A 70,993-nucleotide genomic window follows, 5' to 3' on the forward strand; every position below is an offset into this window, starting at 1 on the left:
GCGAGGATTAAATGGCAGGATTGGAAATACACAGAACCTAGTGTGTACGTGGTAAGTTCCATAAATGCTAGTGATGATGGCTGCCACTGCCCTGCTGTCAGTCCTCAGCCTCTCCCAGCTGATTTCCTTTGGCCTTCTGACCCCAGGCTTCCCAGAGGTTTCGTGTGCGTAGGCTCGCCAGAGGCCTTGTAGCACGAGGATCCTGCTTCAGCATATCTGGAGCAGCCTGAGAATTTGCTTTCAGGCAAGACCAACCTTGCTGGGCCGGGGGTGGGGGGGCACACTTTAGATAGCAGAAGTCTACTTGGCCTCCCTTCTTTCAGCCTCAACTTCTTTGTAATCCTCTGACCCACCCTCAGGGTGAGCTTTATGAATATCCATATCCATTATATCTTTGCAAAATATCAGTCCAAGTTGTGGCACCTCCAGGTGTTCACATGCGACACTGGGGTGGATCAAACTCATACTCCTTCTCAGCCTCATATTCAATGCTTTTGCTTCTGGCTCTAACCTACCTTCCTAAGCATTCTTGATTTCATTCACACTGTGTTGTTTGCTGAGCAGGCCTGGCACTTTAGTTTTGGTTTTGTTTTGCATTTTTTTTATTGTGGTAGTAAAATACACATAACATAAAATTTACCATTTTAACCGTGTTTTAAGCGTGCGACTCAGTGGCATTAAGTGCATTCCCACTGCTTTGCAGCCATCACTGCTTTCCATCTCCAGAACTTTCTTGTCATCCCGAACTGAAAGCCTATACCTGTTAAACAGTAGCTCTCCTTGTTTCTCCCCTCCCCAGTCCCTGGTCACCGCCGTCTTACTTTCTGTTTTTTAGCACACTTTGCTGTCCATGATGTCAGTGACTCTTTACAACAGCCCGGTGAAGTGGTGCTAATATTCTTCCCATTTTATAGGTTGAGGATGCTGGGGCCCAAACAGGTCATATGACTTGCCCAGGTTCACACACTAGGCAGCAGTAAAGACAGTCTGATGTCACCCTACCTTAATGTTCCACCCTGCTGCTTTACTCGCCCTCTGTTTGCTGCCTGTGGGGTCCTCTTCTCTCTATCTGCTGGCTCAGGTCTTTTGGATCTATTGCACTATGATCTCAGATGCCTCTGTGAAGCTTCTAGTCCAGTAGTGATAATCCCCTTGCTTCGAATGTGTGGATTCATGTTGATGTCAGTCTTTCCCATAAGCCTCTGTGCTGCCAAGGTTCTGATGGGCTCAGGGATTGAATGAACTGCTGAAATTTCAGAACTGGCAGGACCATGGAAAGGTTTTATAGACGATCCAGAGGCTTCATTGGAATATGAGTGAGATTAAGAATTTAATAAATTGGGGATCCCTGGGTGGCGCAGCGGTTTGGCGCCTGCCTTTGGCCCAGGGCGCGATCCTGGAGACCCGGGATCGAATCCCACATCGGGCTTCCGGTGCATGGAGCCTGCTTCTCCCTCTGCCTGTGTCTCTGCCTCTCTCTCTCTCTCTCTGTATGACTATCATAAATAAATAAATAATAATAAAAAAATTTAAAAAAAAAAAAAAGAATTTAATAAATTGTTGATTTCTTGCAGGGACATGTTAAGTTTTTACTGCACCGTATAGAAACTGGAAATATCTTGCCAGAATGTTGAAGGATTATAAGAGACCTTTTGATTTTTTTTAGTATTGCCTCAGACTAAGAGAATATGGCATACAGAAGTCCCCATAGTGCAAAACCAGGAAGAAATATACTTGTAGATCCGACTTTGTTTCTCTGTCGATCTGGGTTTGCCTTTTTTTCCTCCCTCCCTCCCTCTCTCCCTCTCTCCCTCCTTCCCTCTCTCCCTCTCTCTTTCATTCCTTCTTTCTTTCTTCTCTCTCTCTCTCTCTCTCTCTCTCTCTCTCTTTCCCTGTTTGTCTTTTAGGAACAGAACAGAACAGAACAGAAATGAGCAGGATGAGAGATGTTCAGCAACTTTTGGCTGTTCATCAGCATTTTTCCAAGTAGGACTCAGTGTTTTTCTTTAACTAATTTCATCCACCAAACATTCATTCAGCATAGGTTTTCTGCCAGGAAGAATTAAGGGTGCTGGGAATACAACAGTGGAGACAAATCACCTGACCCTGTCCTCAGAAGGGTCATTTTGTACAGGAGGTGCACAAAATGAACATCATCTTTGGTCTAGGAAAAAGCAGACATTTTACTTGTGGAGGTTATGTGTGCTCTTATGTAGATGGGCTCATTTTTTTCAGTGACTGGCTTCCCCACCACCTCACCCAGACCAAGGCCCGTGCCTGCACAGAGAGCTCACTGAAAGAACCCAGGTTAGAGAAAAGACATCCTCTGGGGATCATGCAAAGGCATAAGAAAGCCTGATTCTGTTTCTGTATCTCTTTTGGGCATGACTTTGCCACTTGCCCTTTCCTGGTTTATTCAGCATGGTACTTGGTACACGTTACATAATCCAGCCTAGGTTAATTTTCATTCTTAATTTATCCTTTGGAAAAATCATGTTCCCTTAAGATGGGTGAGTAACTGATGAAATATAGTATTACAAGATGTAATTTTTGAAGTAAGTTTTGATTGAAAATAAATTGGAAAATTCCGTGACTCGGTTGATATATTTATGCCATACACATTTAACATCATTACTGCCTACATGAGATTTATAAATATTTCATTCTTTCTTGCTCTTTGAATATCTTTAATAAACCTTATATGAGTAAGAGATGATGACTTCATTCAAATTGATGAAGCATGCCATCATGCATTTTACCCTATAAACTTAAAAAAGTCCCCAGAGTCATATTGAGATTTGAAAGACCACTTTCCTTTATGTGAGCAATTGTTTATTAAAAAAAAGTGCGTGTGTACATCTCTCTCTCTCTCTGTATAAAGAAAGAGTTGGTCCTTGATAATGCACAGCAAATTTTTAAATTACAAATATATGACATGATTATCTTCCACAATGGCATTTTAAATACTTTGAGGTTTTTATTTTAAAATAAACAAATATTGTAACCAGAGTAATAGCCAAAGATGGATTCACTGTTACATTCTGCTTTTCTTCAGACCCTATCTGGTTTTCTTTAGAATTCCACATAAACATTTTAAATGATGTTTACATGAGCCAAACACTTTCTGGCCATTATTGGTCTGTGAAGGCTGCAAGCATTTCCTTCTCTCTGTCAGGCGTGCCAGGCTGACTGACAGATTGGTTGGGGCGGCGGGGGGGGGGGGGGGGGGGGGCGGGGTGGTGGTGGTGGTGGTGGTGGTGGTGCAGTGGGGGGAGGGGGCAAACTGATCAGCGGAGCCTGGTTAGGGACTAAATGTACTGACTGACTGACTGGCTCACTAGGCCCCCCAGTGACTGCCTGGGGCTAGGCAGCCCTGCCGAGAGGGCAGTTGCTCCTTGGTTACAGAGCAGTAACTGGTTACCTTCAGCCTCCTCACACGTGGCAGGGTGAAGGTGTGCTCTTTCCTGCTATATCTTTCTCTTTATTTTCTTTTAAAAGAATTTCTTTATTTACTTAGGAGAGACACAGAGAGGCAGAGACACAGGCAGGGGGAGAAGCAGGCTCCCTGCGGTGGGCCCAATGCAGGACTCTATCCCGGGATCCCGAGATCACGCCCTGAACCAAAGGCAGATGCTCAACCACTGAGCCACCCAGGTGCCCCGGTCTTTCTCTTTATGAAACAGATATTTTTCATGATTGCATTTGGTTATTACCAGAAACTATTGGTGACATTTTCAATGGAATTCTTCCCAGTTATGCTGGAAGCCCCGATTCATCTGTTGCTCTTTCCATGGCACTTTTAGTAGCCCTGCTCTTTGCCCTCTGCAGAATTATTCCAGCCCCTTGGCCGCTGTACTTTGTCTGGTGAATCTCCCCTACCCTCGTCTGCAACTTCTCAGTCTATCTTTCCATTGAGGTCCAATTTCAAGTACTTTATCTGGCCAGGATCCCAAGTGTCTCTTGTCTTCCTTGGTGTGAGGTAAAACCCCCAAGCAAAGATCAATCTGATCATCTCCCTCGTCTGTTCCTACATGCAAGCTGTTGATTTTTCTGGGGAGAATCTCGCTTCTGTGCAGCTGAGTACCACTCTAGAGTCCTGCTCTTCACCACACATTCGTGATGAGGACATACATCAGGTGGCATAACAGCCCGCCTCTGTCTCTGGCCTGAGACACTACTTACTCGTGACATATTAGATTTATCCATCTGGTCGACTGCATGGTGATTGATCTCCTCAGGGTTCTCTCATTCTTGCCACAAGTGGCATCAAGAAGCTTGTGCATCGCCAGTTGTTTGCCCTCGATTCTCTCCCTGAGAGAAAAAATATATATATATATATATACATATATATATGTGTATATATATATATATATGTGTGTGTGTGTGTGTGTGTGTGTATAGAGACACCACATCTTCTTTATCCATTCATCTGTCGAAGGACATCATGGCTCCTTCCACAGTTTGGCTATTGTGGACATTGCTACTACATTGGGGTGCAGGTGTCCCATGTGACCTCCTTTTTCACTTGTATTATAACAAGTATTTTTTCATAATACAGATTCTTCACAAACATGCTTTTCAGTGGCCTCTTCACTGATTAAAAAATCCACTGGGTGCTGTTGCAAATGCTGAGACTTGCCGTGAAATAAGACATGTAACCTCAAGAGGAAGGATAAAGAGAGCTCAACTCCTAGTGATGGGCCAATGTTGCTCTATTTCAAATTGAAGAATGCAACAAATGTAGATATTTCACATGGAGCTTCATTAAAATTCAAGTCTATAAATCCTCAAGCAGAATAAGCAAAGGTTGGTGGGTCTGAAATTTCAGAGAATTTGTTGAAAGGGTCATCATCAGCCCTGAGATATGTAAGTAAATTCCTTGAATTACGATGCTGTGTGTAGTCTTCAATCTGAAGTTTCTACTCCTCTATGTTTGCAACCAAAGGAGGTCATGATCCTGCTACTCTGCTGCTCCCCAGCCTTTTTTCTCCCCTCCACAGCTGCAGAGTGTAATAACTATGAGCCTAGCTGAGTCCTGAAATAGTTCTCAGGATGTATTCACTTTGATTCTAATTCAGGATTAAACCTTTAGTGTCATTTAGTCTCTTTCAACTGGAAGATGGTGGCACATGTTTTATGTGTGTCACACAGGCCTCAGATGTGGCACCTGCAGAATGTTTCAAGAACATTAGCAACAGGAGCCCAGATTTGATCAGCAAGTCGCTTGTCTCCAGAGAGGACTGATACTGCCATGGAACATGAACTGAGAATCTGGTAACTTATTTGGCTATGGCAGTTTTGAGACTGAGAGATGAAGAGTGAAAATTCCTTGAACTGTGGATCTTCTCCCAACTGAACACTGATAACTTGTGTCATCATAATTGGCACATTAGAAACTATCTTCATGAGTGATTCTCAACTACAGAGAGCGAATGGTTAATTACAGAATTCAGTTCGTGGTATAGTCCCATAATCCATCTATTCAGTGTATTTTCTTGTGAACCAAAAAAGAAATGCATGTGGTGTGCGTGTGCACACACACACACACACACACACACACACACACACTCCATGGTAGAAATCTCAAAATTCTAATGCTTCTTTTGTCATAAATCAAATTTTCAGTTTATTGCATATCTGTTCCTTGATGGATCTCTATTGTCTCATTATTCTATACCTATGTTTTGCACCATTATCCATTTACTGACATAACTGTAGCTTTATACTAAGCCTCAGTGTCTAGTAGGACACATCCTTTGACACTGTTGTTGCTCTTCAAGATTATCGTAGATCTTTCTCATTGCTCTCCATAGGAATTTTGTCATTAACTTCTGAAGTTATATAGAAAAATAAACCTAAAAAAAAGAGAAAAAGAAAAGTAAACCTAAACAAATCTATGTTTTTTTTAAAAAAGATTTTAATTATTTATTCATGAGAGACACACAGAAAGAGGCAGAGACACAGGCAGAGGGAGAAGCAGGCTCCATGCAGGGAGCCTGATGTGGAACTCAATCCTGGGACTCTGGGATCACGCCCTTAGCCAAAGGCAGATGCTCAACCGCTGAACCACCCAGGTGTCCCTCTACTGGGTTTTGATGAGAATTACATTAATTTGTAGATTAGTTGGGGGAGATCTGATAAATCTATGGCATTGGGACTTCCTGTCCAGGGATATGGCATATCTTTCCATTTATTTAGATCTTTTGTCTGCTTCAATAAAGACGTGATTTTCTGTGTAATGTTTTAGCACATTTTTGTTAAATTAACTACTGAGCACTATATACATTCTTTTTCTTAAGTAGGCTAATAGTTTTAAAAAGTATTTTTATTACTGAAGTAACATAATCTGTATGATTTTAATGCTTTAAATTTGCTGAAACTGGTTTTATGATGCAGCATATTTTGAATCTTCATAGCAGTTATACATAATAAACAAGTATTCTATAGTTGCTAGGCATCGTGTTCTGTAAACACATGGGGCCAAGTTTCTTGGCAGTGCAGTAAGTCTTCAATATCCTCCCTTATTTTCTCTTTACATGCTTTATTCATTACTGTTAGAGAAGTGTTGAACTCACCAAATGTAATTTTGAGTTCATTTAATTCTTCTTTCAGTTCTTACTACATTTTGAAACTTTCTAATTAGGTACATACCTATTTAGGATTGTTAGGTTCTCCTGATTGGCTCCTTTATCATTGTGAAACATCCCTTTTTTCCCTTAGTACTGTGCCTTACCTGAAGTCTTGTCTGATATTAATTAGCCATTTAGGCTTTTTGGCATTAGGATTGTATAGTATATATGTTTCTGCTCTTTTACTTGTAACCTAGCTGTGTCTTTATAATTAAGGTATCTTCTAGACTCTTGAAGAGTTGACCCTTGAACAACATAAGTTTGAACTGCACAGGTCCATTTATATGTGGATTTTTTTTGATAAATACAGGACAGTACTGTAAATGTATATTCTCTTATGATTATCTTAACATTTTCTTCTCTCCAGCTTATTTTATTGTAAGAATGTAGTACATAATACATATAACATCCACAATATGCGTTAATTGACTGTGTTATCAATAAGGCTGCCACTCAACAGTAAGTTGTTAGTAGTTAAGTTTTAGGGGAGTCAGGACACCTGGGTGACTCAGCGGTTGAGTGTCTGCCTTTGGCTCAGGGTGTGATCTCTGTCTAGGGATCGAGTCCCACATCAGGCTCCCTGTGAGGAGCCTGCTTCTCCCTCTGTTTATGTCTCTACTTCTCTCTCTGTGTCTCTCATGAACAAATACATAAAATCTTTAAAAATAAGTTTTAGGGGAGTCAAAAGTTAAATGTGCATTTTCAACCTGTGATAGGGGTTCAGTGACCTAACCTCCCCACATGGTTCAAGAGTAGTTTGGCCTTACTTTTCTATCCAGTTTTAGCAGTCCCAGACTTTACATTTGTGTCCATTGGCAGTTAATATTTATGGTTGAATTTAAGTTTACTGTCTCGCTATATGTTTTCTGCTTCTCCCATTCATCTTTGTTATCTTCTTGTTTTTCTTCTTTCTTTTGGATTAAATGAGAAATTAATTAGTATACCATTTTATCTCTTTTGATTTACAATTTGTATCACATGTGTGTTTTATTTGTTGCTCTAGGAAGTTTATAGTATATACATCTTTAACTTATTACTCTGTGTTGTGAACCCTTATTTTGTTGCTTCATATATTATGTAAGAACCTGACAACAGTACATTGTTATTCTCTGCCCTCCTGTCCTTTGTGTTGTTATTGTCATAGGTTTGACTTCTACACATATTATAAAGCCTACAGTCCTTTGTTTTTATCTCAACTCTCTTGGACATAAAGTTGAAATAAATTCTTTTGTATTTATCTACATATATATTATTGCCAGTACTTTTCATGTGTTTATGTAAATCTAAGTTTCCATCTGGTATCCTTTTCCTTTTACCTGAAGTACTTCCTTTAACATTTCTGGTAGTGCTAGTATGCTGGCCTTGACTTCTTTCAGATTTTATTCATCTGAAGATGTCTTTATTTTACCCTCAATTTCTTGGAAGTGTATATTTTTGTTGGATACGGAATTCTAGTTTGATTTCAATGCCCTCCCCCCAGCACTTTAAAGATGTTTCATTTTCTTTTGGCTTGGGTTGTTTGATAAGAAGTCAGACAGAGGTCATCCTTTTTTCTCCTGTATTAAATGTGTTTTTTATTTTTGTTTGCTTTTACGATTTTCTTTTTATAATTGTTTTTCAGCTGTTTCTTTATTATATGCCTTGGTGAGTTTTTCTGTTGTGTTTATTTTTTTGGACTCATTGAGCTTCTTGAATATATGAGTTTATATTTTTCATCTAGTATGGAAAACATGGCCATTATTCAAATTATTTTGCCTCCCCTTTCTGGGAATCCAGTACATTTATTTTAGATTGCCTGATTTTATCTCACAGTGTGGCTCTGCATTTGCTCAGTCTTTTTTCTCCATTCTGCTGGATGAAACTCAGATCTACCTTCCAGCTCTGCATAAGCTGTGATTGTTTTGAATTCACTGGATTTGTTCTTTCCCTGGTAGTTGTCCCTTAATTGGTCTTGTAGAGTGTCACCTTGCACAGACACAGGTTAAGTATTCAGCAAAACGTTCAAGGGAATCTATATTCACATTTCTGGAGTTTGCTGGTTTGTTTTGCCATAGCTTTTTCTTTCTGGTATTCTACTCCACAAATTCCAGCCACCTTGGCTTTCCTGAACTCTTATTTCTGTTTCCTAATCCCAGTGAGACCACTGTACTCTCCTTGGGATTCTGCTTCCTGAACCATGGTCTGAAAGTGCCTTTAGGTAGAAAGCTGGGATTACTTTAGGGCTCATATCATTTTTGCTCTTATCACAAGGATTACAGGCATGTGCCACCTGCTGTCCAATGTTTCCAAATAGATATTTCTTCTAATTTGTCCAGTTCATGGCAGGAGGGCTATTCCATGGCCATACTCAGTAGTCCCTATAAATTTCTGTTTTGACTGTATCTTCAAAGAAATACTTTCTAATTGTGGTTGCTGGTATATAGGAACAAAATGAACTTTTACATATTAATCTGGTATACAAATTTGCTGAACTATTTTGTTATTTTAACAAATTGCAGGATCTCTTGGATTTTATGTATAGATAATCATAGTGTTCAAGAAAGAGGACTTTTACTTTTCCTTTCCAAGAGTTATTAATTTTATTTCTTTTTCTCATCTTAATGCATTGTTTAGTACATTTAGCACTATATATTAAATGTTTTAGCATCCAGTCTTATTTTTTTCTTGAATCTAAAAAATTCCTTAATGCTCTACCTTTAAATATGATCTTTGTATGTTTTGGTTGTTTCTCTTTATCAGGTTAAGGAAGGTCTAGTCTCTACTTATTCCATTAAGAATATGTTTTAAAAAATTAAACATGTTTTGAATGATATCAAATGCATTTTATGCATCTACTGAGATGATCACATTCTTTTTGTCTGATATATTGAATTGTGTTTTTTCTAATGTGAAATCATTTTAGTACTTTTAGAATTAGCTCAAATTTTTAAGTACTCTCTTGGCTTGGGTTTGATAATTTTATTTAGGATTTTGCATGTGGATCATAAATAAAATTGGCTTATAAAATTTTCCCTTTTGAGGTGAGTTCTCTGTTTTCTTGAATAATTTGCATGAGGTATGAGATACCTATTATTTAAATGTTTGGAAGTATCAATCTGTGAATCCCTTGGGACTGTTTTGTTTAGGTTAGGTTGCTTTTCTGTGGATAGATTTCTAATTACTGCATTAATTTCTTTACATTTCTATGATTTCTTCCAATTTTCTTTGTATTATTTAATAGATTTCACAGATGAAAACACATTTTTTCCTAGGAATACTCTGTTTCATCTCTTTTCAAATTTATGGTCATGGAGTTGATTATACTGCTTTTTAGCATCTCAGATTCTTATGTATGCACTTTCCATTCCAGAATGTCTCTACTCCTTTATTTCTTGATCAGTCTGCTATAATAATATTTTATTGTTTTTTTAAGAAACAGATTTTTTGACCTGTTCTATTATTTCCTTTTTATTGTGTTGTTTTCTCATCCTCTCTCTTTTATTTCCTTGCATCACCGTTATTTGTCTTTACTCTTATTTTTACAATTTGTTTTGTTGATTGCTTAACTCATTTATTTTCATTTTTTTCTCATGAGCTTTATGAGTCTAAATTCCCTCAGGTTGCTTTAGCTGCATTTTATAGATTTTAATACGTAGTATTTTATAATCCTTCAGTTCTAAATATTTCTGATTTCCTGAGCTATTTAGGAAATTTTGTTTTTGTTGTTGTTGTTGTTTTAAATATACAGATATACAGGTTTTTATGTTATCTTTTTGTTCTTGATTTCTAATTAAATGGCATCAGGGCCAGAGCATATGGTTCTTTGGAATTTGTTGATCTTTCTATGGCCTAGAATGTCCTAGCTATCTTTAATGCTCTGAAATGTACTATGATGTTTCTAGATGTGGTTTTATTTTAATTTATTCAGCCAGATTGGGTCATATTTTCCATTCTGGGAAAATTTTAGCCATTATTTCTTTACTGCCTTTCTCAAATTCTTGCTATTCTCTTCATCTGGACCTTCTGTTAGAACTGTATTATATGGCTTTCCCATTTTGTCATGCATGTTTTATAATCTCTTATTTCATATTTCCTACTTTACTGTCTTCTCTGTAAAGGCAATATGATAAATTTCTTCATATCTGTATTCCATTTACTAACTTTCTCACCTGTTTCTTTTCTTTCTTTTTAAAAAGATTTATTTATTTATTTTTGAGAGATAGAGTGTGCACGCACATGAGTTGGGGAGGGGCAGAGAGAGAGGGAGGGAAGCAGACTCCCTGAGGAGCCTGGAGCCAGACCCCATGACTCCTGAGGCCAGGACCTGAGCTGAAACCAAGAGTCCGACATGCAACCAACTTAGCCATTCAGGCGCCTCTCACCTGGTTTTCCTTAATACATGCTTAATCCATCCTTTTGAAATTAATTCATTTGAATATGCTTTTGTTTTTAGAATTTCACTTTTGTTCTTTTTCATGTCTACCTGACTTTTCTCATATTTTTAGTTTCATCTATTTTATTTTTCATATTTCTAAGCACAATTGTTATATAATAGGTTTCAGATCTTTTAATTATTTTAAGTTCTTGGAGGTTTCATACTGCTGGGGGAGCTGGTGTGTGTGTGTCCTAATTCTGGTATATGCTGGGCTGTTTCCTTACATATTTTCTAATTCTGGATGGTGAGCTCATCTTCAGCAGTGCCTTATCTGTGGAAATTCTGTGGGACTTGTTTTAAGAGAGTATCTCTCCAGAATGGGTTTTTCTTTGCATCTCCTGGAACCTTATTTGGTATAATAATAGCACTTTTTTTTTTCTACCCAGAGAATATGCTGAGATAGCCAAACTTCCTTGTTTTCTTCTTTTGTTGTCAGGAGGGTTTTTTGTTTGTTTGTTTGTTTGTCAGGAGGGTTTTTTTAAATGAAACCATAGCCTCTTGGAGTCCTGCCTATATGTAGGGAGGAAGTGGTGGGTTTTAGTTTCAATCCTTTGCTTGGATTCTCCTGCACCGAAGAGGGCTTTGATACCCCAGGTCCTTTGTTGCATAGCTTTGCTTCCCTGTCCTCACAACAGCACAGGTCCGTGTACTAACCAGCGTTGGTTTTCAGCATCTTGTCAGTGTTTTACCCCTAAACTTTCCCTTACTTTTTGGAGAGCTTTTATTTTTTTAGTATTTTATTTATTTATTCATGAGAGACAGAGAGAGGCAGAGATACAGGCAGAGGGAGAAGCAGGCTCCATGCAGGGAGCCCGACGTGGGACTCAATCCCCGTTCTCCAGATTCACACCCTGGGCTGAAGGTGGCGCTAAACTGCTGAGCCACCCCAGGCTGCCCTCTGGAGAGCTTTTAAAGGATGTTTGCTGTGTGTTAGCTGCTGCTTCTTATTTAACAGACATGTATTTGAATGTCATTAACTTCTGCCTTGAGGATTTGACCTTGAGGTGATGTGTGAGTCTAATCATACAGTTCAAAGCAGAGGACCTTGGTGATTTCAGGGCCATTTTTTTTTAATACGCCCAGGATTTCTGTGATAGCAGCAATAAATGTGCATTTTGTCTGTGGTGGCATGTTATTGGAGGTAGATATGAAGCTTTTAACCCACATCTGTTTCATGAACTGTTCTTCAAGTTAGTGAAAGTTAAACGAATTTTAATGGTATGGAATTAAATCTACAGATACTTTTGGATTAAGTTGTGCATACTTCACAGAATGTTTTTGTAACTTTTTCAAATATATTCATTCATTTGTAATGCTATTGTGACAAACATTCATTGGGGATCAGACAACAAAGCAAGCCTTCCGCATCTACATAACGTATGAGAGGGTTATTGGTACTTAATGAAATTCTATCTTTAACAGAAGTAGGCATTCCTTAAGGGAAAGGTGTTATGCAATTGAGAATTTTGATTAGTCTTATTGCTTTATTGTGATTCATCATAGACTGATACCTTAGTAAAATGTTGTTCCACTTTGATTTCAGAATTCTTCATTATATCGCTGAATAATGGATGAGACTGAAAGAGAAAAAGAGAAGAGGTATGAATTCATAACTGATATTTCTGTCAAAGCCCTCTCCCCTGTCTTCTGTTTTTGTTTCACATCTAACAAAATCCTGCTTCCTCAGGGAAGCCTGACTCAGGGAAACTTGGTCTCTCCAGTGGGTTTTCCATAACCTCTAGCTCCAACTCTGTAATAATACTTAGTGCATTACCCATGTATCTGACAGCCTCCCACATCAAACTGTGTCTCCTATGACTTACACAGTGGCTGCCCAGCGTTGACACTAAATCAGTGCTTTACACTCCCTGATAGGTTTAGAAGCCTGTTTTGGGTCCATGGCTTGCCTAGAGCTTGAATTCATATTTGTTGAAAAGATAAATTACCTTATTTTTCCAGTTCAAGCATCTAAAGTAAATTCCATTGCACCAATGGAAAAGTTTTTGTCCAAATTTTTCAGTGTGATCTGTTTTTCAAAGGTTGAAAAAAAGATCTCAATTAACATTTTATTGCTCTGCCTTCTCTCTGAGCAGGAGCAATAGTTTTGCAAGAGCCTCTTGAGTAATTATATATCATTCAGAAAGAATTGTCTTTAATCAGGAGTGCTCTTGTAAAAACAGGTAAGAATATATGGTGGAACAAAGATCCACCATTAAATTCACATTAATTTGGATTTAATTTATTTCATATAATTCTTAGGTTACTCTTTTGGGCTTTGCTCTGGAAGACTCTGAGACAGATGTGGTCCCTATCCTCGAGGGCCTCACAGTCTAAAGGAGATAAGATTGGCTTTTGATTTCTCATTTTATTTTTTTTTCATTTCCTCATTTTAATATTGACAGTTATTATTGTCCTATGAATGATCAAGGGACTGGATTTTTGCTCGAATGTTAACATTAATAACTCCCTTTTCTCCCTTCCTATTTCTTTTCCATCAGTTGTTCCATCATCTGAATTCCTAGACCTACCCTTACCATTAACAACACTGATTGTTGTTTTTTTTTCTTTTTTGTCACTTAGGGATGTATCTAATGTATCTGAAAATAAAAAGAAGAACCAATACAATACCTTCTTCACAGAACTGCGTGCCATGCTTCAAACTCATGGTTATCCCGTAAAAGGAGACAGATCTAAAACATCACAGGGCACTACTGCACTTTCACAGAAGAAGGAAGGTTCGGTCTGGGCACCCCAACCCATCCTAACAGCTTTTTGATTAGCCATATTGAAAATTGGTTGTGGGTGGGACAGCAGGGTCTCTCCCTTTACTTCAAGCATCGTTGGGAGAAATTAATGAATAGAGGATCTCCTGAAGCATCTTCTAATACACAGACTCTTAGTTTCTCTCTATCTATAAGTTTGTTTATAGCCAATGCTGAAGATATTGTTAAGGTTCATGCAAAAGTGGAACGAGGAAATAAGAATTGATAGAGTATACTGGGCAATAATAATGCAAATTTCTGTGTCTTAGGCACTTGAAGCATATGGTAAATGTTGCTAAGGGAAACTTGGCCCTGAGGGTGGAAAATAGTACCTATAATACTTAAGTAGGCTTAACTCAAAACATCTGAACAGGTTTTATACCCATATGCATATAATCATGCTGTAAAAATCTGTTACTTAAAAAAATATTTTCTTGACTTTGTGATACTTCTATTACAGTTTCTGTACACTCTTCACAGCACAACTTCTTGAAATGATTGTATAGACCCTGTCCCCCCATCCTCATCCCTCATTCTTTCCTCAATCCACTTTATTGAGGCTGCAGCTCTCACTGCTCCAGTACAACTACTTTTATCAGGAATGAGTGACTTCCACATTGCTGAATTATTTGGTTTTTAACTCTCCACATCTTTCTTAGCCTTTTAAAAACATTGAACAAGTGACCACTCCTTTCTTGAAGTATTTTTCTCTTGGCTTCCAGAATAATACACACACCTGGTTTCTCTCTTAGCTCATTGGCTGCTCCTTCTCTTTTTTCCTACTTTCTGCTTTTCCCTTTCAACTTCTGAACACTTATGTGCCTCAGAGCTCAGTCCTTAGACTTTTTTTCTTCTCTGTCTACACTTATCTCCTAGGTAATCTCATCCAGTCTCTTAACTAGAAGTGCGACCTGTATGTCAGTGACCCCTGATTGTTAAATCTGTCTCTAGCACTGACCTATTTAAGCTCTGTACTTGAAAATTGTACTCATTATTAAATCAGCAAATTTCCTATGTGACTTCTTCTCTTGGATACCTAATAGAAAAGTTAACATGGTTGTAAAGGAAGTCTTGGTCCCTCTCCACTCCATTGCCTCTCATACTCCTTCACCCCCCACCCAGTTTTCATTATTCCAGTAACTGGCACCACCACCCATTCTTCCAGTAGCCAGAGCTAAAACTCTATAAATTATTCTTGTGTCCTCCATTTCTTCCACCTTCTCACCTAATTCATCAGCAAGTTCTTTTGGTTTTGCCTTTAAAATATATCTCAAATCCATTCACTTCTCCCCATTTCCATAGCCTTGATATACCAACCTAATCCAGGCCGCCAGCCTTCTACTTTTGTAGAAGTCTCCTAGGACACTTTGCCTCCACTCTTGCTCCTCAATTTTATCTATTTTGCACGATCAGTCATGGTGGTCTTTTAAAAACATATCACCCCAAGGGGATCTGGGTGTCTTAGTTAAGCATCTGACTCTTGATTTCAGCTCAGGTCATGATCTCAGGGTCATGAGATTGAGCTCCACACTGGGTGGGGTGCCTGCTTTAAGGTTCTCTCTCTCCCTATGACCCCCCTTAAAACACATGTCACATGGGACGCCTGTGATGGCGTGGCTCAGTGGTTGAGCGTCTGCCTTCAGCCCAGTGCATGATCCTGGAGTCCCGGGATCGAGTCCCACAACGGACTCCCTGCACAGAGTCTGCTTCTCCCTCTGCCTGTGTTTCTGCCTCTCTCTGTGTGTCTCTCATGAATAAATAAATAAAATCCTTTAAAAAAAACACATATAACTCTGCTGCTTAAAAGTATTTAATATTCCACTTAGAATAATGCCATCTCCTTAACATATACCCTACATGATGTGACCCTGCCTGTCTTTCAGGCTTCATTTCCTAGTACTCTGTCCCTTGGTCACCCTGCTGTAGCCACTTTGGCCTCTTGTCTGTAATTTAAATAGGCAAAATTCTTTCCTGCTTCACTTTTTACTACTGCTTCCTCTGCTCAAGATTCTTTGTTCCCAGGTTTTCCTGTAGCTGTCTTCCTGTCATTCCTGTCCGTGTGTTCATTATCTGTCTACCAGCCCCACCAGTCTGTAAGATATAAAAGGATAGTCACATCACTTGTATTGTTCATACTATATTCTGAGCCTTTAAACAGAATAAGACACATGGTCATAGCTCAGTAAGTATTAGTTAAATAATGGGGCACCTGAGTGGTGCATTCGGTTAAGCATCTGACTCTTGGTTTTGGCTCAGATCATGATCTCAAGGTGATGAGATTGAGCCCTGTGTCGGGCTGCATGCTCAGTGCAGGGTCTGTTTGAGTTTCTCTTTCCTTCTGCCCCTTCACTCGTGCTCTCTCTCTCTCTCTAAAATAATCAATCTTTTAAAAAATATTAGTTAAATAACTGAATGAGTAAGGTTTTAGTTCAATAAGAATTACCAAGCCCCTATTATGAGTTAAGTACTATGCTAGATACTGGGGGTTTAGTGAAGAATTGGATATGATGCCCATCCTGCAAGCAAAACAAGAATAAATGTATGGATAATAGTAATGTGGAAAATCCCTTTATGGTTGATTGATAAGATACATTGGTTTTATTTTCTTGGAAATATGTAGATTCTTTTCAGTCTTATTTATTTCTTTGGAGGGAGTCTAGGAGATGAAAATCACTAAGTAGAGCTGAAAATCAATGGGGAAATGACTTCAGCGATCAGATATGGGGAAGTGTCATAGGTTGTTTCCTGAGCTCGAGGAGCTGTGACCAGAATTGAGTTTCCAGGCTGGGAGAGTGGTCAGAAACCCTTATCTTGTGGCATTTGTGCAATTGGTGTGGTTTATTTTTATATTTTGTCGTTTCCCATGCAGTTACACACTCTCTCATCATTCCCTCCTTAGTGACAGTTCCAGAGCTTTTCTGCTCATGCTTGGCCTCCTTCTTATGCAAATATACTGATAGGAAAGGATCTGAGACTCATACCCACTAGGAAATCAAGAATTGCTATCAGAGTTATCTTTGTCAGGGGGTTTAACATTTTTAAAAGGGATCAAAGTCGTATGCTCTGGGTCTCTAATTGTTCTGTGAGGAGAGGAAACTGATAGTTATTGACATGCATTACAATAACTGGAGATTGGACGACTGTGTTAGAGAAATACCTGTGTTAGTGATGTTAGCGGAGTAGGTGGGATTGGGGGAAGTGGAGGGGGCAGATATGGATAGCAAAGGCTCTGAGTGAGCACAGCAGCAAAACAGTGCTCATTGGGAAAACCAGAAAATCTTGAAGAATGAAGAAGGATAGATGGGAGATACACCATTGTTAACAGCTTTGAAGAGATATGAGATAGGGCTTAGGGATATTCTAGTTAGGTATCCGCATCTGCCTAGAGCCCTTAACACAGCCTGTACATTCTCTGGCATGTTCTTACTGGGTTTTGGTGGAATGCAGAAGACTTACAGAAGTCAAGGAAAGGAAAGAACTAGAGGTTGAAAATAATAAAGATTTTGGAGAGGTGTGTACAGTGGAAATTGAGTTGGATGATCTTCAAGGTCGTTTTCAATTCCAAACACTTCTCTGTTTATGATAATTTACAAGCAATTAGTTAGTCTACATCGACTCCTTCATTAGCACTCAGCATTTTCTCATGAGAGTCTTTTCTATAAAATTAATTATAACTTTGAAAAATCTAATACCCATAGCTAATCATTTTAATGTGACAGTTTTCTATCCTTTCTTTGTTTTTCTAAAAAGGCACAGTCAATCCAGAAACCTCTAGAGAGCGATCTAATTGGATTCCATCATTCCAGAGCTATGAAGACTTCAAGTGTAAGACACTACAAGTAAGAGGGGGTTTGTTCTTGGATTACTTCACTTCACCGATAGAATACATCCAATAGAAGATAAAGAATAGTGTTTTTAGCAGTGTGGCTAGGAGACCATGCATATCAGATTTACCTAGGGAGCCTAGTAAAAATACAGATTTCTGTGACCCACTTAAACTGTCTGAATCAGAGTCTCAATTCTGAGAGGGCCAGGAGGCTGCATTTTTAACAGGCTCTCCAGACATTTCTTATGCCAACTGAGTTTCAAAAACCACTCATCTTGAGTGACAGCAAATATGAACAAGTCTTCGCATAGGTTAGTGGCAAGTTAAATAATATCTGGTATACCATTCAACGTAGAAAGTTAGCCTCTAAATAACAAGCCTTCAAGTCTTCCTTTTTCCTCTCAAGGACATGAGGTGTTTACAGTTTCTATCTCCAAGGACACTGTTTAGTTTCACTTAGTTCAAAGACCACAAACCAAAGCCTGAATGATCATGGTGTTTTGAGTCAGACAGATGGGGCTATAGAATTGTGCCTTTGTCATTTACCTGCTCTGTGTCCTTGAGAGAGTTATCTCTGAGCCTTGATTTCTTTCTCTGTAAAATGGGTATTAAAAAATCTCTGTCACTGATTTGTTCTGAGAATAAAGCAGACATGTGTAAAATGTCTTAGTGCACTTCCTCACTCCCTTCTTCATGCTGTTCAGTGTCCAGTATTTTCTATTCCCATGTCTCTCTGTATTGCAGTCTGAGTCATTTCTTCAGCTCTTTTTTCTTTCCAGCTCTGTTCTAGCATGCTATTTAACTGTACAGTGAGTTTTTATTTTTGATGATAATTTCATTTTTAGACATTTTGTTTAGTTTTCACATCTACTTGGTCAGTTTTGAATATCTTGTTCCTTCATCATATTTCCAATACCCTTCATTATTTATTTAAGCCATTTAAGCAAACTTGAATTTTATATTCTGTCTTCAATAATTATGATATCTGCTGGTTTTGAGTATGATTCTTCATTTTATTATTTGTACTGTCCCTAGTTCATGATGTTTCATTTCTTCCTGTGCTAGTAGTATCTTATTATAAGCTCCTGTTATTTGGAACTTTATCCACATGAATTCTTTGAACCCTGGTTTTAGAATGATTCTCTGGAGAAGATCTGGGGTCAGGAACACTTTACACTAAATAATTGGCTTGGGGTGTGGAAGTCTACACAGGTAGTTAGTGAATTCCAGCTCCAAATCTGTGTGAGTGTGGGCTTCTTTTTTTAAGATTTTATTTATTTATTCATGAAAGACACAGAGAGAGAGGGGCCGAGACACAGGCAGAGGGAGAAGCAGACTCCATGCAGGAAGTCCGATGCGGGACTTGATCTTGGGACTCCAGGATTGCGCCCTGGGCCGAAGGCAGACGCTCAACCACTGAGCCACCCAGGTGCCCCAAGTCTGGGCTTCTGATTAGCAATTCTCAGATGAGGCTAGCTTTAGTTTTCCTTCTCTAGCCAGAGCTGAGGCTGAGGAAGGCATGTGAATTGACTCTGTCCCTTTGCTGGATAAGATCTGTTTTGCCTGCTGACAGTATTACCCTTTGGGAAGCTTGGTCTTATACAGAAGTCTCTGATTTCACTTCCTACCTTGTGTAGGCCTGACTTTGCTTTCTCTCCCCCAATCTCTATGCCATCAATGCTGTGCAGATATTTCCAAGGCAAATACAGGCTCCAATATCCCCTTACCCTTTAATTCCCATGTTCTAGTCATTTCTGATATCAGACTGTTTGCTTTACTTTACTTTAAGCTTGGTTTCTTTTGAAATATAAGTTCTTATATATTTTATTCATCATTTTAGGGGCTCTCTCTACCAGGAGGCATTTGTCTTGATATCAGATCCATTATATAGCAGGAAAGTAATGGCAAATCCATATTTATAAGTAGATGACTAAAATAATGACAAATAAAACTGCCCTGTGAATATTCTTAGCATTTTTGAAATTAATTTTGAATTGAATATGAAACAACCTACATACAGAAATAATCTTCCTAGCTTATATTGGAGAGTTTTGTGTTAATTGGGTGTAAGTTAAAATTTGTTTCTCTAAGTGACACATCGTTTGATAAACATCTCATGCTTAAGGTTAAGTAGATTCTGTGTAGGAGGCAGAAGAATGGAATTTTAATTAAGTCTGTGCCTGCTTTATTGATATTTAAGGACCACAGTCATTTTCAGTGTGCTAGTATAATTATTTATGCATTTTGAAATAAAGCCATCATTTTATTATTGTTCTACTATTTAATCACATTATTATTCTCTCTTCATTAGTCATTAGATGGCTTTATGATAATATTGAGCACAGATGGAGTGATAATTTTTGTCGCTGGAAACGTCACTTGTCTCCTTGGCCATTTACCAGTAAGTATTTACAGTTTTGGGGAAAGGATCATTCTGGTTTATTTTTCAGGGGTTCATTATTTATTTTCAGGAGCATTTAACTCAACAGAGAAGATGTTCTTTCAGTGTTGTTGAAATGTGTACCTGTTTTATTGTCATCTTCATTGGTTTCAGTTTAAATCTATAATAACGAATTCTGGTAGGTAATGCAATACTCTATGTGTGTGTGTGGGGGGGGTTGTAAACTGCCCCCGAGGCAATATCCAAAGAAGAATGTGCTTTTTGAAATGTCAGTCTCCTCAGAATCCAGTGGCTAGCCTCCAAGGTGATTGCTTTGCGAGGCAGCCCTCACTGGGATAGATGTGTTGGGTTTTGGACATATTCTGCTATGTACTGATTAAACAATGAATGTCATGATTTGTTTATGCTGGCTCATGGCATCCATTCCCAGATCTGATTTGCTTTTTGTTTCTTTATATTACAGAACAAATTATGATCTCATTTAGAAAAATTATAGAAGGGATGACATAGTTTAGCTGGAGACATCTACCTATGAGTTGTAGTCAGGGTCTGTGGTGTCCAGAAAGGTCACTCAGTCCTGAGCTCTTTGGTGTCACTCTGCCCCTCTTTAGGAAAGCTTTCTCTCTCTTCATAGGACCATTGACTTAGAATATATGATTTCCTAAAAACCTTTCTGGATCTTCAGGCTGCACAATGAAAGTACTACATATCTTCCTATCCCATTAATGCATATATGTGAAGAGAAGATATGTAGAATACATCCACCTCCACTCCTGAAATCTTTGTCATTTGTCTAATTGTGTGAATCATATTTGGATCATTGCTTTTACCATATATTCCTCATTCCACAGAATTGTCTAAAGAACCTGACGAACTCTGACCCAGAGATCTATAGCACTCAAGTTTAGAATATGTAAATTAATAGGAGTCTTATTACATTATTCTTTAGTTAAGTTAGAAATAGATTAGAAGCTTATTCCACCAGTTATGCCATTCCAGCCAATATGTTGCATGTCCCAGTTGGAAGCACAGAGAGCTTTTCTGCTCTTTTCTCTTTACTTACAGATAGTATGATCCATACCTTTCTTTCTCATTCTCTTTATTTCTTTTAGAAAACAGGTTACATTTTCAAATTCAGCTTAATATTTGTAGGATACCAAAACAGCTGAATAAAATACAATTATTAGAGATTTTCATTGAATTGGACTTTAGAGTACTTGTATCATGGAAGAATGGTTTTATTAAATATATATTACAGAAAGAGTGTATGAGTATAATCCATGACAGGTTAAATTTTGTTACAGTAAAGACCAGAAAACTTCCCAAATTCTTGTATTAGATGTTACTTAAACCAAATTGGTCATTGAGTGAGACTGGTGAATTTTTCCTACTACATGAGGATTTTATGCAGGGATGGTCTTAGTTGTATTATCCTTGTTTCTTTATGTAATTTGGTTTAAAGTTTTCACTCTCAAGAGGATCTTTCATCTTTCAGCATTTTCAGTAACACACACGCATGGACTCATCCTAAGGTAAAAGAGCCTGGGATGTGGGGTTCAATCTTAAATCATGAATTTGATTACCTGAGATGGGTATAGTGTTGTTAAAAAAAAAAAAAAGGCCTATATCTGAGGCATTATTTCACACTTTTCCTCATTAAGTCCCAAGTCTTCTTAATTTGTAACAACACATAATTTTTTCCAGGCTTTGATTTAAAATTTAATTTTATAACTCATATTAATATAGAGGCTAAAACATTTCTAGAGTATCTTCCTGGCTCCAGGAATTTACAATTTCACTAAATATCAAGATACCTCTGTCTCTTGGACAACTCTAAAGCGATAACATTGTGGGTGGGAGGAACTTTGTCTTTGAAGTCAAATAATCTGGAGATTAAAATCTAGCTCTGTCACTCACCAGCTACATGAGTTTTAGTTTCTCATCTGTAAATGTGGGAAAAAACACTACTTAGAGAGTGACTGGAGGTGGGCTATTACAAATGTGGGGCTGGTGAAGACCTGCTTTATCAGGTGACATTTGAACAGAGGCCTGAATGGAGTGAGTATGTGAGTCCTGCAGATAATTGGAGCAAGTATGTTCCAGGCAGAAGTAAAAGCAAATGAGAAGGCACTAAAGCACAAGTGTGCTTGGTGTGGAAAATGTATGGTAGAGGGGCTGTTGTGACTGGAGCACTTTGAGCAAAAGTAAAAGTACTAGGAGGTGATGAGGTCAGAGCAGTAACAGAAGCCTGCCTTGTCTAGGGCCATTATAATGAATGTGGCTTTTCCTCTAATAAGGGAGAAAGCCATTGTGGTGGTTGGAGCAGATGAAGGGAATTATCTGAACTTAAGGTTTTTCGGGATCACTCTGGCTCTTATGTTAAGAATAGGCTATGGGTTGTTTGTTTTATTTTTTAAATTCCACATAAGAGCAAAGGGAAAGAGAGAGAGAGACAAAGCAAGAGACAGACTCTTGTTTTTACCAAGATCCTATCTATTCACTGGCCAGAGAGATTGAGAGCTCAAGTACAAGCGTGGCATGGGGATGGGGGCAGATGGCAGGCAGAAAGAGAGGGAGAAACCGGCTTCCCCCTGAGCAGGGAGCCCGATATGAGGCTCCCAGGACCCTGGAATCATGACCTGAGCTGATGGCAGATGCCTAAGCGACTGAGCTACCTAGGCGCCCCAAAAAACAGACTATAGAGAACAAACTGATGTTCACCAGTGGGGAGATGGGTAAGGGTGAAACAGGTGATGGGGATGAAAGAGTGCATTTCTTGTGATGAGCACCGGCTGTTGTATAGAAGTGGTGAATCACTATATCGTACACCTGAAACTAACACAACACTGTATGTTAACTCTGCTGAAACTAAAAAAAAAGAGTAGGCTGTGGGGGCAGGCATGAAACATAGGGAGTCCACTTGGAAAGCTGTTGCAATAGTCCAGGCTTAGATGGTGATGGGTTGCTTTAAGGTGGACATGGAAGTCATCAATATTTTATAGGTAAAATAAGTTTTGTTGATGGATTAGACAGGGGTGTGACAAAAAGATGTGAGGAGTCCAAGGTATGGTGTTGCTAACACATGCAATTATGACTAAAATTATATTATCATCATCATGGTATTAAATTTATATCTGAAATCTGCCCATTGTATTTTCCCTATCATTCATTTGGAAAAACTTGCAGTCACTTGTAGTAGCAACTTGTAGTTTCTAGCAGCCTGCCCTCCTACTCACTCCACTTCATCACTCTCCCCCCCAAAAAAAAGTTAAAACTGTGAATTTACATATAGTTGTTCTCTTACAATTTTAAAACAAATGAAACTTTTCAAACACATTTCCTCATGGAAGCAGTTTCCCAGCATTGAGTTTTTCAGAAACTTTAGCAGGTTTCAAACATAGATATATGGTTAGTTCACGATAATGGTGATGAGTTTTGTTCTGTTCTCCCTGCAAAGCTTACAGCAAAGTAGAGAATTACTAGTGATGAGTCTTGTTTGAATCAAAATGCAGTCTGAATTTCGTGCAGAGGCTCTTATCTTTCCCTCTGCCCTATACAGTTGAACAGTTTTCTAATGCATGTTTAATGTGAATGTCTCTGCCAACAAAAAGATACTTCTTGCCTGGATTCTCAGTAAATGTTATGGAGTGTAGTAAATTCTTTTACTTTTTTTTGTTATGACTGAGGCTCACCATACTAATATTCGTGGGACAACTGATAGGTATTTGCAAACTTGGCTCTTGAAAAACCTCCTTAACTTTTCACTGGTATTTAATCCTTGCTTCATTAAGCTTTGAGTGCCTTGATCTTTCTGCCTTGTGTAATAAGAAGAGCAAATGCCAAAGATTTACAAAAATAATATGATGTTGATAATGTTTTCAGATCTCTGCCCTTTATCGAACTGTGGAGCAGGATCACTGGAATGATCGTTACATTCACTTTTTTTAGTTGGTGGTCAATTCCAGGGCATTCATTGTCACTATTACATTCCTTAAAGAATGTAGTTAATTAATAAGAAACTAATTGCCAGTATTTCCATCCAAGGGAATGTACACTATCAAAAGACTGCTCACTTTGAATTCTTTTATGTAACAATGCTATCCTTTATTCTTCTACTAAAGAAAGAACTGGTGAGGCATGGCACTTTGTACCTCTTATTATGGTCTTATTGTATACTTTGCATCATAATTTTGTGCCTGTCTCATCTGCCTTACTGAACTATGTATTCATTAAAATTAGAATTCATGAGAAGATCATCATTTTTAACCCTTATAAGTACTCAGTAGAAAAATAACTTGATAAATTGCTTCATGTAGAATGTCCACAGTGCAGAAACTGACCCAATAGCAAGTCATCTGCTCCTGATACAAATTGGGCTTTGAGGCAGCCATGGTGTATTGGAGGGAACACTGGACATAGAGTTAGTTGGATGGACTTGGGTGTGAATCTTATCTCTGAACTTCTGACCTCTCAATAATTGGACAAGCCTTAATTTCCTCATGAACAAAACATGGGATAATTCTTCCTCTCTTAGGGTATTATGTAAGCTAGTTTATATGAATACATCTAGCACAGTGTCTGGCATAGAGCAGTTGTTAATCATGGGTTAGACAAATGAATGGATGAGTGGGCTCCACTGACCAGAGGTAACTTGGTTTGGTACCTAAAGTTTATTTTATAACTAAACCAATAAAAGAATTTTTATTGGAAAAGTTAAGTTTAATGAAAAATATCTAGATTTATTTTGGGAAGTAAATTTCTTATTGAGTGACTTTCATTGTCAAAATATGTCGCCTGTTAATTTCATAATGTTTTATTTGCTAAGTTAAGGTAATATTTCTGCCCTGAATCGAACCATGCTTTTTCTTGATTGAGACAGGATCCATCTGCTAATTTGAGCATGGGCTAACTCATAGGCTATGCTGGCTTCTACAAATAGGCCATAAAAATATATTTCTGAATTTTGACTGTATATTATTAATATTAATCAGTTACAAATTATTTGATTTTGTGGTTCATCACCCAAAACCATTATTTAGCTACAAAGAATAGTTTATTACTTTGTTCCTATCACATTAAAAACTCATTACTTAATGTCTGATATTCAATTTATCCATATGTCACCATATTTCAGCTACATGGTACAGCATTATTCATTCATTTAACCAACATTTATTGAGTGCTCACTTGTGCCAAGCTGTGCTCTAAGTGTTGAGGATGTAACAGTGAATAAGACAACCAAGGTCTCTGTTCTAATGCAATTTACATTTTACTGAGGGAGATGGATAATAAACAGGTAAAAATATACATGGAACTATAATATTGGATAGTGATGAAGGTAAAAATATACATGGGACTATAATATTGGATAGTGATGAAGGTAAAAATATACATGGGACTATAATATTGGATAGTGATGAGTGTGCTGTGAAAAAACAGGAAGAGAAAGTCAGGAAATTGGTGCTTTTTCAAATACTTTTGAGTAGAGAGTTGGATGAAATAAGGGGGAGTATCATAAATATCTGGGAGAAAATGTTTCACACTGAATGAAGAGCAAGTTTAAGGGCGCCAAGGTGTCTTGTTTGCTTGGTGTATTTGGAAATAAAGAGTTTAGTGTACCTGGAATGCAGTGAGAAAGAATGAAAGTGGGAGGGACTAAGGTCAATGGATAGCAAGGAACCAGAACAGAAAGCTGTATAAGCCATTGACAGTACTTTGGCTTTTCCTTTGAATAATTCGGGTAGCTGGTGCAAAATGTTAGGTAGAGGAATAACTTGACCTGACTTATGTTTTATTTTTTTATTTTTTTAAAAAGATCTTATATATTTATTCATGAAAGACACAGAGAGAGGCAGAGACACAGGCAGAGGAAGAAGCAGGCTTAATGCAGGAAGCCCAATGTGGGACTTGATCCCAGGACTCAAGGATCACACCCTGAGCCAAAGGCAGACGTTTTAACTGCTGAGCCACCCAGCATCCCTTGACTTATGTCTTAAATGGAGCACTGTAACTGCTCTGTGAAGAATGGAGTGAGAACCGGGGTGTGGCAAAAATAGATGCAGGGAGATCAGTTAAAGCTGTTTGTGGTAATCCAATCTAGAGATAGTGGCTTAGCCCAGGTGGTGAAAAGTGGACCAATTCTGCCTGTCTTTTGACTGTTTTACCAAGAGTTTGCTGATGGGCTGGGTTTGGTGTGTAAGAGGAAAAAGATAAGTCAAGGACAAGCATGTGGGTAAACAGTGGTGCCTTTTACTGAAATGTGGGAGGAGCATGTTTTGTGAGGGAAAAGATCCAGGTACAGTGTTTTGGATATCTTAAAATTGAAATCCTGTTAGACATCTAAGTTGAGTTGTCTAGAAGAGTCCAGAAAGAAGTCTGGACCAGAGGTAGGAAGATAGATGGTATTTAATGAGATAGAACTGAAAGAGAACACCCAGGGAGACAGTACAGTGAAAGCAGTCCAATGACTAGGCCCTAGGCACTCCAATGCCAAGAAAACTCCAGCAAAGGAAACTGTGAAGGAATGGCTTTTGAAGCAGAAGGTAATCCATATTTGTATGGTATCCTGAAAGCCAAGTGAACAAAGTGTTTCAAGAAGAAGGAAGGATTTGTTGTATCAAATTCTACAATGTCAGGTAAGATGAGGGTTGAGAATGGACTCTTGGATTTGGCAATGTGGAGGACATTGGTGGCCTTGACAGAAGTGGAGTGGTTAGGGTAAAAATCTAATTAGTGTAGTTTCAAGGGATAGTGAGAGCTGAAGAAAAGAGAGGCAGCAAATATAGTTCTTTCAAATATTTTTGTTCTAAAGTAGAGCAGAGAAGAGCTGGAGGAGAGAGTGTAGGGTCAAGGAAGGTTTTGGATTTTTGGAATTTTCTGTGTGTGTTTTTTTTTTTTTAAGGTGACTGATACAGTAGCGTCTCTTATAAAGGATTTGCATGCTATGGGAAAGTCCTGGTAGAGAGGGAAAGCTTGATGATGTGGGGGACGGGGAAATTTCTGGAATGATATCCTTGACTAGTTGAGGAAACTTATTCATTGGAATAGGAGAAAAAGTAGGTCTCTAGCCACAGGAACAGATAGGTTGGTATGGTATATTTGATGGCAGGAAGATATTGACACTTCTTTTACCCTTTGTTTGTAATCACAATAAGAAATGAGATCCCCAGCTGAATATGAGGGGGATGAGGGAGGGTTGGAGATTTAAAGAAGGAGAAAAAGGCAAGAAATAGTCACACCGAAGAGTAGCAGAGTGCTTTGTCTAGGGAAATGTAGAATGATTTCTAAAGAGATCTGAGTACCCATATAAAATGATATATAACATGGTTGTGGTTTTTTTGCCATAGACAAGCAGTTTCTTGGGTGAAGGTAGAAGGTAGATCAAGATTTGAAATTTTCCCAGGCAGATACATCAGACAGAAAGAGAACATGGGAGTGATTATAATGATTATAGTGATCCACCAAGGGATCTGAGCTGGGTAAGGAGGGATGTGACAATTTGCAGGAGATAACGCCCAGTGGAAATGTGATGGGAATGGACTGGAGGTCTCAATGTGTGGAATTATTGTGGGAGAGGTAGAGTACTTGCGTGAGTGCACTGCGAAAGGTAGGGGGTACTGGGCGTAGAGTGGGATAATGTGAACTGGGACTTGTAGAGAGGCATAATACATACATATGACCATGAGGTGGCTGAGGGGGAGCAGATGATGATAAGCTTACTGGAGGTAAGGAGGTGAAGAAAGTACCCAGTAGTAGCAGATATAACAAAATGTATCCTCTCTTTCTCAAGAATGATCTCATAGGCAAAAAGTTATTAAGTCTTCTGCCTGATAATGAGAAAAACGAAGTCTATCGAAAGATTGCTCTCAAACTTCCTTTGTCAAGCTCAGGTACAGATCATTTTTTCTCAATTGTAAGTTCTTAGATTTTTCTTTTAGAGACGAGTAGCAGTCACTCAGATAAGTAATAAAAATAAAAACATTAGGGACAATATAGCTGCTGATTATGTATTAATGTAATTTCACAAATTATATTTTTAGTATTAAAAAATTTCTCCTCCATTAAACCTTGTTCTTTATCATGAACTGTGATTATTTCAGTTTTCATATAATTGCATTAGTGTTCTATAAATAATGTTCTAGCTGGTACCCCACTCTACAGATACAGCATAGATATTTATGCAGTGCTAATGTTCCTGGAAAGAAAATAATGTTTTTGTAAAATCTGTTCTAAATAAGATGATAGTCCTATGAAATAATCCTGCAGAATATGGTAATGTACAATTGTAAACTTGTATCTGTTCTTTTTTCTTAGTGGGAAAACATATTGATTTTTGCTGTCATTTTAAGAGAGGAGATGTTGAACATAGTAGCAGCCCTACTTATGAATACGTGAAGTTCATCATCACAGTCAAAGATATTTCAAGTGGTAAGCAATTCAGTTTTTAATCTGATCTAGATGAAGTTAATGTGTTACCTAGCCCTTCATTGCTGACATAAATGCCGTTCTGCTGGTGGTACTCTCACATCCTGTGATATCCCTATGACCACAGGTTTTGGCCACAGACATTAATCAGACTTTTAAAAAAGAATCCTATGATTAAAAAAAGGCAAAGTAGACAATAAAGGCACAGACATAAATGGATTACCAACAAAAGGACCAAAGGAAACCTCTGATACAAAGAAAGAGTAAAGTAATTGTTCCAAAGGATCTCATTGTTTTAAAAATGGACCTGCTAATATGAAGCACCTTGCTTGTAATTGCCTCTGACCTTTTTCTCTGTAACCAGAATTCAGGATAGATAGCTTAGATACTTACCTGACGCTAATCGGAAAACACAAGATATTATATTTAAAATGTTTCATTATATTTAATGATCTCATTCTTCAGTTCCTTGTTCATTAAAGTAGCTTTCATTTCTATTACGGCAGTTATGAATAAATAGAAGGTTTGTGCCAGTAGACACTGCCACTAAATCAGTACCCAAAAATCATTGGGCCTCTAGCATTTTTGTTCAGGCTCTTTGAATTTGAGCAGAGTGCAATGTTATTGTGAAAGAGTGTAGTGAGACTGCGCAGTGAAAGGAAAGGAGCTTTTGGAGATGATGAGGACTTGAAACATAAAGATATTATTACTGTCCAGTACGATGGAGCAGCTTACTTATGAGAGTTGTAATTACTGTTTATTGCTCTGTGGAAAGTAGAAAAAACAGGGAAATAAGGGAAACTTCTTTGAAAAATGGAATTCCTTTTACAGAAATATCTCACATATATTATAAAACTCTCGTCCTTGTTGCAATCCTTCTATTCTTAAAAAGTATATTAAATACTCACTTTAAAAGTATAGTGAAATTTACAAGGTAGGGCCACATGGTAACATGATGGACTGAGCTAATAAGAATGACTCTTTCCTTCTATAAAAACAGGGAAACAATTCTTAAAACATAAAAGAAGTTTGATGCATAGCCAAGCTTAAAGGAAAGGAAAGTCCATGGGTGCCAGAAATTAAAGGAAAAAGTACAAGATTGTCATGGTAACAGGAGGCCTAGGTGGTGGCCTAAGTGGGCTATAAATCATACATGGGCTCCTTTGACTGGTGTCTGGAGTTCTAATATTCATTCAAGGACCAACACATAAAGCCTAGAGACTTCAAATGATTGGTAAAATTCTGTCCACTGGCCTAAGGAAGAATAAGTATGCCATCTCCCTCAGAATTTGAATGGGAGGGATCCCTGGGTGGCGCAGCTGTTTGGCGCCTGCCTTTGGCCCAGGGCGCGATCCTGGAGACCTGGGATCGAGTCCCACGTTGGGCTCCCGGTGCATGGAGCCTGCTTCTCCCTCTGCTTCTCCCTCTGCTTCTCCCTCTGCCTGTGTCTCTGCCTCTCTCTCTCTGTGACTATCATAAATAAATAAAAAAATTTAAAAAAATATTAAAAAAAAAGAATTTGAATGGGAAAAAATGTGTTCTTTACAAGAAATAAAAACTGAAATCTGTGTTGTGTGGATACGGGGTCCAGATTTATAGTTTTAAAGGTTTCAGGAAAAAAAAAATAAAAAAATAAAGGTTTCAGGAACTGTAGGCTGAGAAATTAACATAAACACTGATATGGGGCCATTAAAACATCTAGGGCTTGAAGCAGAGGTAAATGGCACAACAAATATGTGAAAAGATGCTTAAACTAACTGGTGAGCAAAGAATGAAAAATTTAAAAACCAGTGAGATAGCACTGTACACCCTTAAGAATGACAGCATTCAGGAAGTGTGAATAATAAGCAAATATTGGTGAAGAGGTGAGAATTAAAGCATTAATACAGTGTTGAGAGGAATGTAAACTCATGAAGCATTCCTGAAAAACAGGGTGAACTTAAGTTATGTTAATTATCCTGTGACTCAGCAATCCCATCACTGCGTGGAAATATACCAGAGGCGAACTTGCAGAGAGATCTGTGTATAAAGGGACACGTACTACGTACGTCAGTGTTGTTTGTGGTAGGAGGGAGTTAGAGTCAGACTTACCTGAGCATCTTTAGGGAAATGGACAAGTAAAATGTGGGAGACATACCATGTGGAAAACTTTGAACGCAATGACCTCTAGGTATACATGTTACAACATGGTTAAATCTTAAAACCATATTGTTCATTGAAGAAAAGTAAGAAACAGAATGAGGTCCACAGCACAATGCCACCTTTCTAAATGATAAACACATACACATAAAACCAGACTACATAGTTTAAAGTGTATATATCAAAGGTGGTAGATGGCAATAGGTGCCTGTGGGTGGATAAGGGGCAGAAAGAAAAACAAGAGTGGAGACTGTGTTCATTACATGCCGTGAACTAGGAGTGTAAATAACTCAGTTCTTTGTCACTGAGGTCTGAAAATATAACAAATGAATGAATGAATGAGTAAATAAACAATGACAATTAGCTTACAGAATGGTTGTCTCCTATGTTTGTCATGTGTCTTGGAGACTAAGGGTCAAACATCCCACTGAGGTGGCAGGTGTTCATCTTGTGTAGCCAGGATGCCTTCCTATTTAGTTGTCACATGTGTGTCTCTGTCTCCCTTAGAGCCTTTGGTGCTCTTCAGTAGCTTCTTCCCCAGCCACACCTATGCTGAATCGTTTCCTACATATCTTCCTTTGGAGGATCGGTTTTATATGGTGGGGTCCATTTGTCTCTTCAAGCCTCAGACCCTACAGGTAAGTATGTGTGTGTGTGTGTGTGCCTTTCCTACTGTGGCATTGTGGGCTTCCTTTTATTTTATTTTTGTAAATTTATTTTTTATTGGTGCCAACATACAGAATAACACCCAGTGCTCATCCCGTCAAGTGCCCACCTCAGTGTGTGGGCTTCCTTTGAAAGGCCATGGCCCTTTTGGTCCTTCCACTAGCAGACAGCATTGGTAAGGAACCCAACACGTCCAGGGAGTTGCGCTAAGTAGGATATGTGAATGAGGAAAGGTCAGCTCCTGCATTTCAGAAGGTGAACGTGTCAGTCAGCACATCCAAAAGGGATGCACAATCATTCACAAGTGATTTTGATGTGATATGAAAGAGGTATACGGGGACTGGGGGCTGAGACATATTAAGATAAGTGACCGTTTTGGCAGGAGGATAAAGGAAGATTTCTGTCACCAGCTGAGTTTTGAGGCCATTCTCCCCCACGTCCACCACTATGGCTCGCTTAGTGTTCTACTAACATAGCACTCACAGATTCTGCCTCAAAAAAGAAAAATCAGCCTTTAGAATTCATTGGATAGATTCAGGTTCAGTGAATTTATGCACTAAATATTTAGTAAGCATCTATGATGTCCATGGCACTATGCTAGGTTCTGGGGAAATATAAGAGGAAAGAGACAATACACAAGTATTATTGAAAAGTGCCACAGGGATGATTAAACAATCATATGCTGGGGGATCCTTGGGTGGCTCAGCGGTTTAGCGCCTGCCTTTGGCCCAGAATGTGATCCTGGAGACCCGGGATCGAGTTCTGCATCAGGCTCCCTGCATCAAGCCTGCTTCTCCCTCTGCCTGTGTCTATGCCTCTCTCTCTCTATGTCTACCATGAATAAATAAAAAATCTTAAAAAAAATCATATGCAGATGGCTGCTGGCAATAGGGAGTTCGGGCAGAGTGGTCACAGAAGGTCTTTCTTTGATGACCTGTTTTTTGAACTGAGACCTGCAATGATGATGGTGACCCAGCAAAGAAAGGAAGGCAACCCAGGTCGAGGGTTCAGCAGCTATAAAAGTGCCAAGGTAGTAACTAGCTTGTAGGATACCAAGGAACAAATACCATTATGGGACTAGAAGAAGATGAAAGTGGGAAGGAGTAGTAGAAAATTAGATACAAGAGGTAGACAGAGGCCGGGTTATGGAGAACTTGGAGGACTGGAAGCATGAGTTTGAATTTTACTCAAGTGGAGTGGAAAGCAGGATGATGGGATCTGATATCATTGCTTTTGTTTTTAAAAGATGAGGCAGGCTCCTGGGTGGGAAATGGACTCTGGGGGAACCAAGAGCAGAGGCGAGAGGAGTGGTGTGAGGGGTGATGGAATGGGCTGGGATTGGAGTAATGGAGATAGAAGTACGCGGGTTGGGGTTGTCACTGGCAGACGGGATGCAGAGTCTTTGCTGATGTGGCGAGAGTGGGTGGGAGAAGAGAGAGAAACGACTCCTAGCTTCTAGGCCCCAGCTGCTCAGTGAATGGAAGTTCCACCAGCTGACTTGAGCAAGACAGGGACGCTGTGGATTGGGCAGTGTGGGAGTGGGGGGCAAATCAAGAGCCACGTTAACATTATGATGACATTGTGACATACAATACATCCAGGTGCCTTGCGAGAGAAGCCTCTGGGTCCAGACCGGCAGTGGAACTTCATCCGAGTCACTTACGTCTTGTAGCTTCAGTTTCTTTTTCTGTAAATGGCAAGAATGGAACCTCCTTTTAGGGTTGTTGTGAAGGGTGAATAAGATGGCACCTTATGTGTGGTAAGCACTTGGGAAGTGCAAGCTATTACAGTCATCATAATCATCATTATCATTAGTATTGTGATCATTAGAATCCAGAGAGAGCAAAAGACATGCTTTACTTACTTTTCCTCTCTGGTTTAGAATGTGGACTTTGAGCACATTTCAGAAACTGTGAAGGATCCCTTTATATTCAGTTGTAGAGCAGTAATGTATGTCATCATTTTTTCAGATTTAAAATCGTGACAAAAGTGACAGAAAAGCAGTTGAAGGAAATTGCTTGATCTGATTGCCCCAATCATTACGCCTCTCTGGCAGCTCTCTGGGATTTGAGCTCTCATATTTGCGGCGAGAAGGCAGACATCCCATTTTGGGGTCACTTCCAAGTCTCCTCCCTCCGAGCAAAAAAAGATCTCATTTGGCACACTACCCTCATGGCACCGGGATCCCTATTTGTGATCTATTGAAGTTTTTCTCTGGGTTTCTAGAATATCTGTTCCATATTAGTGATCAAATCTTGTGAGAATGGAGGGGTTTTTGAAGGAAGATTTTTTTTTCACGGTGTGACTATGTAGCACAGTGGACAGAGCATTGAACTCAGTACATCTGTTTAATGGATCGGCTCTGATCTTGGGTCTACTAGCTGTGCCTCTCGGGCCAGATCATTACATCTCTACAATCCTTAGTGTTCACATCTGCAAAATCAAGCGTCTTTCTCACATTGATATGCAGATTAGCTGTGATACTGGATATGAGATTGCTTCCAAATTGGCTACATGCTATATACAAAAGTGTTGGGTAGCTTTACTATACAAGTACATTTTAAGTATCTGAAATGCCGGTTTTTCTGCAGGAACTTTGTGCTGTCAATAAAGCTGAGGATGAGGTTATGCTGATACAAGAAGACTCAAATGAAGAACATGTATATCCAGAGTACAGGTGAGAGGCTAATGCTGATGTAAGTGATGGAGACATACTTTAATGAAAGGACACACTTTAAACAACACTGAAATGAGAGAAATAATATCTACAAATATTTTCCCATTAAAATGAAAAAACAAACAATCGAATCCAGAAGAGCAACCTACTAGTCTGAATTCCTTTGCCCAGATAATATGATTCTAACCTCTCCAGCTGAATATAAATACAAGCCATTGGCTTTTTTTTTTTTTTTAAAGCAATAGAGGACACTTAACTGACACAGACATTTAATGGCTTTCAAATTAAGACAATGCCTTTAAGAATGATACTTGATTACTACTTCTTCTTGAAATACTTTTAAATGTGTACAGCGAGTACACATTGTGGTCACTGCTATTAGACAGGTGTCCCTCTTTTTGGGAATATTATGTGTTTTTTAACATTTATTAATCAAGTTTCAAAGAACAGAGGCAGTATTCCATGATTCTGAGTGAGAAAAATAAAACTACATTCCTAATTCACGGGAAAATGCCAGTTGAACAGGTATCACTAGTAAATCCGTTATTTTACCTTTTTAACAATCCTCCAAAGATTTTTACAAAATCGAAATTGTTTGTGATACTATCTAGTTATTGAATACTTGATAAACTCATTGTAGGTATGTCTCATACTCATTGTAGGTATGTCTGTATGTAGAAAGCCATAATACTAGACACTGCTGGGTAGAGTATCAAGAGTGGATTGCATCTTTCCTTCTGCATGATAGTATATATGTACATGTAAATAAATAGCAAAATAATATATTAAAGATGTGCACCACATGCCAATAATACTTAAAAATAAAATAAACAAGATAATTTTTCAAGAGGTTTCTTATGATTAAAGACATGCTTGTGTGAGGTCTGGTGGTAAGGAGAGGGAGCTGGAGACTGTGGTCACTGTTGCTATTTGGTGGTGGGGGTGGTAAGGAAGAAAGAGCTGGTGAAGAAGTGAGTTAAACAGGAAATGTCTGACGTTCATCTGTGTCTGGATCTAAGCAATGGGGAGGGGGGGCGAGAATCTTCCCTTCCTGGCAGGAGAGTTTAGAGGTGTTTGGCTGTGAACCATTGTCTAAAGCTACACACAGAGCAATGGGATGGAAAGCAGAGCTCCCGGTGGCAGTCTGTTTGCATTCCATGTGCTTGGTGTCCTACAGCTCTCGCTAACGTGAGACTGCATTTGTAATTGTGTGAATGTGACAAGTCTGCTCATGCCAGGATCACACTCACTTGCACCAGCAAAAAAAAAAAAAAAACTCTTTTGTGGAATCTCAAATATCTTGTAAATATTCAGCATTGTATTTGTGGTTTGTAGGTGTTGGGGATAGGACGAGTGCAAGGCCAGGCGTAAAGGCTCATAGTCCTTCAACTTTCAATGTGCGTTATCACTACCGGTTATTCTTGTATTGTGTGTGGCTATTTATGCTCTTTAGGCTTGACAGTTTCCTTCGTTAGTTTCTCTAAATTATCAGAAGACCTTTTACTGAATAATGTGGGCAATAGGATAGCTATAAAACATAACATGTTTAAACAATGTGAACTCAAGACACTCTCCTATCAGGAGAATATCTGAGATACAAAAGCGGCAAGCCCCGTGGGTAATGAATTTTGTATCTATCAGCAGATCATTGTAGCAGATATTCACATATGAGAGTTCAGAGGGTAAGGAAACCCGTGTTTTACTTTTAAGTGGAGTTTAATTGGATGAAAAATATTCTGATGCAAAAATGAGCCAGCTACTACATTTATGCCACTGATCTACATAGAATGTAAAATAAGTGTTTTCATAAGGCTTAGAGCTGCTTCTCATTGTAAGAAATTATTACTCCAGTGTGGATGAATGCACTATAGTTTCATGTATTCTGTACTTCCATAAAATACTACTAAAGTTCCTTCAAAAATTACCCAATGGATTATCATGTAGACAGTAAGATGGAATAAGGACACTTAGGACAGAGCTGATGGATCCAAAGAAGAAATTCTATTTAATTCCAGCCCTCCTGTCCCTGTCATATCCCTCCCCTCTCCTCCAACACCATGGTCACTGCTCTGTTCTCAGCCACCTCAGCTCTCAACAGTGTCTCAATGATGGATTGTTGGTGGACCTGGCTCGTCCACTATCTTGAGGCCTGTAAAGGAGGACCCTGTCTGGCACAGAGCCTCACATTGAGTAAGCACAAAACAAACATCTACTCAGGGACCCACTGATTGATCGATTCCATCAAAATGGTAATCCATTCCATGCCGTGAGGCCTCTCAAACATAATGCAGTATTGTTATAAATCAGTGCAGACTAGTATTGCCTTATTTTTGTCATAGACTCATTCCTTGTCCTCAGGTTATTTTTAAATAATAAGGAGAAGAGATTGTCAGGGTCATGGTCTGCAGGCACCCAGAGCAGTCATTGTTAATATGGCTCCCATTTTATAGACTGAGAGGGATGACTAGAAAAGTAATCAGGCACAGAAGTCATAGGGACCTGCAGCTCCCAAAGTACTTCTGGAATTTCTCTTGGTAATTTTACATGTTCTTTGAAAGGTAAGAAGCATTTTCACTAAGAGGCTTGAAAGCTTTGTCTATGCTCATGAAAGAAACACAAAGAGGGAAATTTGAGGTTTGGAAGAAAGGATCTATTTCCATGGAGGATATGTTGTCCTTGCATGTTTCAGATTTGAGGCTAAAGAACCTTTCATTTCAGAAGAGGAACTCAGTGGTTAGGTTATTTTCCATTAAAGCTATAAATGCACTGGAGTGGAAGGTCTTGTTTGCTTGGACCACTGAAGATAGAAAGAAGTAAGGGGTACTCTAAAGTCAGTGAAGGGCAGACAAAAACTGGAATACTGTGTGACCCTCTCCTATATGTGTCCTGCTAAAGTCAGAGGGAAGTACCCAACTACTCTTTCAGTTTGGCCAGTGGTAGGTAGAGGTAAGGCCTGGATTCCCCTTGTAGCATCATCTCAGTACAAATGCAATCTGTACTTTATCCTTCACGGTAGGAATGCATGTTTATTAACTGAGTTATAAACAAATCTATAAGGTAGGTTTTAGACCTGTTAGAATATAGTCATAGAAGATATGCGATTTGCCCAAACTCAGAGTTGGTGCCGCAGTAGAGGTGGAACTGAGACCCAGATTTTCCTGGGCTCATTCCCGTCAGGACATCAGTTTCAGGAGCTGTGGCTAGTATGAGATTCCAAGGAGAAAACTCAAGAAGTCTTTAGGAAGTCCTTGATGGGGGATGTTACTGAGAGAAAAATCTTTATTCCCTTTAATTTTACCTTAAATGTAGAGGAGAGAACAATTCGTAGGGCGGAGACCACAACGATTAACCCTAACACTGCTGATGAGGACAGCATCTTCTCACCCTCGGGTAGAGTAAAGAACACTGGAAAATCAAATGGCAAGCATTTCCAAGTAGCTCTTATATTTGTTTGTGATCTTCAGAAACTGCTAGAGTGTTGGAATTGGTCCCTGGGGAGACTCCAACCTGTCAGCAGCTGCACCGAGAAGAATGTTCCTGCCTAATTCCCCTTTCAGCTTGTGTCAGTGAAGAGTTATGTTGTTCAAAGTGGGGAAGGGCATTTTATAAAGATGTATGATGATTCTAGTTAGCACAGTTTTGTTGTATGGAGCCTTGGTACTATTCTCTACTGACTTCATTCCTCATGTCCACCCTATCTTGGGCAGGAGACGGGCCCTGCGCATCATTGGATCGCAGGCTGTTGTGTTGGGTTTCTCTGCCACTCAGGAGCTAGTTTGCCAGTCTCATGGTTCTAGTCCCAGTGAAGCTTATGCATACAGCAAATACTTAGCACCTACTCTGAGGGAAGTTCTGTTCTAGGCTCTGAGGATACGGCAGTGAACAAAATCCTTAACTTCCTAGAGCTTACATTCTAGTGGAAGAGAAAGATCATACATATAGCAATAGAACAGAGTAGGTTACATGGTGAGGAGGGCCAAGGGAAAAACAGTAAGCAATGAAGATGATTAGAGAAGGTTCTCGGGGGAGGTTAAATTTGATTTAGGTTTTGCCATATGCAGTTGACATTCTTATCAGTTAAAAGATGGTGCAATGTTGGCAGTTCCTAGTGGTGTTACATATTAGGGTGGCCAGCTCCACTCTCCACAAGAGACCTTTTCACAGCCTATTGAAGACTCAGTCAAGTCTCCTTTCTCTCTCTGAGCAAGTTACTTGGCTAATTCTACTCCACACTACCAGCTGTCATCTTTGGCAAATAGTGGAGGTCTTGTGGTATAGTACTACTTAAAAAAAACCCAAACAAACATAGAATCAGGGTTTTTAAACAACTACAGTATTTGGGTTTTATTCTTCACCTTGACCATTTACAAGTTGTGTGATCTTGGAAAAGACTCCTTGAGTCTCAGGTTCTTTATCTATAAACGGTGAGGATAATAACTGCAGAATGTTCATCACAATCTTAGAAGATAACAACTAGATCTATCTGCTTTGATAAGTACATGAGATTTATATGCTTTGTGAAATACTATACAAAGTCAAGTTATTATCAATTAAGTATTTCCAAAGATAGACTAATTATAATTTAAATCTATACTAAATCCTTAACTAAGCTATAATGATGTTATTAAGTGCAAAGGGTTACATGTAAACTTGGCTTACGGTCATGGTCTAAAGTCTGTATCTGGTGATTTCTTCAATACTCTTATTTTTCTATTAATTTAAGGTTCTCTTTTTCTGTTTAAAGCCAGCACATGTATTTTTTATTTATTTTTAATTTTTACTTAAGTCCAATTAACATATAATGCATTATTGGTTTCAGAGGTAGAGGTCAGTGATTTATCCATCTTATATAATACCCAGTGCTCCTTACATCACGTGCTAACAATAAATAAATAAATAAATAAATACGGTTAAAAAAGTTAAATAAAATAAAGCCAGCACATTTTAAACCTCTATTCTTAAGACATGGTTCTATATCCATTAACACAAATTATTCTCTGCAAAGTGTCCATCTTGCCTTGTTGTGTGTATGTGTGTGGGGGGGAGGGGAGTGTTTATGGCCAAGTCTGAACATGATAGAATTCCTAGCTTGGAGGCTACATCTAGTCCGTAACTCCATGCTCTCACACCCACCTGAGGGACACTTGCATGATGATATCTGGTGCTAACAGATAAAGAAAGTTGGGACCCATTCCCATGCAGCTGTAGTTGTTGCATGGGAGCCAGCCTTTTGGGTTCCATTTAACTTCTCCTGTTGATACATATGTATAGGACCTGGTCTTGAGCAGGCAAGCCATAAAAATTTAAAAAAAAAATTTTTTTTTTTAAAGAGGAAGAGAGGAGAAGGGAGAGCAGGCATAGGATTCTGTTTTTTTTTTTTTAAGATTTTATTTACTTATTCATGACAGAGAGAGAGAGAGAGAGAGGCAGAGACACAGGCAGAAGGAGAAGCAGGCTCCATGCAGGGAGCCTGAAGTGGGACTTGATCCCAGGACTCCAGGATCAGGCCCTGGGCTGAAGGTGGCGCTAAACCGCTGAGCCACCAGGGCTGCCCAGGACTCTGGTTTTTAATGTTTCATTGTGTTTATGTGACCCCTAGCCCAACCATATGCCATCTTTAGCTGCATGACAAATTATTCCGATCACCTCAAAGCATAAAGTCATTAACTGTCTTATTAGATTTGCAATTGATAAGAACAGTTTCATTGTTAATATTTTTTTGAAAAGCTCAAAGTAAGGGTTTGTACTTGAAATTCATTGAAGCAACTCTGAAATCACTGAGGGCTTAGATACTAATGAAAAGAAGTCTAATAAATATCAAAGTTTAGAAAAACCGGGAACAAATGATCTGAGTATTAGCCTATTTTATGAAAAGTAGTTTTGGGTAAATAAACTGGCAGCTGCTTGTTCCACTCAGACAATTAATGTAATATATATATTTTTTCTCCTCATGGTGTTCATTCATCATCCTGTAATGAAGATGTCAGGCTGGGTATTAGGATCTGAGGAAGTGAGACAGGATCTGGCTCTCTTTAAACTTGCTTTTTTCTCTACCTTTTTGTATCCCAGGATACTCTTTTGCTTTTGCTCTGTCAAACTTTTTTGTTAACTTTTAAACTTTAATTTGAATATTGGCAGGATCTACTGTGTGTATCCTCCTCTACTTGTACTCACAACTGTGGGCATTTGACCATGTTTGCTTTATCATTATTCTTTATCTCCCTCTCCTTTACTGTACTCTTTTGTATTTGTTTTTTTGTTTATTCACCAGGTTATAATATTTTGCTATTATTATTTATTTCAATACTCAGACTGTCCCACACGACCAATTGTGGCCCCTTTAACCTGAATTTTGTGTCTTTTGCACACTTCTCACCATTCTTGGAGCATTCCTCACTTTCTGGCACTAATGATGTTCTAGGTTCATTTTGTTCTTTCTCTGCCTCAGCCATGAAATCAGATGGTTCTTTAAGCCTTAGTCAAAGGGACCCTGGCTTCTTAAGTGTAGTTGTTTAGAAGCCAAGTTCTAGGCACTCGCTGTGCTCCTTGTTACTAGCTTGTGACTACTTCTAGTGCTTTCAGAGCTAGGAAACACATCCACACGCGCGCGCGCGTGCACACACACACACACACACACACAGAGGCATAAAGACCTGTATCTATATTTATCTCCTTGTCTGCCCATCTCTGTGTATGTGTACTGTGGTATATATGTGTTTAGAAAATAATACCACCCATGAATTCATATGGGTGCCTCCAATTCTACCCCAGCACCACAGGGGGTTCATTTAGGTCTTCCTGTTTCCATTTTTGCAATAGTCTTACCCAATAGTCATCGAGGCTTGGCCCCATCATCCTCAGTATACTGACTTATTAGCTCAAGTCTGCAATACACAAAAAGTAGTTTGGGGGTTGCCAACTCACGTCATTGCAAAAAGCAGACTTCCTCCTCTTTGAGTTCGTATTGTTTACATTTTTAAGGTAAGATTTACATATAATAAAATGTACAGATCTTAATTCTGTTATTCTTTGAGATGTAACAAATGCATAAACACACGTGCCCCATATTCCTATCAGGACATATGATATTTTCAGCACACTGGAAAGCTTTTTTTGTGCACTTTCCCTCTTCTGCTCCTACCTAGAGGCAACCACTATTCTGATGGTTTTCACTATAGATTTTTCTTGGTTTACTAGAACTTCATAAAAATGAAGCCATATAATACATACTCTGTTGAGTCTGCTCTCTCAAGAGAATAGACACACACACACACACGTATTCATCTTGTCATATGTATCAGTGGTTCATTCCTTTTTGTTGTCGAGGAGTATCCTAGTCTATGGATATACCACAATTTGTAAGGCAGTTTCCTTTGATGACGACCATTTATTTCTAATTTTTAGTTACTACAAATAGACCTGCAGTGAACATTCTTTTAGAAGTCTTTTTGTGGACATATATTTTCATTTTAAAGTGTTAAAAATTCATTAAATTATATAGTAAAATTAATATTTTTGGGGGGTTTAACAAACAGGCATAGATTCATGTAATCATGACCACAGTCAAGATAAAGAACACTTCCATCACTACCCAAAAAACTTCCTTGCGCTGTCCATTTATAATCACCCCTACTTCACCTCACTCTCAACCTCTGTCAACCACTGATTTATTCTGCATCCTGAGTTTTGTAATTTGGAGAGTGTTCTGGAAATAGTCATATAGTATACAATCTTTAGAGATTGTTTTTCCCCCTCAGCATAATTCCTTTGTTGTTGCATGCATCAATAACTTTTTTTTTCATCAATAACTTTTTATTGCTGAGTTGCATTTCACTGTATGGGTGTACCATGGCTTATTCATTCACCTGTTGAAACAGGACAACTGGGTTGTTGCCCTCTTGGGGGTTAATTATTAGTAAAGGTGCTAGAAACATTTGTATACAAATTTTTGGTGGACAGAAGCTTTCATTTCATTTCCCTAGGGTCTTGAATTTATGGCATTAATTCACATTCCCCTAATGACTGAAGGTGTCAAGCATTTTTTATCATTTGAATATTCAGATGTTTTGCCTATTTTTATAACAACGTTGCTTACTTTTTACTATTGAGTTTTGAAAATATTTGTATATTCTACGTACAAGTCCTTTGTCAGATATTTGATATGTAAGTACTTTCTCTAGCTTTTATAGCTTCTTTTTTCATTCTCATAACAGTGTCTTTTGCAGAACAAAAGTTTTTAATTTGAAAGGATAGTGTTACCATTTTTTTAATTAATGGATTGTGCTTTCTTGCCTTATCTAAGAATTTATCACCAAACCACTCACATATTTTCTGTTTTTTTTTTCTCTGAAAGTTTTATAGTTCTGGGTTTAAGGTTTGTATCTATGATCCATTTTGAGTTAATACTTTTATAAAGTGTGAGGCTTACATTGAGGTCCATATTTTTTGGCATATGCATGTCCAGTTGTTCTAAAACCATTTGTTAAAATACAATCTTGTCCCTCTCCTGCACAAAAGCTCTTAGTGGTTTAACTTTGTTCTTAGAATGAATTCAGGGATTCCTGGGTGGTTCAGTGGTTAAGTGTCTGCCTTTGGCTCAGGGTGTGATCCCAGAGACCTGGGATCGAGTCCCGCATTGGGGCCCGCATTGGACTGCATGGAGCCTGCTTCTCCCTCTGCCTCTCTCTCTCTCTCTCTCTCTCTCTCTCTCTCTCTCTCTCTGTGTGTGTCTCTCATGAATAAAATATTAAAAGAAAAAGAAGAATGAAATCAGATAGCCTTTTGTATGATCTGTAAGGCACACCACTCTCATGCTTACCTGTTCCCCAAACCTCATTTTGTGGCACACTCCCTATCCTACTCCATCCGCACTGTGAACTCTCACAGCTCTTTTCCAACACAGAACTTTGCACATGCTTATGTCCTCAATCTGAACTATTCTTCCACTGTATTGTCCCATGGTTGGCTCCTACTGGTCCTCTAGATCCACTTTGGTTCTCTCCCGTGGCATCTTGCTCTTTTTCCTATGTCATGCTTTTAACAGTTCATAAATGTATAGTTATCTTGAGACTGTTTAGTTCATTGAATGCCACATGAAATTGTAAACTCTGTGAGACTGTGTTCTCAGTGCTCTGCACTGTCCTTGCTTTCATAAAACTTACTGCCTAGTGTGGAGATGGACAAGTAAGCAAGAAACTATAATAATGTCCCCATACCATGGAAATGTGTCTAAGTTCTTTCACTGTACCTTTGGCCCTGTTTTCTTGTCCTCCATATTTTGGATGTCCAGATCATCCTCACCACTCCAGAACTTGCTCTCTGAAGTCCTTCCTGCTGCCTGGGCTGGCAGGGCTCTCCCCTCTCTGCTTTCCCATTGACACTCTCCACTTGGCATTGAGATTACACAGATTGTCTTAACTCTTCTTCTAGAGAATCAAAAGCTCCGAGAGGGAAGTATCCAAACTGCATTCGACTTGTGCCTCCCTCCTTACGGAGAATACTTTGCCTTCTTAAATTAACTTGCTTTCTGATTTCTGGGATACGAGCCTCTGAGTAGCCATGTGTCACTTTGCCAGTAAAAATTAATGGAGCTGATATGTAGAATGAACACGAAAAAAGAAGGCCAAATTTAAAGTTCTATCTCCTATCTACACAGCCAACACTTAGGTTATCTGTGCTTTAATACAGAGTGAAGACTTTTTTTCTTTCCAAAAAAGAAAATCTTCCTTTTAACGTATGCTGGAATTTGATCTCCTTTATTTCCCCAACTGGCTCAGTAATAGTCCCATGAAAGTGACAGAAGAAACACATAGAATGTCACCTTTGAGAAATGATTGAGAGAGTGGATTGTAAGGTAGGAAGTCTGAGGTGCCAAATAAAATGTGGGCTGTTCGGTAAAACCTACCATGAACGTATGTACCCAGACCAGGACCTCTGAATCCACTGGCTGTATTAAAAAAGAAGTTGGTCCAGCTTTTTTTTCCATGTAAAAATATTGTGTGCATTTCCTTTTTTTTTGAAGTGCTGTGTCAGGGGAATGATTTTAACTAAACAATGTTGAACTTTAACTCATACAACAGTTTTCAAACCATTGCAAACTAGAAGAAATATTCGATAATAGATCTAAATACAAAAATAGTGAAGTTTGCAAGTAAATACACTAGCAGATAAATTATAAACACAGATCTCAGCTGTCCGTTCCAGTCCTTCAAAGACTTTCTTCTCTTGGAGTAGGAGATACGTCCTTATAGAACCCTGTGCTGTGCTTCAGGACTTGGTATAAAAGGCTTATTAGTTAGTGGGAACAGAGCAAACTGTCTTCCCACACAGTGCTGGTCTCTTGTCTGATTTATGAATTTCTCCTGGAATGAATTTTCCACAAATATATGATGGAGAACTGTGTAGCTTTGACATTCAGTCTGCCTGTGAATGTTAGCAGTGTTAGCCGCTGGCACCGAGGCTAAGGCCCAGGCGTGTTCCAGTGACTCACCAACCAACACGATATGTCGCCTTTTCTGTTTGAAAAAGGGGCAGACCGCGGAACACTAATCAGATGCTAAAAGGTCCCTTCTTGTTTACTTAATATTTCCATGCTGGTCAGAAGAGGCCAATAACAGCAATATTCTGTTCAAGATGATAAAACCTTGGATTTTTTTCTTTATTTTTTTTCACATTTTAAAAATTTAAATTCAATTTGCCAACATATAGTATAACACCCAGTGCTTGTCCCATCAGGTGTCCTCCTCAGGGCCCGTCACCCAGTCACCCCAGCCCCTCACCCACCTCCCTTTCTGCAACCCTTTGTTTGTTTCCCAGAGTTGGGAAGGGGTCTCTCATGGTTTGTCTCTCTCTCTAATTTTTCCCACTCAGTTCCCCTCCTTTCTCTTATAATCTCTGTCACTACTGGAAAACTTTTCTTTCGATTATTGATGACTGACCATATTTTCATAGCCATAGAGCTTTTGTTGACTTGGTGTTTGCTTGCTTTCCATTCTTTGACAGCAGGGCATTGCTTATTATGAGTTACCTGCCCTTCAAGGTATGGAGGACATCAGGCTATGGCTTTTACCATGTTGATGGTATGTACTTTTGAAGTGTGCATTTCTTGTTTTTCTCTTCTGGTGAGGAAATACCACTGAGTGCTGTTAGATGTCTTTCCTCTTTGGAAATGTTTGTGGAAAGCTGGTGTAACCAAGAAAGCACATTAGAGAAGTTCACACTGGCCCTTTAGAGAGTGGTGTTTTTTATGAAATGGATGGAGTAAGCCTTTGGTGGAAATTTTCCCACTTGGATGCCATCCTTTGTAAAACACTGAAATATATGAGGGTCAGAGCATTTGAACTTTGTTGCTTTTCAGTTGTGTATCAGCAGTGATTGGAAATAAGTCTGTTGGGGCACCTGGGTGGCTCAGTGGTTGAGCATCTGCCTTTGGGATCGAGTCCCACGTCGGGCTCCCTGCATGGAGCCTGCTTCTCCCTCTGCCTGTGTCTCTGCCTCTCTCTCTGTGTTTCTCACAAATAAATAAATAAAATCTCTAAAATAAATAAATAAATAAATAAATAAATAAATAAATAAAATGTAAAAAAAGAAACAAGTCTGTTAACATATCACTAAAACAAGAATTGAGTTTTCTTAGCTATGTGATAAGAGTAATAACCTCCCAAATCATTTAAAAAGGGACTCCAAAAAAAAATAAAAAATAAAAAATAAAAGGGACTCCATATTTTCAACATTTGAAACTCCACAGTTTTTTTTAGGTCTTCATATTCTTTTTTTTTTAATTTTTATTTATTTATGATAGTCACAGAGAGAGAGAGAGAGAGAGGCAGAGACATAGGCAGAGGGAGAAGCAGGCTCCATGCACCGGGAGCCTGATGTGGGATTCGATCCCGGGTCTCCAGGATCGCACCCTGGGCCAAAGGCAAGCGCCAAACCACTGCGCCACCCAGGGATCCCAGGTCTTCATATTCTAATGTGTAAAATCATCTGAACTTCCTGTATAATATAGGTTTGGTAACATAGCATCTTAGTTATATTAGCTTCAGATATATCAGTTATACATCAAACACATATCAGCCCGCACAAAGAATATGATTTTAAAAGCCACAATAATTTATGTCCATGGCTTCAGCAGGAAAAAAAGAAGATGCCAGTGGTACATTTGCTTAGTTACCCTCTCATGAGTACCAGTTCTCTTGACATTTTGGCCAAGGAGCAGTGACGGGTGCAGTGCAGTAGGGAATCTGAGAGGAGAAGAACCAAGTATTTCCCAAGCCATCTTAGTTCACTTTCTGCCTATCTCCCAACCTTCACATACACTCACCTACAAACACACACACACACACAAACATTTCCCTGCTCTATCCTTTTTGGCCAGGAAATATATACTCCTTTTTTTTTTTTTTTTTTCCAGAATTTGCACTTAAAAACTGCCAGGATCTTCAGTATAGGATAGTCAGTAATATAAATTACTCTACTGGAGAAGACTGGATATTCAAATAGCACACTGCTTCATTCAGGGTATCTGTAATATTATACTTTGCCCCTCCCATAAAAAAAGAAAGTTAAAAACTTTAAAAAAATATTTTATTTATTTATTCATGAGAGACATGGCGGGGGGGGGCGGGCGGGCAGAGACACAGGCAGAGGGAGGGAGGGAGGGAGAGAGAGAGAGAGAGAGAGAGAGAGAGAGAGAGGCAGAGACACAGGCAGAGGGAGAAGCAGGCTCCATGCAGGGAACCCGATGCAGGACTCGATCCCGGAACTCCAGGATCACACCCTAGGCCAAAGGCAGGTACTAAACCGCTGAGCCACCCAGGGATCCCCAAAAGTAAAAACTTTTGAGAATAAAAATGATCATTTAACCCAAAAAACAATTTTGGAAGCAGTTACTAAAAAGTGTTTCATACTCAAATGGTAAAATATTTTTTAAAAGGGGGTTGAGTCCATCAAGGTCCTTCCCAAGTGAGAATAGATTGGGCTTCTCTGGTGGGACTCAGGTTTTCCATTGGCTTCCATAGTCATTGGGAGAAAAGAAATCCTTCACTTATTTTTTTCAAAAGTTTGATATATTAAAATTCCATAGCCTTTCATTTGAGAGAATTCCTGAGAAGCTCCAGGTGTATTCACCAAAAACAATTCTTGGAAAACTTTCTGCCAAATGATCAATTTGTCCAGTGGCCAAACTGCCAAAAATCAATTTATTCAAAACCAATCCATCAAATGTCCAGTTGACAAAATTTATGCAAATGTATTGATTCATCAAAAAGCTTAAGCTTTTTGAATATATTATAAGCGTTGATAAACAGTTTTCTGAAAAGGACCACATAGCAAATATTTTAAACTTTACAGGCTATATAAGGTCTCCTTAGAATATTCTTTGCTTGTTTTACAACTTTTTCAAAAAAGCAAAAATCATCCCTACCTCATACAAAAATGGGCGGCTTCCAATTTTACCTCATGGGCTGTCGTTTGAAATATATATATATATATGCATATATATATATATATTTTTTAGGTAATATACCACACTCACTGTGGGGCTCAAACTCACAACCCCCAAAATCAAGAGTTGTGAGTTCTACCAACAGAGCCAGCCAAATGCCCCATGGACCACTTATATATTTAATTAATTATCTTTTCATATGAATATATTATTCTTGAGTATATGCAGTGGCTACATTCTTAAATATAGTCAATGGATATATTCTTGTAATCAGCATTTTAAGGAGTATTCCATTTGTTAGAAGTTAAAAATCACAGAAAGAGTACCATTCTTATGAATAAGCAACAGTAATTATTCTAGGATTTCATACGAAAAAATTTTACGTTATTTTAGTGTAGTATTAATCCTGTCAAAAATTCATTTTCTATTTTTTTAATGATCTAGCATGTTTTCAGATTTTATCACCACTGACTCATTTGCCAAGTTTACCAATTTTCCCAAAATGTATATCTTTTAAATGTCAAAGTTCAGTGATTTAGAGTAGATTGAAAGGTTTCAACAGTTTTTGAAGATACCTGGAATATTTTCCATGGTCAGTTTTTTTAATTAGCATTTTAAGGACAGTTCCATATTTCTGTACCCCAGTTTCCTACCGCTGCAACTAGATGGAGCAGGCAACAAGAGAGGAAAATTTGTATTGGGAAAAAGAAATGAAGAGCCAAGAATCCAGCACAGCCTCATGTTGGGTTGAGAGGGAACTTGTGTCCATGAGAGAAGGAGATCAGGAGCCAAGTTGGTGCCTGAAGGTCCCAGAACTCTGAAATCCGTACTACTACAGTCTTGAGCTCTGCCAATCCATTGCACTATAAATATTATGAATAGTTTGAAGAAACATGTTTTTGGTAAATCAGTATATTTAGCCAGTTTGGCAAATAGATCCTTTGGCCATTTAGCCAAATGGTCCATTGGCAAGTTGGCTTTTGGCAAATTTGATGTTAATAAATCGACTTTGTGAATCACTCTGCTTCCATCCTAGAAAGCAGAGGCTTTCTGAAAGTGAAGCCAGAAGTGGGGCAAGTTTATATCCTTTCTGGAAATAATGGAGAGCATAGTAGCGTGTACAGACTATTTGGCAGAGTTGGTAAGAGCACATACTCATTTGTGGTTCATTCTGTGGAGGATGTTCATAGGTTAGTTTGTGGTGTGACTTATTAAGGAATGGAACTGATTTTAACATGTGGTCTCTTAATTTATGAGACAAACATGTTATAATTAATAAAAACAAAGTCATACTGTACATGTGGCATGGCAAAATCAAGACATTTCCGGCTGGAGTTGAGCAAAACTAAAGATTATCTAATTTCTACTACTTCCTTGTAGAGGAGGAAAAAAGTAAGCTTTCCTCTCTTTCCAGGTTCTTGACTGAGATGCCTTGTTATAAAAGACAGATTGACAGGAGAGAAATAGAAATTTAATAGCATATATAGCTCCTGTATATGCACATGGGAGAGAACCAGGAAAACTGAATAACTCCCTGAAATAGCCCAAGCCACTACCTTAAAAGTCATCCATAGCTAAAGACAAAAGATGTTGGGTGCGAAGAGGACAGTTATGGAGGCTATCAGGAAAAGCACAGTAAACAAGGGTATGGTGGCTGTGTGGATTTAAGTCCTTGCCTTCTCCATTGTTAAGAGTTTCTAGAGAGGGAGATAACACTTATAAATAGAGATTTCCCGTATAAATGTAAATGTGTCTAACAAAAAGGTAACTTCTACTCAGTTTTCAGAGCTTGACCTGTGTCTCTTAAGAATAACCAACCAGGGATCCCTGGGTGGCGCAGCGGTTTGGCGCCTGCCTTTGGCCCAGGGCGCGATCCTGGAGACCTGGGATCGAATCCCACGTCGGGCTCCCGGTGCATGGAGCCTGCTTCTCCCTCCGCCTGTGTCTCTGTCTCTCTCTCTCTCTCTCTCTCTCTCTGTGACTATCATAAATAAATAAAAATTAAAAAAAAAAAAGAATAACCAACCAGTTCACCACTAATAGAGCTTGAGAGGTGGAAGATAGATTTAGGAAAATTAACCACAGCTCCCCTGAACCCTAGTCTAAGCAGACAGGCAGAGTACTAGTGCCTTCCAAATCAATCTTGTTCCAGTAGCAGCTCTGAGTCTATGCATCCTACCCCTTAGAGACCCAGCTGAGCCACAGGTTCTTGTGAGGACAATGTCTTATTCTCCTCTTCTGTTCCTTTGAGATTCTTCACTGCAAGGCAGTGGGTAGCAAAATAGCCAAGCATGTCAGAGAAACTCCATCAGCAGTATTGAGCCCAGGCTGCTATGGGAGAGAGTGGAGAAGCTGGTGCCCAGGTCTGGTAGTGGCAGTTCCTTGGGATCCAGCAACTCAGGATCCCAGCCTGTGTCCCATCCGGGGTCTCCAGGGTGTCTCAGGGGAGTGCTTCAGAGTGGGTTCATCATCCATATCTGAAGGCTCTTCATCTCAGTGCCTTGAAAATGCAGTGAAAAAATGTGAAGATTAGAAGTTTTTAGACCTCTCAAGCCTGCTGATTAGACTGCATTGGCCAAAGAACTTCAAGCAGTGGAAGATGTGTGACCTTCACACCAAGTGACACATGACTACTCATCCAGTGAGGGGTCAGGGACAATAGATGAGGAAGACGATGATGTAGAATAAGAAGGGGCTGAGGAACCCACCTCTGGACTGAGGACACCAGAGCAGCATCTCTGAATTTGAGCAATGGTGAAACAGAATCCGTGAAAACTGTTTGTCTATATGATGCTGTAGAAAGTGAACGAGTCATGGCCCCATCCAAGGAGGGCACTCCTATCATCCACTAGACTCAGTCCACTGGTAACACATTCCAGAAACACAAGTCTTCTTCCTTCTTTACACTTTTTGTAGACACCGGATTGCTACAGATTTCTCCATCTGGTGGGACAGCAGTGACTTCTGTGGTGGGATTTTCCTGTGATGGACTAAGACCAGAAACCATAGGCAAGATCCTACCTGGAAGGGCTCAGTGGTCAGTGTGAATGCCATGAACACTAGACCACAGAGTGGCACTCCAGAGATTCATAAATATAAGAAGAGCTTTAATCCTGAGATTCTGTGTACTGTCTTATGGGGAGTGAATTTTTTAGTAGGCATAGAAAGTGGCCTGATGCTGTGAATTACTTCACAATGATCCAGAAATTGAGAAAAAGCAAGGATGGACAACTGTGGGGGATTTGGAAGGATGTGTATACTATGAAGTTGTAAAATATGAAAGAACAAATTTCTGGTAATTTTCAGAGTTCCGTGAAGGTCTATGGATGGACACACAAGCCATATCACAGATTTATAGCCTTTGAGTCATTTGGAAAATTGGTACCTAAGCCATTACTGGTGGATCTCGCTGTTGGGGGAAGGCCAGAGGTTGAAAGTGATCTGTGGATCCTGGGCTGGATTCCATGCCACTGATGTGGATTCAGGAGAGGTCTATGATGTTTATCAACCAACACACATAAGAAAGAACCCAGACTCTGATCCAGTGTAGCCTCAAACCCTATGCAATCATCATACTCCCCAACACAGATGGCATGGAGCTTCTGGTATGCTATAAGATGAAAGGGTTTATGTGAATACCTATGGAAAAATCCCCAAAGATGTGGTTCTGAAGTGGGGAGAGATGCCAACATCTGTAGCGTATATTCAATCCTGTCAGACATTAGGCTGGGGAGGAAAGGCCATAGAGCTCATTTCTGTGGAAACTGGTCACTCGGATGGTATGTGCATGCACAAAAGGGCTCAAAGACTAAAATTCTTATGTGAATGCAAGGACAAGGTCTTCTTTGCCTCCGTTCCATCTGGAGGCAGCCACAGGGTTTATTTCATGATATGAGGCAGGGCTTTTCTGAGCTTGTAGAAATGGTGTAATGAGGATTGCTGGCCCCCAGAGTTCTCAAGATCCTGAGAACTTGGAATTCCTTGCATCATGGAGCTCAGAGCTGCTAGGACAGCTGTGTGCTGTGTGTGTGTGTGTGTGTGTGTGTGTGCGCGCACGCGCGCGCGCGGGTGTGCAGGCACCATATATGGGGTGTTTATTTTGTTTTTTTTTTCACTTCCTTTATGCACCTCTTACCAGCTTATCCCCCTTCTCTTTTTTTCCCTACTCAAAAATAAATCAAGGCTGCGATACAGCTGGTGCTGTTCACATTCTTTAAAAAAAAAAAAAAAAAGAATAACCAGCTCAAGATAAATCGTTGTGACAAAAGGCATATTTTGGGATTGCAAATTATTCCTTTTCACCCTGGTGGGGGTGATGTAACTATTGCCCTCACTGGTACAAGGAGTTGTAAGACTGGGTTTATATTCAGACTTTGTCATTTATTATGACCTTATATATTATTCACCTTGTGGAGCCTTATCTCCCCCATCTGTAAAGGTGGGATGATAATAGAACACATGCCATTGAGTTATTTTAGGATACAGAGATAATGTGTGTAAGATACCCACTACGTGGTAGGAACACAGTAAATAATAGTGTCTCCCCTGCCAGTCAGAGGTGAGATTGGTGGTGGGTAAGGAGAAAGGTTAGTGAGCAGTTGCCTTAGAACTGAAGGTGGTGATGGGGCACTCACTTCAAATTACTGATTTCCTGAACTGATCAGAATCATCCCCTTCACCTTCTGCCTTTAGGTAAGTTTCCCCAAATAAACTAATTACATCTTCAAATAATGTAAGTCTATTAAGGTAACATTCTCCAATAATTTATTTATTAAAAGGTATTATAGTGAAAGAGAAGAAATATTTAAAAGGCAGGGTAGTTATTATCTATTAGTAGGGATCAGTTTGTACATTCATTCAGGAGCTCTTTACAAGTGTGCATCATATGCACATCCACATCACCATACAACACCCGCCTCCACCCACCCCCCAACCCTTGCCCAAAGGAGTAACCATCTGGGTGACCTTTAGCAATAGCACCTTTTGCTCCCCAGTCTGCTTATCTTAAAACACTGGAGAGTCTGCTTGTTGTCTCTGAAGGAATAGAACAATGATAGCATATGCAGAACTCATCTTTGTGGAACACATTTTCTAGGAGAGAGAATTAAAATCACAAAAGAACCATTTTAGAGCAAATTACAGCCTTATATATCCCAAATCATATATTTAAGTGGAGAAGAACTTAAAGGAATGGAGCAATCAAAGGGAGAATGACTAATGAGGGCATTTGAGATGAGATGATCACGTTAGCCTGTACAGATTACAAAGCACTTTGTCCCAGCATTATTTCATCTTTACAAGAACACTGCAAGGTACATATTATGAGTTTTACTTTAAACATTCAGAAGCTGGGGCTCAGGGAAGCTAAAAGACTTGCTCTAAGGTTCACAGCTAGGAAGTGTCAGGGCTGAGGTGTGAGCCCTAGGCTGGGCAACCTCAGATTCTGTCCATCTTCCTTTGGCAGCTCTGGAATGCTGGACACAATGGTGGGAATAGGGGATTGGGAGAAATAGGCTGTTTCAGGCGTCATCCCTAGGGGAGCACTGAAGAGAATAGTGACTTGGGGGGAAGGTGGTGTTAGTACCAATGTTAGTACCAATGCAGTTGTCAGGGATGGCTGAGATACAGCTGGGCCTGGAGGAAAAGCGGCTGCTTACACCTTGACCTGAGATGTCCCATTTCTGACAGGGAGTGGTCGTGGGGTGCTTCCATGAGCCTACAGACTAGCTCTGGTTAGAGTCCTCTTGAAAAGTAGCTTCTTACACTTTGCTTATAACTTGCGACTCAGAAGGGAAACCTGACTCTCCTTTCTGCCATCACTTCAGATGAGATCATCTCAGCTGTTAAGTTAAACAGGAGCGACAGTTAAGATTCTATTTTACTGTCACTAGTTTCCTGACTCTGCCACAACTGTTCAGAACACTTTAGTTTATTCTGCATTGATGTATGAAAGGACAGTATTCATTGGACATCTTTTCATATTTACGATTTCATTTATATAGCAAGTAGAAATAGATGAGTTTATTTGAGCCAAGAACCGTCCTCCATCATAGTAATTCAGCAGTGTTGAGTGCTTTACCAATGAATATCAAACCTTGGTAAAAATTTAAAAGAGAGAGAGAGAGAGAGTAAGAAACATTAAGGGCTCAATATAAGAGTCACATTTTGAGGTTTTACATAATGAGAGAGAGAGGTACTTTTCTTCATTAAATCAGAAAGTGTTCGTCCCATGTAAATACAGCTAGCAAAGTGTTCTTTGATCATTTTCTTTCTTTTTGAAGATTAACTGATGTGATTTAGAAAAGGAAAGTTCTGTTTATTTCTGTTCCTGACCGAAGGCCAGCAATGTTTTATGGTTGCAAACTCTCTGTTACGCCTCCTGTCCTGAGTCTGAATTCATTATTTATATGTATAGATTAGTTAGGTATGAAGTACTCTTTAATGCTTTTTTTAAAGCAATGTATGTGCTTATTTTGTTACTTTTACATTCTGATTACAACTCAGAAATTTGCCGTCTATATTGACAGAGAAGCATGAAATATGAATTCATGGAAGAATTTGGAAAACTATTACATTCTTGATATCCAAGCAGTGGATTTAAGGCAAATAGTAATCACCTCACAGTGTTTCGTTGTCAAATTCGGTGTCTTGTTCAGTAAAACTCACTGCATCCTTTGATACAGCACTGTCCAATAGAACCTTTTGTGATGACAGAGATGCTCTTTAATCTGCTCTCTAATACCATGGCCACTAGCCACATGTAGCTACTGCACACTTGAAATGTGGCTGCTGTCACCAAAGAAATCAATTTTAAATTTTCTTTAATTCTGCTTTTAATTTAGCTACATGTGGTGAATGGCTACCATATTAGGCAGTTCAGCAGTATATTCATTCACAGGCTGTTTATCTGAGGTATAAAGATATTCGCTGTTTAGAGGCCAATATAGTGACATTTAATTACTTTTAAGGAACAGATAGAAGCCTCCGTTTGTTCCTGAAAATAATTGTGTTATGCCAAGCAGCCCTGGGGTGAGAAATGTGCAAATATTTCAATTGAGTTGGCTGGTCAAATTTTTTATTCCTTTATTCACTCAGCAAATATTCATGAAGCACTTGGTAAGTGCTCTGCATTGTGCTAGGTGCTGGGGATACAAGAGGTTCAGTGCATGTGCATTACCTTCAAGAAATTCATTAAGTAGAAAAGGTGGACAAAAAGTAAACTTTCATACAAAATAGAGTAAAGAAAGAGTGAAGAGTCAATGATGACTTAGACGATTTAGTCTTGGGAGACTGGGTGAAGAGTGGCATTTGTCACCAATAGAGGAGACACTGGAGGAGAAGGAAGAAGATGAGGAAGATGAGGAAGAGGAGAAGGGGTCTCATTGGACCACCTGGAGTTAAGGTGTCTAATGTTAGACATCCAGACTGCACATCCTGAAGGCAGTTGGATATTTGGGTCTACACCTCAGGGAGAGGTCTTGAGATAGAGTTATTAGAGTTGCCCTTAGTTGAAGCCAAGAAACAAAATGGAGTCTGCAAGAAGATAATATAAAGAAAAAACAGAAACATTCTAAAAGAAGTACCAACACTTCCAAAGTAAGAAAACATTCTATTAGACTTAGCTGCTTATAAGTTGAGTCAAAGACCGAAAAAAAATAAAGATATAGATATTCTTTTAGGAACTTTACTTTTAAATGATGTCAGGATAAATTTCTAAGTAACTCTGTTGATGTTACTTGATGCTGAAAGTCAAACCATTAAGAAATACATAGTAGACATTTTATAGCCCCATCATATACACAAATGACTGAATTCACTCATTAAATAGTTGTTTTATACCATTTAAATCACTCCTTCCTAAATGTTATATATTTTGATATTTAAAATATATTTTTCCCAAGCTCTTCTTAGTTTTCTACCATTAAAAAATAAATGATGTAAGGGGCACCTGGGTGGCTCAGTCTGTTGAGCATCTGACTCACGGTTTTATCTCAGGACATGATCTCAGGGTCCTGAGATTGAGCCCTGCATCAGGCTCTGTGGTCAGCAGGGAGTCTGCTTGAGATTCTCTCCTCCTCTCTCTGCCCCCCCATGCTCTCTCTCTCAATCTCTCTCTCAAATAAATAGATGTCTTTAAAAATGATGTAAATAAAATTGACTTTTTTTGGCTGTGTCCCGTGAAATATCGAATGGAAAAGTTCTCACCATTGGATCAGGATTGACTTTCTGAAACCTTGCAGAATAATCCAGTTATTCTATTAATCTCGTGTTTTGTGAATGAATTGGGACAGTTTCACATACCGTTTTGTCACTGTGTTGCCACCTTAAGGACTTGTTTTTTATCATATCTGTTACCAGACTCCAGTTTCTCAATTTTGTGGAGTGATGGAGCTTTTTTTACTCTTTGGCCTTGGCCTGCAAAAGAAAAACTCTAGAAAGCAAATTACATTTCCATAATAGATCTCCAGGACATTTTTAAGGCTTAAAAAGTAATTTCAGTATTAAAACCAATATTCTCATTCACTCTACTCTTTCCTCCCCACACCATCCCTCAATCTCCCCCTACTTCTCTCTCACCTTCCACTCACTTGGTGAAAAATAAGCTAGCACTTAGACTCCAGTGCCAGGAAGCTGCATTCTTACCTTGGGCATCAAAATTCTAATTTTGATAGAAATGAATTGTTAATGAGCCAAAGAGTAGAGAGTTTCTCTAATTACAGGAAACAGAAACAAAATTAAATTTGGCCTGAAGGCATTTTTTTTGTAATTGTAGTTGGTTTAAAAATTAAGAAGATTCACTCATATGCCTTGGCTTTTTTTTTTTTTAAGCTTGCTTTGCTCACCACTGTTAACCAGAGGCATTGAGACCTGTGGCAAACTTCATTCTCATGAGGGTCCAGATGGTTCATTTTATAGATACGGTGCAGAACAACTTTCTCTGTAGGAATAGCAGCACCTCAAAGACAAAGATGTGATGTATTAAGAAAAATAAATATTTGTGCTTATTTGAACCTTATTTTTACTGTATAATAGAAAATTTAGATTTAAATGGCAAGCAAGATGTGCTTAGCATTTCTCTTTTCATCTCTTTATAGAATCCAAGGCCAAAGAAGAAGCTCTAGAATGGAATCACTGCGTGCTGCTGAGTCTGTTGCTACTGCTGTTTCAGGCGTACGTACTTAAGAGAGCCATAGGGTGAATGGATGGATCCTTCTCCCTGTAATGTTAATTTTTTAGTTAATGTGTGTTGCCAACGTAAAAGGGTTTTAATTTAAAGAGGTAGCCCATATGGGCAAAGCACCTGAGTGGTGTTCTTAGGCTACCATTTTGTAGCCATTTCTTACTGGGAGCCAGTAACCTGTCATGCTTGTGTTAGGGAGCAAGAACGCCCTGTCCCCTTCAAGGCCCTTCTAGCCAGACTAAGAATCAAATTGACATGAGACAGTTTAATGGAAGAAAATTAAATTTAATAGCATACATAGAGGAAACCCACACAGACAATGGAAATTTCAAAGAAGTCAAGCAGAAGGAGATCTGTATGTCATCCTGAACTAAGGAAAAGGAGGTAGGGGTCTGGGACTTCAAAGGGAAGGAATGCAATCCTCAGGAAGAATGAAAAAGAGTAAATGGTACACAAACGTTTGCTGGGCCACCCAGAAACAGTGGGGCACAGAGAGGATTTGATCAGACATGCCTTGTTACGTCACCCTCCCTAGTTCATAGGTATAATGGTACATGGTGAGAGCTCTCTTCCTGGAGCAGGGCCTCTGCCTAAATTCTTTCAGGCAGTTGTCAGGCAGGGAAAGAGCTTTTCCTGAATATGCTGGGTTTTGATTGCTTTTTTAATTCAAAATAATCTTCATGCAAAGTGGCCCATCTTGGGTCATCCTGCCCTGGTCTCCCAACACTTGGAATGTCCCCGTCATATATTTTTAAAAATTAAGCTCGGGTCTGTGCCATCGTTCATGATCTTTTTGACGTGCAAATACATTTCCTGACGTGCCTGCTGCAGTAGGCTAATGTGAGTAGACTCATGGCACGGCATCATCCCTTCATGGGCAGAACCCAGCCTCTCATTAGCCTACATTGTCCTCCTCCTTTTCCTAAGCCACAGAATGGATCATCCATTTACCCATTCACCAGATGTCACTAGAGAGAATCTTATAGGGATGGACATTAATAGAAATATGGAACCTGGATTTGCACTCAGTGATCTGAAACTCTAGTCTGGGAGAGAAGATTAAAGTGCAAGAAAAAGGGCATAGAGCAGAAAAAGCCTCTCAGAAAGCCTTCCCTGTGGACAGTCTTCCACCTTACCTGCCACTCCCTGGGTCCCTGTGACCCAGCTGCTGCGCTGGTGGTGCTGCAGAGAGAAAGATGGCCTAGACGTCAGAAGATAAGGGTCAGTTCTTGATTCTGCCATTTACCAATTTTGTGACCTGGGGAAAGTTATTTGCCTGCAGAGAGCCTCTGTTTCCCTATCAGTAAAAGGGAAGTGATCATCTGCTAGGCTGTCTCACCTGAACGTAACCTCACTTATCAGTGTATTTTCTGTATTCCTGCAATAAAGTGAAGCTTCTGTGAGAGCAGGGGCTGTGTCGTTCATCAGCCTAGCCCCAGATCTCTTGAACAAGGTTTGCCACACATAAGAGGTGCTCATAAATATTAGATGCACAGTGAATGTTGTATGTTGCAGCACTGTGTTATTTTTATAGCCCTCTTCAAATGTAAGATAAAGGGATTCCAAGAGCAGTATAGAGAGGTGGGTGGGTGGATTCTCACTTTGGCTTTCAGGCCTGCATGTGATTTTGTCTCAAAGGATTTCTGTGTCTCTGGGACTGTGCAGACAGCAGGTGTTTTTACTATTTAAGCTCTTCTGTAACATAGGAGATCCCGTGAGCACACATTTTAAATACAAAGTGCTGATTTTGTAACTGCATTTTCCAGCTATTGCTCGTTGTAGGACAACAGAACTTACCATCCCAAAATATGTCTCTGGCATCGGGATTCTTTTAGGCTGAATATTTTTAACAAAGTGCAAACACAGGAGAAGCTCAGAAGACTGAGTAAAAGTTAACGTTTTGTAAGAGACCTTTACATTTACAAGGGAAATCTCCCTTACAAGGGAAATCCTTCCTTTGTTAAGTGTGACTCCCTCTCTGTACCAGGAAGAGTAGAAAGACCTCTAAATCACTAGGAACTCATCAGTGGAGATTAAATGACTCAGATCTGCATGACAATCTTACCCTATTACTTTGGTTCTCCTAGTTACCTCCCACAAGTGACTCCCTAACCCCAGCGTCTTCTTTTGTCTTTTTACCTGGAGATGGTGTTTAAGCTGATGGCTTTAGCCACCCTGAATACTCACCCAGTATGCCTGGGTCTCTCCCATGTATGCAGGAGGGATGCCATGTTTGATTTTCTCCTGTTAGTCTGTCTGATGGAAGTTTCATTCTTAGAGCAGTCAGGAGAACCTTGTAGGTAACAAGCTACTTGTATGTAGATGAAACTTTCTGAAGACAGTACCTCTGCTTAACCTAACACTGTTCAAAGAAGTATGAAGTCGACGAAATGAGGTAGAAAAAGGCTGTTTTCAGCAGAGCAGTGTTCTGTTTATATACAAACTAATTGCAGTTAGGCCAGGAAAAGAGGCCAACACATCCACAGACCTCTGGCCATCCGTCTAGCATCTGTGCTGCTGACAACGTTACTTCATCAGTCAGACAACAAATATTCACCTTGGGTCTGTAGTGTATAATGTGTGAGCAGTTCAGAGTCCTTCAGTGTAATGTGTCTTGAGGAAAGCTGGGCTTTAAAAACCTCACTTTATAAACTTATAAAACCTAAGTAATTATAACATGTAAAGGTATTTTTTAAAGAAACCCATAATGGCTTAGTGAATTTATGTTAGACTAAATAAAACATCTGAACACACAAAAATGGACATCTTAGTCAACATCTGAGTATGCACATTTCTACTGAAACTCATCCACGAAGCAAGGACTAGTGAGTTAATTGATAAGTGACTATGATAAAAAGCAGAAGGAGGAGGACAGGGAAAGAAAGGTCATATCCCATCTCATTGAATACTGCCCCACCAGCATATCTTTCTCAATAATGAAAAGATTGTCCCGTCTCCAGCTACACGTTGCTTATTTTAAGGAGTACAAAACACAGTGCACTTGAACAGGGAGCTTGCGCAATGTCCTGCTGTTGAAATCTTGGGATTTGATCTTGGCCAGTGTGTTCCCACAAACAGGTTCCCTGTAGAAAAATCGGCATGGATCCATGTCTTAATCCAGTCTGGAAACAAAACAAATCAAAGCCCAAGCGCTAAAATTTTCAGCAGAGATGTAAAAGATTCCATCGCTAAACCAGGTACTTATGTGAGCAGTGAGCTGCAGACTGCTCAAAAGGATCCAGGTGTGAAGGAAGTAGAAGTGGATCAGTGGGCTAGGAATAGGATGTGTACAATTGAAAGGAGCAGACGGCTTAAATGGAGGAAGCCCGGCTAGGGAAGAGAGTGCTGGGTTTGAAGTCATTGGACCCTCTCGCTCTGCTCCTGCCTTACTGTGTGACCTTGTCCTCTCTGACACCATCAAAGGGGGAGGTTGCTCTCCAGGGCCATTTCCATCTCAGCATCCCTATGTAAAGATGTCTTGGGTAGTAATACTTCCAACTTTGACCTGCATTGAAGACATGGAGTTAGTCGTTAAGCAGCTTGTATCTGACCTTTCCTTGCTCTCAGCGCGGGCTGCCCGTGCAGAAGCGGTGGAGAAAAAGCCCCACTGGTGGCCGTGCCCTTCTCCTGCGGCCTGGTCAGCATCCTACCAACGCCTGTGAAAGGCATATGTGTGTGTGTGTGTGTGTGTGTGTGTGTGTGTGCCCACGTGCGCATGCCACGGCCTTCAAATGGAACACAGTTTTCTTCTGCTTGTGCTTTCAGCACATTTGTACTCTGTTTATTTTCTCAGTTTTGCCAGCATAGCATGTGGCACCCATAATCCCTGCTTGTTATTACCTTCTAATAATATTTTTCAAGGACATGTTTCATGATGGTTTTGTTTAGGTGTTCACTTGGTAGAAGCAGTGTTGGAAATTGTGATGTGAAATGCGTCCAAGTTTGTGTTCTGCCCGAGTTTCCTGTTGTTTATATATCTGTCTCCAAAATGACATGTTCTCTTCTTCTCTTTGGGAAATTCTCAGGATCAGGCCAGTATTGTCACGGCCAAGCAGTATGGACCACAGGAGTCTGTTCAGATAATCAAGATACAGTCTGATACATCTTACAACTCCAGCATATCTTCCCTGGAAAGCACAGCAATATCTCCAGGTAGGTACATTTGGACACTTGGATAGGGATTATCAGAAGAAAAATCATGGCCCACAGGGTAGGTCTGGTTTTTCAGAGGAAGAGAATGTTCTGTTCATAATGGTGTGAATTCACAAGAGTGAGCTTTCTTCATCTTCTGTAAGCTTTTTGAGATGATGATTTGAGAGCAATGAAAGTGAATGTCTCATCAATGGTTCGAGTGCTTGGGAGTGGTATTACTCTGTCCCATTAAAATTTAATCTTCTAAAGATTGGTGCTGGAGCTCAGTCCTTGGGGGAGTAGCATCTTATCTCTTGGTACTCATGCAGTCTTCACTGCTGTGCCATAGTGGTTGCAGTCCAAAGAAACCTGTTGTCTTAAAAAACTGTACTATAAGAAGAATTTTTACAAAAGGCCAAAAATGATGGTCTCTCAGAAACGGTGATATTTATTATGTAAGTTTCAATATTAAAGACATTTCATAAATATAATTGTATAAATAATACCAAACTTGAAGCAGTGCTGGATGCATAATGCCATGTATCCAGATGCATAATGCAGATCATGTCCTTGGATTCACTGACCTTAGCATAGAGTCTTTGTATTGTGGAATTTTCGTATATAGAATTAATACCTCTAGCTTTAAATATCCAAGCTAACAACTCTTATGTTATTGCTATCCATTTCAAACTTTGCCTAAAAAAATCCTTTCAAAACAGTTGATTTGTGGAGGGGGATATCTGTGAACCCGTGGTTGTGATTTCCCAAACATGTAAGAGCAAATTTAGTTTTAAATTTTCACACAGTAAACTTCACTCTTTGGGATGTACACTTCTATGGGTTTGACAAAGGTAGAGAGTCCTGCACCTGCCACCACAGTACCGAACAGAACAGTGCTGTCATGCCCAGATTCCCCTGTGTTGTCTCTTTGAACTTCAACCCTGTCTCTCATCCACTGGCAGCCATTGGTCTGTATTCCATCTCTGGTTTTCTTTTTCCAGAATGTCGTGTAAATGGCATCATGCAGTATCTTACTTTTTGGTTTGGCTTTGTTAACAGAATGCATTTAAGATTCATCCATGAGTCTTAATTCATGGATGAATGAATGGTTCATTCCTCTCTCCTTGCTTAGGAGTACTCAGTACTGCATCTTATGCAGTTTTAAAAATCCATTCATCTGCAGAAGGACATCTGGGTCGTTTTCATGTTTTTCAATGATTATATATAGAGCTACTACAGCCATTTGCAGAGAGGTTTTTTGTGTGAATACAAATGTTTAATTGACTTGGTTAAATTCCTGGGAGTGGGACAACTGGGTCATATGAAGCATGTGTGAAAGACACTGCCAGACTCTTCCAAAATGACTTTGCCCTTGTGCATTTTTCAAATAATGTTCTTTACCTTGCTTTGGGGATTGTTGAGGGAGAGTCATTTCTCAATACCTCCATCAGCATTCCAAGCACTACTGAGATCACCACCTCTGGGGAACCTACTTTTAGGAAGTGATTTGTGATTAGGTTTGATTTGGTGTTATCAGTTGGAAGCTACCAAATTTCCAGAAGCATGGCCAGAAGAATTTTATAATGAGAAGACACTCAGCACGAATGGTTTGGGTACCTGCCCACTTGTGCTTGGGTGGGTAGAGGTAAAGTCAGACACTGCCTCCTTTTCCCTTCTTTTCAAATGTGAACAGATTTTTAAGGAATGTTCTGAATTATTCTTGGTACCCAGCACCTATATTCCTTAACATGCAATAAACCTGAACTCTCCTGTTTTTATGACTTGAAAAGAAAATAAAGAAAAATCTGTAAATCTCTTGGAGAATGTTGGTACTTCTGGTCTCTTGGTCATGCATTCTACTGTGCTTTCTTCAGCTACATCATCTTTGCAGAGCTTTGAATTGGAATCGTCGTTGGAACAGATACATGATATGGATGATGCAGACCAGATGGACGAGATGGAAAAGATGGAACAAGTAGATGAAGAGGAAGAGGTGGAATGGATGGTGGAGAAAAAAGTGGAGCAGAAGAGCCAGGTGGACCAGATGGCGAAGGATGACCAGCTGGACCAGGTGAAGAAGGAAGAGCAGCTGGATGAGATGAAGAAGGACGAGCAGCTGGAACAGCAAGCCCTCTCACCCTCCACTGTGGCTGCTAACACCACTGATCAGGTACTTCTGGAAATGTTGCTCCATATGTTTGTCTGGACCACTAACTCTCCAAAGCCCTGAATTTACACTCTCGTGCTCAGGTCCACTTTGCTGAGAGCATCCCATTTTTATCACTATTTCTATCATACTGGATTTTCAGTCGCAGCTGAGAGTCCAGTGGACCCTCGCAAACAGGGAGGTTGGAGGTTCTTTAAGACAAAAATCTCTGTTCTCCTATTAATGTGAAATATGCAAAGACACTTTGGGTTTGAGAGGAAGTTTAGGCCAAATAGGAAGCTTACCCACTAAGAAAAGGCAGTATTTTTAAGAGCTGTGTTCCTTATCACCTGTGAGGGGCTGCTGAAGATGACTTTCCTGCCTGCCATACCAGTGCCTCCCCACCACGAGCTAGGTTTCTCTGATGGAATTGTTATTAAGGTAGAAGCATGCCTTTCAGAATGTTAGGTGTATCCGACCTTCAAATGTCAGCACCAATGTATGGTCCGAGGCCAAATCAATGCAGTTGGATTAACTACTCTGTTGCTCTTCTATCCTCAAATTTGTGTACATTATCACCGATTTGGGCAATCATCTTTTATAATAGCAGGATTATTAAAATCAGGATTGGCAGGCAAGATAATGAGTTTATGGTCTGTTACGTGGAATCGTGTGCATTAATTAAGAGGCCTAAGATGAGTCACTCCCTCTTCTATAACTGAGAAGAACTGAGGGCTAGTAGAAAGTTGTTTGAGTTTGGCCCCAGCAGTGACCTTGGCACATCCCCTAAGGCTGTTTCTCCATCTTGAAATGGTCAGCTTGCCTTGCAGGGATGTTCGGACTGCTATGGAAATTTTTTGAACGATTTAAAAAATTTTTCTGTAGAAACCCATTGTGTCCTGATTTACGTCTTTATTATGCCAAAAAAAGGTGTGGTTCCCCTTTCACCATTGGCAAGTTTCTCTTCTGCTTTGAATGAATTCATAACTACACTTTAAATATAAACTTTGTTTAAAAAAGCATAACCAGCAATGAGTGTGGGTAGTACAACTCTGCCCATGGTAGCATATTGGGCTTATTTTGGGGTGCCATGGATTGATGGACTGTCATGTATCCAGAAGATGGAGACCAGGATGGAAAGAGGCTAGGAAATGTCATGTTGTCAGTGATGGGATGGTAGTCACAGTGGAAGGTTCTGGAGGAGGGAGACTGGCAGGGGACAGGATGGCCTGATCCAAGTAGCTACGTGGCTGTCACGCTTCTGAAGTGGAAGACGAGTCTCCAGTGGATCCAACCAGGGTGGAGATCTAGCACCTCAGGGTAGGCAGCTTCCCATGCCCCTCAAGAAAGCCTTTCTCGGATGAGGTCACTTCCCCAGGTGATGAGCTTTCTCTCCTTTAATGGGCCGGTCTGAGACAGGCTTGGGAACTCATCTGCCAGGGACAGCAGAGAAAAGACTCCTGCTTGGAGGATGGGGAGGTGGATGTGATAACCTGGAAGGTTTGTCCCTTCCTGTCCTAAGTTTCGTGGTTTTCTTTGTTTGCTTTGTTTCTTTGGCTTAACAAATGCCCACTTTCTTATGTGAAAATCTATATACTTTATAGCCAAAGAAGGACAGTTGGACAATTTTCAGTGGCTTAAACATACATGTATAATTTGTATTTCAAGTGCGAAAAACGCTTGCATGTTTTTTCCTGTGTCTTTTTAATAACTCAGCTGTGTGCTTCCATTAGCCATACAGGGTTGAAGGCCACAGTATGGTAGAATAGAGTCTTGTTTTTGTCCTCTAGCAGTCATGTGTCTATGACCTTCTCCTCATCACTAATATTGGGATGGTGGCTCCCTCATCTTGTTTAGCCCAGATCACAGCAAATAATAGCTTTCACAGATTGTTCTTTCCCAAGAAACCTGCCTCTTTCCTCCGCTTTCAGCCAGTCAGTTTGAGAAGCTGTGTCCACTCTCTTGATTTCTCTCAAATGTGTCCCTTTCTTTCTGTGTCTCCTTCCTCTTCTGTTTGAGGCCCCTGTTCCCTCTACCATAACTGTGTGTGGGTAGTACTCACTTTAGAGGACACTGGGCAGGTCAGATCCGTGAATTGCCTTGCAGTGCCTAGAAGAGTGTCTGGAACAAAAGAAGTGCCCTTTGAACCTTCTTCTTCCCACCTGCTGATGGGGGCATCTGGTAGATGTTTCCCATATGTCTCATCTGTGATATGACCCACTGCACTCTGACTCTTCCACTGAGGACTTTGGGCCTCACGCTTTGGGGCCAATGCCACAGCTTTATGTCCTGCGGAAAAACTCAGACTAAGTGATCCCCACTGATCCATTTCTGATCTCGACTTCCTGCGTTCTCTAACCTTCTCTTCAGACTCTCTAGTGATGAGTGCCTCAGGGAGTAGGGTGCTGGCGTTCTCATCCTTGGTCCTTCCAAACGTGGCAGTGAAACAGCATGGGAGGATTTGGAGAACCTGGTGTCCCTCTCCCTGAACCCCAGGCGATTCCTCCCCATAGCTGTCACAGCCACCATCAGCAATCACATCATACATCAACAAGCGGGACCTGGAGCTGATGAAGAAGTTTAGGGAACAGCTAGAAGAGAAGACACAGATGCTGCAGGGCAACATCAAGAGCCAGCAGGATGCACTGGAAATGGTGAAGGAGCAGCTTCAGAGGATGCAGAGTTCTGGCTTTCAGGTCAGAGGCCAGTTCCACATAAGTGAGGGGCCAAAGGTAGAGGAGAAAGGGGGCCTTGACAGTTTTCAAGCAGTGAGTTACCAGGCTCTGCTCGCACTGACAGCAGCGCACCGGGGCAGCACAGGATGTTTGTAAGGATCTTCTGCAGGGACATACAGCTGTGCTCTTTGTCTCTTGGCTGTAGGGACTGAGGTGGGCCCAGCTAGGCCCTGGTGGTGGCAGATGGGGCTCCTGTGTAGCCACCGCTCCCCGGGGGCCTGTCCCAGGGCAGTCCCACTCTGTGCCCAGCATGTCCTGTGACCTGACAACAGGTATGGCCTCCAAATGAGACCTTCATGGTGCTGTGTGTCCTTCCAGATGCAGCCAACCACCTCACACCACCTTGCCACTCCTGAGTCCCAGTCTCTGGGGCCAGTGCCCAAGAAGCAACGCACTGAGTGGATGAAGGGGCCCTTCTCAGATCTCAAGGAGTTCAAACTTTCGTCTGGTTCATGTTCTTCCCGCTCTTTCAAATGCCCTGAGGAGCTTCAGGAGCCTTGCAACACCCTGAACCAGGTATGGACAGTCTGTTTCAAGTGTGGGGCTGAAAGGAGATTTCATTTTAATACACACTGGGGCTCACCTGGTTCTCCTGAGTGGGTAGCGGCTGCTCAGTTGGCTGTAATTTGCTTTCCTGAGATAAAAAATCTTGGCGAACGAGACCCTGACATGCATGCCTAGGTATGCGTACTGTGCTCCAGATAGTAGTGTTCGGCAGCTGGGAGTGTGGCTGCAACTCATGGCCACACGGATGCGTAGATGTCACCCTGACCTCACTTGGAGGTCCGGGGTCGCTGTCGTCTTCCACTCTGGGCACACAGAGGTGGGAGGGTTCGGTCGGTTTCTGGAGGGCCCTTGCGGGCACTGAGGTCCTTCCATCTGTCCTTCTGAAGGCATCACTGCAGACGCAGGACCCATATGTGCAGCAACAGTTCCAGCAGGTGCACGAGCGGCATACACAGCAGCCCCAGCAGCGGCATACACAGCAGCCCCAGCAGCGTCACACGCTGCTGGGAAACCAGACGCTGCAGGTCCACTTGCAGGGCCAAGCCAACGTGGCAGTGCCCCTCTACGAGGAGCCGATGACATTCATGCAGACCCAGCCCACCGTCCTTCCCGTCCAGCTCGTAGCTGGACAGCAGCCCTCTGGCTACTATCAAAATGAAACGCTGAGGGGCACCGAAAGTAACAGTCATAGGTAAGGAGGGTGTGGGACGGTGATAAGGCCTCTGGTCCCTGCTTTCCTCTCATGGCTGGATGCTGTGCCTGAGACCATGAATGACTTGCCCACAGGGCGTCAGACGCCCCTCCACATCAGAGGCTGGGCATTTCCACCCGCCTTGCTCTGGGGCTACCGGCCCCCATCTCCACGTGCACAGTGCATGGCCAAACGCGCTGGTGGAACACAGGAGTCTCTGTGAATATAGGAGGCTGAGATAAGGATGCTCCCAGGCTAGGGAATCGTCACACAGATGTTGAAATGGCTTAGCTCCGTCCTCCCAAGCCCTGTCTCATGACACAGGGTGCGTATAGCAAAGTCTCAAATGCCTGTTGCTGAACGACTCCTGGGCTCCCAGTTTTCATCTCCTGCTTCACTGTGGCCTAGTGATCACAACAGACCAGACGAAGGGGTCTCTATAGCGTTGACAATCTATGAGGGAAGTGGGTGTGAAACAGTTGCTAGATGGCTGTTGGATTCCAAAGCACTAAGATCACAGAAGTACTAAGTTTGAGGACCCGAACACATTTTCTGCTCAGTGATAAAGTCTGTGGTCCCAAATACCCGAAAGAGAAGGCTCTGCTCAGCAATGAAGGGGTTGTATGCCACATGCTTGGGGCCCAGTAAATGTTTTTGAATGAATGCCAGCTGTCTGAGTGGGCCTTCCAGAGCTCTCCAAATGTCCTTCGGGGCCTCCCTTATAGGATCAGTGACCCTAATCCATCTGGTGGGTGGGTCGGTGCCACGTTTCCCGCTGGCCTGATCATCAGAATCCACTGGAGGAGGCTGTGGAAAGTACGGATTCAGAAGTCCCGATTTATCCTAAGAGCCCCAGGCATAGGGTTGTAGAGAGAGCCCTGGGTTTGCAGGCAGGAACTGGCCCAGCAGCCCCTTTCAGCTCTTAGCGCCTTCAGCAACAAAGGGCAAGTCACTGACTTTGGGTGGGTGAAGTGACTTGCACAAGGCCCCAGAGCTCACCTTTGTGGCAGAATCAGGACCGTCCAGGTAAAACCAATAAAACCACTTGAGACAAAGACTAATTTATCTCAATCTTGCCAAGCACTTGACTCTGGCAAGTGGGATCTTAATTCGGGCAAAGTGAGAGTACAAACCAGCGAATCCTGATTTAGCCACCAAAACCAAATGTGCCCTCAGCACCTATTGACGGGCGAGGCTGTGGGTCCCGGGTCAGTGTTCCCAGATCCATGTCACTGTAACGTGTGCCTTTCAGTCTCCTTCCTATGGAGCAGCAGGGTGTGTCCAGGGATCCGCAGCCAATGGTGTACAACCCAAGCTCTATAACCAGCTTCCGTCGGTCTCCCGTAAATCCTGAGTCCACCTTAATCACCTTGGAGACCCCGCAGGATTACATCCAACTTTGGCAACAGCCACCAGATTCACAGCATCACCTCTACCTGCAAGTGAATACTTGGCCTTCCAGGGAGCAGACCACGGTGCAGGACCAACCCACCTGGCCCCAGGTATTCCATTCCTTTCTCCTTTGCCCCCCAGCCCAGGTCAAGGCATTCTGCACGGAGGCTGGGCCCCTTCCCCAAAAGGCACACACCACAGGAGTCCGCTCTGTGTGTGAAATCCAGATTTCAAAGCTCAGTAAATTTGAGGGTGGTTGCTCGTATGGTGGCGGCACACACCACTGAGTAAAAAGATTCCCTTTAAGTTTCCACGAAAAAGCGAGCTGTCCTCATGAATGTTAAATGCAATCTGCTGTAAGCACTCCTCAAACATGTGTTACCTGGGCAGAGGGGGTCATGCCATATACTGCGCTCATTGCCCGAGCCCAGGCCCCTTTCTGAACTTGTGGATCGTTAGTTCTACAAAATCCAGGGCCAAGAGTGGGTGTGTTTCCTTGTGCTGAAAAATAAACCAACGGTTCTTGTATGGAATGTGCTTGGTATTCATTCACAGGGTGCTCCATGTATCACAGGGCAGACCCCACCTCGGGGACCATCTGCAATGGTCATGTTTCAGGTTGGCAGCTGGTCCAGATGGCAGTCACATACTGGCTTTTGCTCCCAGATACACCCCCAGCAAGCCCCCCTTGGGACCATAGACTCTCCATCTGACTATAACACTTAGAAAGGGTGTTTTGATTCTGGCTTTAGAGATCTTAATGGAGCCTAACCTCTGATTTTTAAAACTAACAACAACGAGAAAAACAAAACCCCAGGAGGCTAAGGCAGATTGAGGGAGTTTGGATATTTTAAATGGCTAAAGGTGTGATTATTTTCACATACACACCTTGACCAGCTGGACTGCCAGTCCTCCAGAAAGTTGATCCACCACAGGGCCTGCCCACACGAAGAGACCAGATGCTCAGTGGACCTATGGTTCAGTTCCCAAGGCAGACTCTGGTGAAGCCCTTCATCTGGATGAGCCCTTAGAAGCAGAGCCAAGACTAAGCTGGGCAGATAACCCAAGGGAGTGGAGAAGGGGGGACCCCTGGAAGGTGGTTGCAAGAGTGCAGTGGAGCAGCCAAGGGTGGGACCGTGTGAGAGCTTCTTTGTCCACAAGACTTCAGTGGCTCCCCACACTCTGCCCTGACTCATTTCCACTGTTCCCTGGGCCCTCCCACTCCCTGGGGCCCCAGACACATCTGCTCCTTCTGTTCCTCTGTCTTCTCTTCCACCCCTTGGGTTCCACTTGTTGAACCCAGCCAAAGGAGTCCTTCCTATTCAAATGGAAAAGACTCCCTGGGCTTACTCTTCCTAATACCACCTTTGTGTCTGCCCCTGCTCCCCACTGTACAGCTCAGAGTGAGTGGTTGTTACCTTTCCCAGCACATTCTTCAAGTAAGCCAGACAGCTGCTGAGTAGGCTCAGTGTGGAAGTTACTAGGTTGAGCAGAGTAAGAGCAAGGTCCAAGGGTAGGAGCAGGGAGAGACCTTCCGAGCCCTCGGTGAGCCCTGGCTGGCAGGGAAGCTGGGCTGCGGAGGGCCAGACATGGAACCCAAAGGTATGAAGATAACTGTGGGGGAGCCCGTGGCTACTCTTGCTGGTCTTTAAGGCAAGATGCTGTTGGAAGACAGAGTGGAGAGGAGAGGAACGCCAGGGTCCCCAGCTATGCCTTCTCCCAGCACCGTGTAAGGCTGTGCTCCAAAGAGCTGTGGCTCAGCAGCTTGCTGACTCTGACTAGAGGGAGTGTCTCACTCTGTCCCCCTTTTTCTCAGCAGGTGGCAGCTCTTGAGGCAGGTTCAGAGGCTCTCCAGGACCCTGCCAGATATACACCAGGCCAAATGAGCTATTTCATGTCCATAGAACAGTCCTCCTTGGACCAGCGCCAGCGCCAGCACCAGCACCAGCACCAGCACCAGCACCAGCACCAGCGGTACTATCGTACCGAACCTTGAGAGAAGAGGGGCAGACAGGCCAATGAGGCCTGCATGGCCAGGGGATTCCAAGGTTCAGAGTCCCCTGAGCAGGGATTGGGGGGTGGGGGGATTTTCTTTTCTTTCCTGATAAGTTCTGTTTGCAATTGTTTGAGCACAGCCTGTTTCTTGAAAGTTGTGTCACAGAGGCAGCCTGTGGCCCCAGTGTGCTAATGTGTGACAACAGCCCCGCCACAGCCCCCACCGTTCCTGGCCTGGCACATGTGTGTTCCTCCACGGGCCGGCAGGCTGCCAAATCTGCTTAAGTTCGAATACCTTTTTTTCTGCCAAGAAACATTCTCCAGCATGGGTTGCCATCTAATAGGAAGCTGTCCTGTACTGAAGCCCCAGAAGGTCCAAAGCCTTGGTCTTGATGGCCAAGCCCTGCATCTCCTTCACAGTCATGTTGGGGAAACCACAGGGAACAGCAATCCAGTGGTGGGAAGCTAAAATCAGATGAACATAGGTGCTTTGTACTGAAATAATCACAGCTCCAGTGCTTAATAAAAATCGTCTTTCATTGCAACTCTCTGTGAACTTGTGATTGACTTCTGGGACCCAGAAATGATAGAGGCTACCCATTCCATGCAGACCGTGCCCTGCCTCACGTATCACCTCCGAGGTGAGCCTGGATGCTTTGCTTGCCTGTTCCTTCTCTCCTGCCTATAGCTTTTCCTCCAGGGTGGACTGCCTGGAGGAGAAGTGATTTGTTCTCTGGCCAAACGCCAAATAGAGCATTGTCCCAGCTATCTGCACAGGGGACAAGGAGTGGGGAGGGGGCACTTGGATAACCCTATCAGAAGTCATCCTGAGG

General features: G+C 40.7%; 1 protein-coding gene across 1 annotated transcript; it reads left to right on the top strand.

Annotated features, from left to right (window-relative positions):
* The first annotated feature begins 27,583 nt into the window (after nt 1-27,583).
* Nucleotides 27,584-51,277, top strand: PASD1 (PAS domain containing repressor 1). Its single transcript, XM_041740512.1, is given in 16 exon segments — nt 27,584-27,638; nt 28,346-28,459; nt 31,103-31,233; nt 33,853-33,938; nt 49,426-49,521; nt 49,523-49,562; nt 49,564-49,812; nt 49,814-49,910; nt 49,913-50,095; nt 50,098-50,385; nt 50,388-50,562; nt 50,564-50,677; nt 50,679-50,796; nt 50,798-50,913; nt 50,915-50,994; nt 50,997-51,277. Coding segments are annotated over 16 exon segments (2,223 nt in total).
* Nucleotides 51,278-70,993: the final 19,716 nt, after the last annotated feature.

The sequence above is a fragment of the Vulpes lagopus genome, chromosome X, assembly GCF_018345385.1.
Source record: "Vulpes lagopus strain Blue_001 chromosome X, ASM1834538v1, whole genome shotgun sequence".
Classification (NCBI taxonomy): domain Eukaryota; kingdom Metazoa; phylum Chordata; class Mammalia; order Carnivora; family Canidae; genus Vulpes; species Vulpes lagopus.